The sequence below is a fragment of the Carassius carassius genome, chromosome 2 (genome assembly GCF_963082965.1).
Source record: "Carassius carassius chromosome 2, fCarCar2.1, whole genome shotgun sequence".
Taxonomy (NCBI): Eukaryota; Metazoa; Chordata; class Actinopteri; order Cypriniformes; family Cyprinidae; genus Carassius; species Carassius carassius.
In genome coordinates this window covers 9,020,013-9,092,101 of record NC_081756.1, presented here as the reverse complement: position 1 = coordinate 9,092,101, position 72,089 = coordinate 9,020,013, and the positions used below count along the sequence as shown (strand labels likewise).

Genomic DNA, 72,089 nt, shown 5'->3' with positions numbered 1-72,089 from the left:
GTTGACCGCACGTGTTCCCGTCGTGCTTAGCGGAGTTTGTGAAATAGACGCGACTATTTCGAAAATAGGGGGAACCAGTTAAAGAGAAAAATGGTTTGGGGGTGTTTACAAATGCAATCTAATGAAAATAAATACCTACTATAGCTATAAAATGTAGTGTTACTTTTATCAATATAAAAAAAATAATTTACGTCACATTCGATACACTGGCGTCTAAAGTATAAGTACAACACCCCTCTGAAATATAGCATGAATGGACGTTCCGGTTAAACACACTTTACACGAGTCGACCCTTGTGTCCGCCAAGCTACCTGAAGTCATGAGTGTGTGTGTTCGTGAATAAACTGCATGATTTAAAACACACACTATGTATCTTAGGCTATACAGCTTCATTCGAGGTTCGTGCCAGCAGCTTTTTGAGCCATTTAATTCAGCTGGACGGTTAATGTAAGTAGCTCGTGTGTTTATTATAGCAGCACATCTGATAAAGTGTTTGATTTGTATAACAGACGCATATCCTTCTCTGTAATGCTGTTTGTGTGTGTTTGTGTGTGTGTGTGTGTGTGTGTGTGTGTGTGTGTGTGTGTGTGTGTGTGTGTGTGTGTGTGTGTGTGTGTGTTTAGGCTAGATTTAAGTCAACAAAACAATCATATATTTAAAATGCTGACATAACATTAATCTGGTTCTTTGTTTGTGGTTCCATGGTATTATTGTCTTTTAGGACACGTCTAATATTTTTAGGTCATGTGAAATAAATGTGCTTTTTTGACAATGCACTGTAGTTAAACCATGCCTTCCTGGAAATATACCATATTAATACTGTTTCCCCCCTCATCTAACATGATTAATGATTATACAGTTACTGTTCTCTGAAGCACCTCCTAAATACCATATTCACTGTCAGTGAAAAGTTTGGAGATGCATACTCATTTTTTATTACTACTGTTTCCACATTTTACAGTAAAAGTGAAGTCATCAAAACTATGAAATGACAGAAGATAAAATGTCTTCTACTTGAGCTTCTTCAAAGTCGTGACCATTCGTCTAAACACCAGCTTTGCATACTCAGGACAGTTTTTGGTACTGATGTTTATAAATGGTTGTTGTCTCCTGCAGTGGTGGAAATGTGGGTCTTCAGCGTCCGCTGTCATGCAGTGCCATCCGATTACAAGATACTGACACAAAACCAGTGGAAACCAAGAGCTCATCAGCCCCCGTCAGAAGATTGAAAGAGTATGACAGAAGCACTGACAAACACCTGATTTCAAATATGGCCTTAACCCTGGGACTCCCGAACTTTTTTGTCCATTATCACATAAATTAACCCCAGAGATTACAAATAATAAATAGATTGTGATACATTTTGGATTCTTTAATGACTAGAAAGTTCCAAATCATTTGTTTAAAACAGATATCTTTTGAGTAAAACAATAAAAAAAATTATTTAAATAGCAAAACCTGTTTTCAATATTGATAGGGCTGCACGATTTTGACAAAAAAAATCTGAATTGTCAATCATTCCCTTAAAAGCTGTTAATGCGATTATTAATTACGATTATCACAATTTACATTGAATGATGTCTATACCATTGTTTGATGCATCTGCATGCTGTTTTTTATATGAAAATAAATAAGCTGAAAACACTCTTAACTGAATAACTTTTACTGCTTTTCTATAATATTAAGCCTCAAATGTCAACTAGACATCGGATCTTTAAATTATAAAAAAGTACAAATATGAATGGTATTATAATGTTATACTAAAAATAAATTAAAATAATGTGAAAAAACCCTTTAGATAACATGTAGAAAGAAAAAAAATGCATCTTAAGCACGCCAAATGACTTTGAACGATTAATTGCCACTTCGAATGATTATGTACTTGTGGCATTTATAATTGTAATCGCGATTAAAAAATTTGATTAACTGTGCAGCCCTAATTGATAGTAACAGTTATAACTGATAATAACATATATCTATATAAAGTATTGCTATATAGATAGAAAAATAGATAAATTCTACAGTAGATTTCATGGTGAAATGTTTGTTATTGTTGTTGCTTTATATTCTGTTCTCTATGTAGTCTCTTCCCTCCATTTCCGGGTGAGGAGAGCTCCCTGACATGGGACAGAAAGAAGTTTGAAGAGTTACCGATAGCACACATAAAAGCCACATATAACAAGTAAGTTGCTTCACAAAAATTAAACAGTTGTGATTGACAAATGAAAATGGAATTAGTCCATATATAGTTTGCTTGCTGTGTGCATGCAGCTATAGCGTGACTTATTTCAGCTCTTACTTATGCTCGACATTTATCCATCTATTGTGTTTGTCAAGGTGCTTTTGTTGCTTATCATGTACACATACATATACACATCATGCCTTTTAGTTTTGCATATGTGGAGTGAAATTACAGTATTTTCTGTGTTTTTCTGAGAGCTACAGATGTCCATAGTTGCAGTATGTGCATTATAATTTTTATTTATACGTAATTCTGCATGTTAACTCGGCCCACACTCGCACAGACTTGTCTTGTCTAATAATAATTTCAGCATTGATGCATACCTGATCACAACCTGTGATTTATCCTCCATCTCTCCAAAAATACTGGGCTTTCATAGTCAGGAGTCCATAAAAGCTGCAGGCTGATAACATATTGTCCTTATGTTCTTGCTGTAGCACACATATCCAGGTCACAGATTGTCTGGGCCAGTACATGATCCGAACCTCGTGTGGATCAGAGGGCTTTAAGAATGTGAAGAAATCCACTCCCATTGCAGCACAGACTGCTGGGATTTCAGCTGCTGCGGTAAGATGGACCATCATATTGATAGTTACCAGGTTATTGATAACATATACTGAGATGGATTGTTTAAGCCCATTTTTGTGTGGTTGGAGTTAAATACATTGTAATAAAAATATAGTTGCCAAGGCATAAACAATATATCATTTTGTTTGTTTTGTTCCATCAAGATAATTTTGTGTCTGTCATTTGGATGTTGTCCACTTGATGGCAGCACATTTCTTTGTAGTAATTTACCACACCCTGCTTAATTGTTAAAGTACCCTTCTTTACTGTAGATTGTAGATTTAAAATTTTAAATCATGCTGAAAAATTCTGTCAGAACAGACATGAAATGTGATATGAGAAACAGGACCAGTGAAAAACTTAATTGGAATATAGAGAACTTCTGAAAGGTGTTTTATTTATTTATTTGTTTTTGTAAAATATGAAAGTCTTATGTGCGTGTATGTATCCTCAGGTCTGAGATTATCAGCAGTACCTTACTGACCGTTTCAGTGTTGTTTATACTGATAATTTGACTGGCCAAGAGAAATAGAAAAATTAAAAATAGCATTTCGAATCTTCGGGTTTCATGTTTATTCATCTCTTTGGTTACTTCCACGCTATTTGTTTGTAATTTCATCAGCATGTGTAGTGAAGAGTCTAATGACAACCCTGAGTCACAGCGGGCTGTATAATCAGTATATGACTGCCCACTGATAACCATTCATTTGCTGTATGGACACAAGCGTTGTGATCTAAATTGGTAGTTTCGGACTGACCTCAGATTCTAGGCTCCTGCAATTTTGTCTTTCCTCAGTGATTCATTAGTTTTTATTATGCTAAATGTTCTAAATGTATGTATGTTTGTCTTGAGCAGAAGGCGAGGGCAAAGGGGGTCACATATGTCCGTGTGCTGGTGAAGGGACTCGGTCCAGGGCGCTTGGTGAGTAGCTTACTAATGACTTGCATGATACCTATAAAGATTTACAGCAACAACAACAAAAAAGTGTTCTGAAAAAATCTGCAGTTCCTTGTGGATTAAACTACATTGTAGGTAAGAATACCTCCGTAGTTCCAGGGAAGTTTTTATTTATTGTGACGTTTTCCATTTACCTATATTTTATATGATTGCAATAAGATTTTCAAATGACGGCTTATCTGTAACTGTGTGAAAACCAAAGTGAACCTTTGTATGCGAATGAGGGTTTTGACTCTGTACAGCTGTCAACATCATAATTTAGCTCCACTCCCAAATTAGAAAAACATTATGTTGCTGTTTTCTAATAAGCAGTGAATTTTGCAGTAAATACCAAAAAATGTAAATGCAAAATAGTAATAATTAAAATATTTGTAATTCAAGGGTCCAAGATGATCTATATTGTTATTCACCACTTATTTGTGTGCACAATAGAGAATAAAAGAGCAAAATAAAAACATAGAAAAGGCATAGAGAGATCAGGGAGCTATTGCATAAAATAAATTTTTTTATGTTTTGGAAAGAAGTTACTTGTGCTCACCAAGGCAGCATTTATTTGATAAAAAATACAGTAAAAACAGTAATATTGTGAAATATTGTTACAATATACAATTTAAAATACCGGTAGGTTTCGATTGTAATATATTTTAAAATGCAATTTATTCCTGTGATGCAAAGCTATATTTTCAGCATCATTACTCCAGTCTTCAGTGTCACATGATACTTCAGAAATCATTCTGATATAATGATTTGATGCTCAATTTCAAAAACAGTTTCTTCTTCTTTCTTTTTTTAACAGTTGTGCTGAATAATTTTTGTGCAAGCCATTTTTGAAAAGAAAGATTTTTTTTTCTACACAGTTAACCATGTTCAAGTTGAAAATCATAATGGTATCAATCTAAGCACAACAAAGCACAAATAGTGTCAGACAGTGTTTTATTTGATGTTGTTATTTATTGATTTTTTTGGTGTTTGTTTGTTCAAATTGTTAAACCCAAGTATGCTTAAACAAACACCATTAATAAAAGAATAAACCAGAAAAACTAAAGACTAGTGCAGTAGAAGTGATGCTAAAAACTGTTGCATGGCATGCATATTTGACTTTAAAGCTTCTGTTCGCAGCTTGAGGTCAACAAACATAAGATTTAATTTAAATTTGTAGTAAAAATAGTCTTTATTACTATCACCTTTTCTGCATGGTTTGAGGTGTGCCGTTCCATTTTAGAGGGGCCTAAGCCATTTCTAGAGACCAGAAAATCATTGAGACATTTCTAGGCAATTGGGAGTAAACAGATAATGCTGTTACAGAGACCTACAAGCTGCGCATAGCGAACACAATACACACAACTAAATACGTATTTTGCATGCTACAGTAGACTTCAGAGTGCATGACAGCATGTTTTTAAAAGAATTACTCCACTTTCAGAATAAAAATATCCTGATAACTTACTCACCCCCATGTCACCCAAGATGTTCATGTCTCCCTTTCTTCAGTTGCAAATAATTTATCAGTCACAACTTATATAACGAAACGAATTTCTTTCAAAAAAAAAAAAAAATTATAAACTTTTTGCCCGTCTTGCGATCCGCTTGCATACTGTGTACAACGGTTCAAGACAGGATGTGTCTTAAAACTCCCAACACTTTTCTCCTCAAACTTCAAAATCGTCCTACATCGTTGTTTTAAAGTGTTGGTGCTTTTTTTTTTTTTTTTTTTTGGAAAGACTGTTTGACCATACTTGCTCATTCACTTTGTAAATACTGGGTCGGTGCTTCTGCAGTTCTGCAGTTGGAGTAAAAAATAAGTTGGGAGTTTTTCCGGATTTCCCCTTACAGTGCAGAGCACAGCGTATTCTCCACAGGAATCCGACACGGTGTTTGAGGGAGGAGAGGTTCAAGTTTTCCCGGGTCTGCGCGCACAACAAATGAGTGGGCATAAATATGCTAATGTTTCATTATGATGTCATCTTAAAAACGGCTAAAGATTTAAAAATTAATGGACTGCAGACATTCACTGCAGATTATCCTCTGGTGAGCAAGTGAATTTTTGAGAAAATGTTCTTTTAAATTAAATTTTAAGTGACCATAAGATGACCGCAAAGATAAATAACATTTGTAATATCCTCCAGTAACAAATATGGTGCAGATATAATGTTCATCCCTATTAGAAATAGTAAAAAAAAAAAAAAAATTGTCCAAAACAGCACATTTCACAAGTGTATAGTTCAAGAGTATTAGGCTTCATTGGATCATTATGTCACTGGAGTCACTCCTGTTCCTCTTCTAGAGAGAGTGTATTGTTGTGAACTGTATCTGGTAGCTGACTTGGATTATATTGATTTTGCTCCCCCCGTGTGTAGTCTGCCATTAAAGGGTTAACCATGGGAGGACTTGAGGTTGTTTCCATCACCGACAACACCCCAGTGCCGCACAATGGCTGTCGCCCTCGCAAAGCACGAAGGATGTGAGGAGGAAGAAACCCCATGAACCCCGAAATCCTGTTTGTCTTTCTCTATGCATTATCATCGACCATCCAGTCTGAATATAGAGGTTGAATGCTTAATTATTCAGCTCAACGCTGTTGTAGAGTAATGCTTTATTGCTTTTTGTAGCGGCAAAGCTATGTATATGTATTTACCTTTTTAATAATTATTAAAGGTGTGAAAGTGTCACTCATGTCAGTTTTCAATTCTTATTAGTGCATGTGCATCTTTCAGCTACGCATGGCTGTGTAATTTATAAAGCAACCCTGTAATTCGAAATCTAAATGAAACCTAGAAATAAACAGACAGTGATCGTGCTGGATAACATGGATCATCAGGTTTCCAACTTGTGCAGTTCATTCAGCTTCAGTGATGCTATCTTTAAAGTACAAGGGGAGCAACCCAAATACTAAAACATTTATTTATTCATTCATTTAAACTTTTCACATATGGTTATGCTGATCTTAAATAATACAAATATAAATACAATTGTATTAAAAAACAAAAAGGAGAAGCATTTTCACTTGTGGTCTCAGATTTTATGATCCAACTGCATTTTGTGATGAATTTAAGTGTTTTAAGTGGTTGTTGTTGTTGTTTTCAGGAAATTGCACAAAATCATTACCCTGTGTGTGTTCTCAGACATATGCTTTTGTTTTTTTTTCTTTTTAATAATCATTATTGTTCAATATGTTATCACTTAATCTGAGTCTGAGTTGACAGGCACAAGGTGGAATAGCTCCCTATAAATAAATGGACCCTTGTAAGATTATTGCCCTTTCCTACCATTACATCAGGTGCTTCGTTGCTATAACAACAGCAATTAGCGGGGACTCAGGCAGGCGGTTGAATGCAAGTCTGTTCCTAGTACCCATAGCAACCAAGGTCAGGCCTGCAACGCACATCTGCTTTTACTCTAGCTTTAGTGAACACTATTGCTTGAGGACTGGAGAAAGACAATGAAAATAAGAAATTGTTCCATGTTAATCATTTAGAAGCTTGCTGGACATCTGTGGTTCATTCTTACAGTTTTGATTTATTAACAAAACATTTCATGGTAGAAAACCGGTTTCGTGCTTTATGCAGGAACTGTTTTTCTGTGGCTCTCTGGCAACAGCTGTCCTTTTCCCAGTCTCCTTTCACACCAAGCGTCAGAGCCACCACAAAAAACACCTCATCAGCGACAAGGCGTGAATCCTACCAACGTTTAACCCAAATGGCCGGGCATCTCAGATGTCCTCAGATAGCCTGTGCATCTGGTGGAAGCTCTTGACATGCAACCTGAGTATCCCTGGTGGGATTTTGTGGGCAATGATTAGCAACCGGAGCCAGACTCATTTTCATTCCTGTTAAAATTAAATATGGCGCTACCCTAAATAAGATCTATTAAGCCCTGTTTACACCACTAAAACAATAATATGAAGCTATAGTGCTGACTATTTTTATATCCACACCAAGGCATTAACATTCTGTTGAGGTGTGGACTCCGCTATTCTTTTAAGTTTTTTAAAACTATATCTTTATCATTATCTGTCGCTGTAATTGCTCAAGCTCTTTAAAGTCGAGTGAATTCTAATTGGCTGTTGGGGTTTTTATTATTCATCAGCTGGGAAAGATTGTTTTGAAAGTGATTCAAACGATAATGTTCCTCTGTCACAGTAGGCCGTTTTCTGTGAATGTGCAAGAATATTAAATAGGTTCAATAAAAGGATTAAACTGTTTACACCACAAACCAGTGGGTTCATAATTAAAATAATACATTGAAATAATATGATAAGACACATGTTGCAAAATTCATCAAATATGGGGGAAAGGTTTTTTTGTTTGTTTGTTTTTTACTTGTTTTTAAAGAAAATGCACATGCAACTTGTCGCAACAAATGCACATGCAACAAGCCACATGATTTGACTAGTTATGCAAATAATACTTAAGGCTAGAGGTTTGTTCACATTAATACAAACTAGTGATATTTGTGTTAACAAGCACTAACTCAGAAAATTTGTTGTTTTTATTTTAATTTTTTATCATTGTGAACAGCAAATAATAGAGACTTGGTTAATTGCAGCATGACCGTTTTGCCATGCAAGACTTAAAACTTGATTATTTTGAACTGTGGGTTGCATTTTAAACAACATTGTTCTCAAATCAACAAATGCACTTGGAAATTGCTGAGAGGTGAAAGATATAATGGGTTACTGTGAAATTACTTAAAGATACAATTTGTTCCTAATTAAAGCACCACACAAATCTCACCTTTTCCTATTGTGCAGCGCTGAATTGATTGCACTGAAATTATAACTTCCACTGGGGATTTTGTTCGATTAGTCTGGTTTTGACATTCATGTGTCACTGGATGGAGTGGAAACATATAACAAAGGGCTTACTCAAACTAACACATTTATATATATACATATTCTGCGGCTGCTGTTTGTGTACAAGATAATAATTTGTTATAATGTGGCATTCTCTTGAAATGGATATTTTACTCAAATGCTATTTTGCCTTTACTTAAGTTTCCTTCGAGATCAAGGGTTAAACTGGCAGTAAATATTGCAGATGGATTTGGAAGCGTTCACGACCTAGACCCAAGTAACCCTGGGAACCATATAATAAGAGCTACTCAGGCATCCATTTGCACATATTAGTAGCATACACTTTCATACACTGCAGGGATATACGCCGCTGGATATCTGCATAGATTTGCAATCATAATGTGCATTCTCTATTTAATTGCAGACTTATTTAAAGTATGTAATCATATGGAAGCCACATACATATTGTATCTTGAACAATTTATCTGAAAATTTTAGCACTTACACGTTCTGTAACCCTGTTGTGAACACCGTCCCCTCATTTAACCGACTTCCCACAAGCTGTCAGGCTACTCAACAACTCCATGTGACAACCCACCCAACTAACCTTTCAGGTAGACCTCCTCCTATGCACCTGTACATTTCCCAAACCCCTAATTCTGTTCGGTAACTAGTGTAATTTTGCCGCACTATTTTAAAAGCACTATATACTTTTATACACAATAATGGACCTACAGCCTTTCAATTGACGTGCATTGTACATTTTTGTATGGCACTGTATGTATTATTCTTGCTTTTATTGTTTTGCCGTTTAGTCTAGGGTCAGCGGCCATTGTGGGTTATTTTTTCAATTTTGGCACCGTGATTCTATTGTACATGGGTTAATCTCACTAAAACCTTTGAGGAAAATATCTAGGGCATATTTTACCTCAAAATCAAAAGTATGAAGAAAATTTTTTTATTAAAGGATAGGCTTTTTTATGACAATAATTTAAAATGTCCCAAAATCATTAGCACTAGAAGCCCCTTCTTTTCTGTTCTGAATATCCCAAAATCATTTTAATGACCATAAACATTTCTACATTCTTTTCAATTAAGTTGATTCTCATGATCCAATTGCAAATAAAATTTTATGGTGAAAAAAAAACTGTATTATGCACTTGAAATTGTAAAGTATTTATTCTTTAATCTCTTATTTGTTGTATTGCCTATGCTGATTTAATTTTAAAACACAAGGTTTCAACCACATTGGTCATGAAATCAGAAATAATTGACCTCACCAGGGTTTTTTATTTATTTATTTTTTATTTATTTATTCTTTTCTGCTAAGCGGACTAATGCAGTAAGTTCCACCAAAAAAGATGAGAGAGTCCTATGACTCGAACTCTTGCTGATGAATACATAATTTCGACTAACATCTTTTTCTTTCTTCTGTTTTACTGTATTCATATTTTTTAAAGCCAAAAATTTAAGCAGGAAAGAGTAAGAGTATTAAAAGCAGAAAATACAGCTCCATGCATGACTTGAGTGCTTGATAATGGGCCTCTGTCCAATTATCCACTCTCAAGAATGTAGACATATAAGATGTAATTTTCTGTAATGGCAGGCTGTGGACCAGGGGGGTGAAAAAAGCAGAAAAGTGAAAAAAAAGAGATGTCGTCAGAAGAAGCGTGATATGTGCATCGCTGAATATTTTTCTGATTTTGTGGAATTTTTGGACCACAGGAGCTGGTCTTAATGCGCTGCCCTTTAGAAAATGTTGAAGTGTAATATGCCTGCTCCGGCTCTGCAGAAGCATCTTGAAGACGACGTCTTTCGTCTTTTGTTTTCATCCAAAAATTTCCTGTAATACCCCTCCCTCTCCTCGCTCAGGCTTTTAGCAGCTGCTGGCGATGGAACATTATCAAAATGGAATAGGAGGCAGAGAATGGAAGATTAGAATGCTCATTGGCTATTTAGTCAAGGAGCCTAGTGCCCACTTGAGCTCCATTTGGGTGCTCTTACCTGTCCTGCAGCACTGAATAGCACCTTTGTTCTAAAGCCGAAGAGCAGGGGAAGATTGGAGAGCCACTGCGGTTTACAGTAGTGAATGTATACAGCAGCACAAAGCAATATGAGACACAACAGCGCCTAAGATATTTTGTAGATATTATGAAGTGTATATAAAACCCTGAAACAAGTGCTAATTTTTGAAGCATTATATTAATGATTTTTTTTTAGCTACTGCCTTTAGCTCCCTCCCCTTTTTAAGTTGTACACAGAAAAATATATTTGGGTTAATGTGGATTCATGAATAAGTATTTTCAAAGGCGGATGAGTGTCTGTGCGTGTGATTTTCAGAGATATCCACAAGCAATTTCCTAATGGGTTCCAAATGTTTATTGAACTTTATTTTACAAGAATTCCAAATGTCCCAAAATCACTATCACTCTGTTAGAAATGTAAATGTATTCAGACTCTAACTGAATATGAGAAAATTATACATTTTGAATTATATTAAAAATAAATTAAATGTAAATACATTTTATTATATATTTTACATGAATTTCAAATGTCCCAAAATCATTATCACTATACTCCATTAGAAATATAAATGGATTCAGATTGGAGACCAGGGAGGCGACGACAGCACAGGAGACCATGGAGGAGTATATTGGAAGCTATTAGCAAAAGTGATACCAAAAGTGCCAGCAGAGAGATGGACATCTTCAATGCTGGTGGCACAGATGACCTCTGGTCGGCCGGCAGGTCTGATGACCTCTGGAGAACCAGGAGAATCGATGACTTTGGACGGTTAGGCTGTGAGATGGGGAAACAGAAAACACCCTCCATGGCCTTGATGAACGAGCAGGGAGCTGCTTCCGTGGCCGTGACAAAGGAGCTAGGGACACTGGTATTACGAGTGGCATTTGTGGCCGAGACAAGGGAACTAGGAACACTGGAGATCTGAACGGCCTCACGACCGAGACACTATGCTGAGCTCCAGGACTTGAGTGGACTCCCAGCTTGAACTCTCGGGCTGGAGCAGGTTCCGTTGGAGAATTATGGGCAGGAACAGGCTTGTGATTGAGCTCTGAGGTTGGGGCGGACTCTGGAGCGTATTTGGTTATTATGCACTCTGGAGTGGACTAGCTTGGGACTCGGGACTTGGGACTCTTGAGTTATGAGGACTGATGATGGGGCCTGATCTGGGAACTGTTCTAAGACAAGTTAAAGTATTGGTGATGTTGGCAACTGGCTTCTGGATGGCTGGAGTGGATTCAGGGCCTGCAGAGTGAAGCAGTGATTGAATGAGGCAGTCTGGCTGAGCAGGAGGGCAAAGAGTATATATTGCACCAAGGTGCAATTGTTGGTATCCCACGACATCTGGGAATATAATGGCTCATCCAGGTCCCCATGGAATCTAATCATTAGCAGCTCATTGTCAAGATAAACTGTAGAGGCCAGCCTAGATAATTCCTTAGCATATACCTAAATCCGTCAGTCATTTTGGCAGACGTGATGGAGTTGAATAAAATTTTCATGGTTGTTGCTTCAGTCAGGCTCTTGTCTTCTGTCAGAAGATCACGGACTCAGAGGAAACAGGTGAATATTCTCAATGAAACAGTCTATTGAAACGGATGCTGATGAGATAGATGCAACAACCAGTGAAGAGGTGAAGATGACAGTCCAGGTGAGTAGTACCATACACACCTTTGATGCAAAGGGAGAGATGACTATTATAGTCTTCTTGTCTTACAGGTATAGAGGAGTCGAAAAGGGATTAGAGCCAGGAGTCAGGGCACACAGGAGAAGGAGACAGGAGATTTACAGGGTGGTAGATATTCACTGACCTGTGAATATCTACCACCGCATAAGCACATTCGACGTTCAGGCAATCCTAGTCATACACCAGACCATGAAGGTCTGTGTGGTGTGGGCTTAAATGCTGGGAAATGTATAACAACCACAAAGAGATTCCTAATGGTATACAAATATTTTATTACAAGAATTTCAAATGTCCCAAAATCATTATAACTTTACTCTGTTAGAAAAGCAAATTAATTCAGAACCAAATTTCCCATAGTTTTCTTTATGATTCTCAATTTCAAGTACCTTCGGTCTTGTTAAAGAGTGCCAAGTTTCAAGTCCCTGTACCCATGCAAAAAACCTGAGTAAATGACTGTCAGAATCCTGCACACATCAGTTCAGTAAATTGGCAGCAAAACAAACTCTCCACATGCAGCATTTGGTTTGTCTAAAAGGTCCAACGAGGGATTGCTTGGATGATTAGCCATCAAAATGACAGGTCTCTGTTGCTTAGGAACATGACTAGACTGCATGAATTGTTGCATCTCTTGATCTACTTTAGGCAGACTCGCCGTGACAGCACTTGTAGTTCCCTCTTCAAATATGTGTTTACATACAATTGATGCACACAATCTTATGCAGACCCAATTTTTAATTCTTTATTATGCAGCACAGACCACTGAGGGCTCACCTTGTGCCGTATCACTTTGACAGCTGTCAATGTCATTTTTTAGTTTTGTTTCTTCCAATTTCAATGTGCTATGAGACAAATCTTTGGTTTTGTATGGTAGACTATCCTGACAGTCATTCGTAAACATTTCTTAATGTACTGGTTGCTTTATGATGCTGGTTGCTATGGTTACTTCTAGGAAGCAAACAAAAGGGGAAACAGGAAGGGGAAGGGAACCCCGATGCAAGCGGGTTACTGCCCTTGTGCTCTGTGCTAAATTTTGTTAACAGGACTGTTTGTATTTGGCCACGGGGTTGTGTGTTTATGTGGATATATGAGCATGTGAGCTTTTAAATAGGCCTGCTTATATTACTTTGTTTTTCCCTTATATTTCAAGCAAGTGTTTCAAAAGAAGATTTCTATTTTCTCTTTTTTTATGTTTACTGTGACCTGCATGTGGATTATTGGTAGATTAAAGCAGCCCTGCTTATTTCCAGAGCAAGAACAAACTTACAGAACACCTATTGAAATGCTTCACAGAATTAATGGCATTAAAATTACCAAGCAATAATAAAACCTTATCTCAGTTAGTACTCTGGGTACATTTTTTGTTAAGTGTTTTCTGCACACAGTTGAACTGTTAAATATTCACATTTTGTGGCACAGAAATAACACCATTTCTTTCTTCTTCTTCTTCATTTTAGATACAAATCCTTCATGGGAATCTAATAATGTGTTGTATATTGTAATCATTTTCAACTGTTATTTTTTATTATATATTATTATATTATAATAAGGAAATATTATAATTGTGTAATACTACATACTATTTTTCTGTAGCCTACATTAATGTGGTGCAAATAAAAATACTGGTATTTAAGTTAATAATGTTTGTTAATGTTTTTATGTTTTGAATGAATGTATATGTAATGAAAAAAATAATTTAAAAGAAAACTTGCCATTATTATTATAATTATTTATTAATTTATTATTATTATTAAACTTTATTTTCTCTAAAAGGCTAAACAAAACCCATTAAAAATGCAAAAAGAAAACATGTTATCAAAACAATTTAAGAAAACTAAAATAACTACCAAAAAATATATTTTATTATTTTATATATATATATATGTCATGGTTCATGAATGCACCGTTTCCTGCTCGTCTCATGTTACGTCATGTTGATTGTTTCATGTGCTACTATCGGGTGGGATCTCCGCCGAGAAGACCTCATCATCATCTACGCTCCTCCCAGTAAGACTAAGATGGTCAGCACGACTTCACAACTGTCAAGCACTTCTGGACTCCGGGGCTGAAGATAATTTCATGGACTATGCACTCGCACGCAGACTTCAAATTCCCCTCAGACCCCTCACTCACCAGATCACGGTTCACGCCCCCAATGGACAGAGACTGCCGGTCATCTCACACATCACTGAAAACATTACCCTCATCACATCAGTCAACCACTCAGAAATCATCTCATTCTACATCCTTGACACTCCCCTTGCACCCATAGTACTTGGTCATCCCTGGCTCCTCCGTCACAACCCCAAAATAGACTGGCAATTGCATTCCATCCTGGCCTGGAGTAACAAGTGTCATGAGTCTTGTCTAGTGTCTGCTTGTCCGTCTGTTTCTATGTCTGTGTTTCAGGAGAAAGCAGTGGATTTGTCTAACGTGCCCGCGGAGTACCTCCACCTGAAGGAAGTGTTCAGTAAGTCTCGTGCTGCTTCTCTCCCTCTGCATCGTCCCTATGACTGTGCCATAGATTTACTGTCAGGTAAGTCTCCGCCTAAAGGCAAATTATATTCACTTTCTGTCCCAGAAAGGGAGGCTATGGAGAAATATATTTCTGATTCTCTAGCTTCGAAGTTCATCCGCCCTTCCTCTTCTCCAGCGGGGGCGGGGTTCTTTTTTGTGGGGAAGAAAGACGGATCGCTGCGACCTTGTATTGATTACCGGGGACTGAACAACATCACGGTAAAGAATACTTACCCTTTGCCGTTGATGTCTTCAGCCTTCGAGAGGTTGCAGGGAGCGTCGATCTTCACGAAATTGGACTTACGTAATGCTTATCATTTGGTCCGTATCAGGGAGGGGGATGAATGGAAGACCCCTTTTAACACCCCCAGGGGGCACTTTGAATACTTGGTCATGCCCTTTGGGCTGTCCAACTCCCCAGCGGTCTTCCAGGCATTCGTCAACGACGTGCTGCGAGATATGATCGATCAATTCATATATGTCTACCTGGACGACATATTGATTTTTTCCTCTTCTCTCCAGGAACACGTGCAGCACGTTCGACGAGTGCTTCAGAGGTTGCTAGAGAATGGGCTTTTTGTCAAGGCGGAGAAATGCACTTTCATGCACAGTCTGCACAGTCTGTTCCGTTTCTTGGGTATATCGTGTCGACTGTGGGAATACGCATGGATCCCGAGAAGGTTAAGGCTGTGGTAGAGTGGCCAAGTCCAGATTCCCGTAAGGCCCTACAGAGGTTTCTGGGGTTCGCCAACTTCTACCGGCGTTTTATTCGCAACTTCAGTCAACTAGTCGCACCTCTGACTGCCTTGACCTCCCCCAAAACTACGTTCAGGTGCTCAGACACAGCCGAGGCTGTGTTTGCCAAACTGAAGAGCTGCCTCGTTTAAGCCCCTATCCTAATCACCCCTTATCCACCACGTCAGTTTGTGGTGGAGATCGACGCGTCGGAGGTGGGGGTAGGTGCGGTGTTATCCCAACGTTCTCCCTCAGACGACAAGATGCACCCGTGCGCGTTTTTTTCAAATCGATTATCCCCTGCCGAATGCAATTATGATATTGGTAACCGAGAATTGTTGGCAGTCAAGATGGCATTGGAGGAATGGCGCCACTGGTTAGAAGGCTCAGGGGTTCCTTTTATAGTATGGACCGACCACAAGAATTTAGAATACATTAGTACTGCCAAAAGGTTGAACTCCAGGCAGGCTCGGTGGGCACTTTTTTTCGGATGTTTTGATTTTATTCTCTCGTACTGCCCGGGTTCCAAGAACATCAAACCCGATTCTTTGTTGCGCATTTTTGACCGTTCTGAACGCCCGTCTACTCCCGAGTGTATTTTACCTGAGACATTAGAGGTCTCCACACTCACATGGGAGGTCGAATCAAAGGTCAAGGCGGCCTTAGAAGGGGTAACGCCTCCGCCCGGGTGCCCACCGAATCGATTATTTGTGCCGGAGGGATTACGGTCCAACGTCATTCAGTGGGGGCATTGCTCTAATGTGGCTTGTCATCCAGGAGTTAACCATTCTAAATTTTTGGTCAAGTAACGATTCTGGTGGCCACTTATGGCTCGCGACATTCACAGTTTTGTTTTGGCTTGCTCGGTTTGCGCCACTGGTAAGACTTCCAATCGACCCCCTGATGGGTTATTTCAACCGCTGCCGGTCCCTTCGAGACCCTGGTCCCATATCGCACTAGATTTTATTACCGCTCTCCCAGGGCAACACGGTAGTTTTGACCGTGGTGGACTGGTTTGTGTCAAAATTTTGGCATGAATTTTGTAGATTACTGGGAGCGACTGTAAGTCTGTCCTCTGGGTTTCATCCCCAGCCCCAGTTGCGATGTTTGGTCTCCAAGAATCCTTCCTCCTGGAGCCAACAACTGTCAATGGTGGAGTACGCCCACAATACATTACCAATATCAGCTACGGGCCTATCTCCGTTTGAGTGTAGTGTAGGATACCAGCCACCAATTTTTCCCAGTCTGGAATCTGAAGTCACGGTCCCCTCCGTTCACGCCTTTTTCCAGAGGTGCCACCGTACTTGGACTAGAGCCCGCGAGACTCTACTCCAAGTGGGGGCACGCACCAAGGCTAAAGCCGACCGCCACCGGTCTAGGCCTCCCGTATACGTTGTGGGTCAAAAAGTGTGGCTTTCTACCAAGAACATTCATCTCCGTTCCGTCTCTAATAAACTGGCTCCCAAATTTATTGGCCCGTTCACTGTCACCAAGATCATTAGTCCGGTGGCAGTCCGCCTTAAACTTCCTCCAGCGTACAGGAGAATTCATCCCGCCTTTCATGTATCTAAAATAAAGCCTGTATTCATTCTCCGATTAATCCGCCTGCCCCGGTACCCGCCCCCCCCACCCCCCCGCCGCGACTCGTAGATGGGGAACCTACTTATTCGGTCATCGTATTCTGGACTAAAGACAGAGGGGACGCGGATTTCAGTACTTGGTGGACTGGGAGGGTTACGGTCCGGAGGAGAGAAGTTGGGTGCCTGCTAGAGACATCCTGGATCACTCTCTTATCGATGATTACCATCGACAGGTAAGGGAGTCTGGGGACGCCAGGAGGCGTCTTTAGGAGGAGGGGTACTGTCACGGTTCATGAATGCACCGTTTCCTTCTCGTCTCATGTTACGTCATGTCGATTGTTTCATGTGGGTGTTACCTGATCAGTGGCAGCTGCAGCTCATTCCACCAGCCTACTTAATGCCCTGTCTGTTGTCTCTTGTTTGTCAGATCGTTGTTTGAGGTCCTCCGTGATTCTTGTCTGTGTTCCATCTGCTCAGCTACGTTTGTGCCTTGTTCCTGTTCGGTCGCTATTGGAATTACCAGTCATCATACGGATCCCTCACCAACACCCACCTGCGCACTCAATCACCTCCTCACCAGTCTGTGCTGCCATCGAGGTCCCTGCGTCACCCACCATCAACCCAGCCTGGCAATACTTCTCTAATAAACATCATTTACTTGCAACTGCTTCCTGTCCTTAATTCGAATGTGACAATATATATATAATGCAATGTCATATAATACAAATTTTTGTTGTTCCCTACACCTAATTTTTATATATACAAATATTTGTTGTTCCCTACACCTAATTTATATATATATATATATATATATATATATATATATATATATATATATATATATATATATATATATATAAATTAGTTGTAGGGAACAACAAATATTTGTATTATATGACATTGCATTATATATATATATATATATATATATATATATATATATATATATATATATATATAATGCAATGTCATATATATATATATATATATATATATATATATATATATATATATAATGCAATGTCATATAATACAAATATTTGTTGTTCCCTACACCTAATTTCGGTGACGTAATGGGCTCACGGTTTTCACCTCGTTCCGATCTCGGTGACGTCATCGACGCTGGTAAAATTGCCGGGCCACCTGTCGGTGGAATGGACCTCGCCTTTAAGAAGCTCCAGCAGTATGAAAACCGGAGCTGTTCACAACACATGGTGCTGAACGACGCCGAGACACGCTGAGACGCCGCAGCAGCACTGTTTATCCCGGAGAACATCCGAGTAGTTGACGAGCCACTGCTGGGAAGCGGAATCGATGGAGCAGGACATAGTTTTCACAGTGTGTAGCTTTCACATGCTCTCACTTTAATAACCATGTTGATCAAATGTAATTTGTGTGTGCTGGCGTGGGATTGAGTGTCATCGATAGCAACAGGTAGTTTCAATCGTTAATAACATTTAACATTTGTTTCAGGCTTGATTTGTTTTTTCTTTTTTTTTATGTTGTCAGGAGAAACGATGTGGAATATTTTACGGCATGAGCGGACTGAATCGAGAGCTATAGCTCAGTATTATTTCTTCCGCTTGTTCTTTATTTTCCTCTTTCATTTTAGGGAGTTTTCAGCATAACTATTTGAGACCTGTTGACTGCAAATAAGTGTTTAATATTTCAATGTTTATCATCCTGTTTGTCGCGACGCCTGTCACTCCCATTGCACAGATTGAGTGATAGGCTACTGTCAGTGTGTATTTAAATAGCGACTGCTTGTTGTTCCTCGTGGTTTGAATTTCGAAACACTTTATTATTATTATTATGCTTTGCTTGTGCTGTTGTTTTAGTTTGGTCATTTGTAATCATTTGCATAATATTCTTATTTTGTGTGTGTGTTTGCACAGTTTTTCCATTGTGTGAGGTACTTTTGGCAAGCAAATTTTGTGCATGAACACCATAAGTGTTAGCATACTTGTGCTTTATATAAGCTCTTTGTTAAAGTGCCAGTTTGGCTTGTGGAGGCCCACAGTGATTTCTAATTTCTAGGATATTTAAGCTCTGTTCAAGTGGGTGCTCCATAAGTGGCCTCGTGTTCGTAGTACAATATTAAATCAAACCAATACCAATGTATAAATACAATATTTTAATATGCAATATTTTCAGAATGATAAGATGTTCTGGTCCATTTAAATAACAAAAACTATGCTGTTAGCACAGCTTGTTATTTTGTCAAATATGCATGCTTGGCTACTTATGTTTTGTTAAATCTATCTTCTCTGCAAATCGATTCTCATGATCATCTGACATCATATGTGCATGTATACCCACCCTGTGCATCGTATATTTTGCATGCCATTCGGCTAGCGTGACTCCAGCTGGACAGATAAGTGATTAGAAAATAGCTGGGTTCACATATGGCATCGGCATGAATGTGCACACAACTTTGAAGGGGACCTGCTTTTGAAGAAGCAGGCCTTTTGAAGCCCCACATGGCTTTGAAAAAAAAGAAGAAGATCAAAACTTGATAGAATGTGCACAAACAGGGGCACATTTGATGTGTCATTACAATCAGGCCTGGAGGAGAACCCAAGCTTGCCCTATAGTCCCCACAGGCATCAGGGAGCAAGGACAGTATTTGATCCAGCGTTTCATGGACGCAGGTGCTGGTAGTAAAAAATAGCATACTTATAAGGGCATGTAATGAATGCTATACGTCCTTGGCGCTTTGCGCTACTGTTTTTTATTGGATTTCAAAAGCAACATTTTTTGCTTAAAGATACAGAAAATATTTTCTTTTTTTTAAAAAAAGGAGACAAAAGAGGATGTGAATCTTTATCTGTGACTGTAACCAGTCCAAATAAATCAGTATTATAGCCTATATTTTGGTGACGTTTATAATCTAATGACAAAGATGGGTCGGTCAATTTATGGCCATGTATGATTTGCACCTTCCTGGGTTTCATCTCGGTCTTAAAGGCCAATTAAAAACTATGCAATGGATAAATAGGGTTATAACACTGAATAAGGTTAACTCACAAAATTGTCATATAATGTGATCATACAGAGTTTATTTCAGGGTCAGATCTGGTGTGTTACACAGCAAGAGGCTTTAATGAGGAGACGTGTCATAGGAGAAACTGCTCCATTCGAGTCTCGTAGCACAGGTGACACCCAGATGAGGAGAACCGTTCTCGCCTCTCCTCATCAGATGAAGGTACACAATATGACTCATGCAACAGAGCTCGACTGAAAAAAAATTGAAATTATTAGATATAAAACTAAAACTTATATATTGCTGTTGTTGCGGTCACATAAAAAATTAGAAATTATTTTTTCAAACTTGTAAACAAAATATAAGTAATCAGAGCACATTTTACAAGAAAATATATTTCAGTCAGTCAAAATTTCATTTAATTCAATGTGTTACTTAGCATTTCTTATATTATTAGTGAAAATGTACTTGTAATTCCTGATATGGTGAAAATGGTTTCAAAGTACATCCTACAGCTTTTTATTTTCAGTTCATAAAACAGATGCTGTAGAAGAACAATATTTTCCCTTTAATAGACATATTTTTATGTAACACTTTACAATAAAGTCCTATTAGTTAATGCATTAACTAACATTAAAATATACATAACAGTATTTATTTTTGTTAATGTTATTTAATAAAAAAACACTTGTTCATTGTTAGTTCATGTTATCTTAGGTCCATTAAATAATAGTAACAGGTACAACATTTGATTTTAATAATGTTAGTAAATGTTTAAATTAACATTAGTTGATTAACAAATGCTATAAAAGAACTTGTTCTTGTTAACTGATGTAGTTAATGTTAACAAATGAAACCTTATTCTAAAGTGTTACCAATGTAGGATATATTTGCAATGATTGCATGCATTTCTGATTTTTTTAAGCAAAATCAAAGATGTAGTTTTAGTTATGAATACTGTAAGACTAAAGATTGTATGACAAATATTAATGTTAACATGTTAATATAAACTAATATTAGTTATTAACAATAACAATTAACAGGTTTTTTTTTTTACAGCTTTAACTTTTTAATGTTAGTTAATACGAATGGTCATGTTAGTTCAGAGTGCATTATCTAATGTTAAGAGATACAAATTTTTATTTGTATAATTTATTGGTAAATGCTAAACTTAACATTAACTAAGATTAATAAATGCTATATAAATATTGTTCATGTTAACAAATATTAACAAATAAAATGTTATTGTAAAGTATAGTTAATTAATCTGTCAGTCAGTACAGAATATTGCATGTTTGATCAGCACATTCAGTTTATTTACTGGCATTATGACATACAATATGTTTAGGAATAGGATCATGCTTTCCCTTTATTGATCAGGTCTGAGCTGTTTGCTTCCATAACAATCCAAACACAGAGGATCAGCATTTGAATAAGTCATTTTGTTTATGATGGGTAACATTATGCCAACAAGGGCATCTAGATGTTTGTTCTTATTATGCATCCACACTAATTGACTATATGAGGTTTTATTGCATGATCAACCTCTGATTAGTTTCCCTAAAGAGCTCTGACAGTCTCCTGTTAAAACAAACAACAAAACAAGACAGTCCAGCCATGTTATTGGTGTATATCTGAATGTGATTGTGTTTCTCTGTTAGTGAAGGAACAGACTGGGGTGGGGGGGGGGGTAGACTAAAAAATGTCAAATTCTTGCAAAGCATTTTAGTTCAGTGCTCACACTCAGTGAGGAGGAAATTAATCAAATTATTATGAATAATAAAAAAAAGAATATTAGACCTTCCTGTCGCACTCTGAGTAACAAGCTTGCTTGATGAGGCATCATAATAAAATTATGGCACAGAGAATTCTGCTTCAACTTACAGACATGATTTTTAAGTAAATGCAATTAGAATATATGCAACTTCGAATTAATGTTATTTTTAAGCATATTCCTTCTTTAAATTTTTTGTTAAATCAGAACAGATTACATTGTAAAAAAAAAAAAAAAAGTACATTTTTTGGTTACATTTGTTTTTCAGTGTGTGCAGTATTCAGTTCACAGCTAAGAAAAACAATAAACAATATAAACTAAATCAGACATGCATGTCCAATGATAAAAAAAATTATAAGCAAAAGTATATAACAAATATTTAATACACTGAAAAAATTACTTTGAAACAGTTTTGACTCAGAAATTTCTTGCAAATTTCTCAAACAATTGCAAAGAAACTCATTGAATTAAACATGACATTTAAAAGTACAATAACTGAAATAGTATTTTCTTGTACAACGTAATCCAGTAATATTTGTTTTATTTACAGCTTCGAAAAAATATTTTTACAGCATGTAATACATTTCCCCATATTCATTTAGCCAATTTTACATTACATGAATACAATAGAAAGCAAACGGCAACCATCAAAAAAGGAATTAACACTGTACAGTGTTGAGAATTCTCTGAAAAATATGATCTGTGAATTTCCTCTCTATTCTTACGTCTGTCACTCACCGAAACATAAGTGGTTCTAGAGAGCTGTATTCTCTCTACAAAACTGACTAATTAAGTTATACTTTTGGAAACATTGGTCCGGTTGTTTATTTCAACGATGGGCACAATTTCTCAGAACAATATTTCTGTTGTTCACATTGTTTGCCCCCTCATTTCAGAGTGTCTATGAAAATGGTTCATGAGTGGCAAGTCAAGCAAGTTGCACAAGTGATTATTATGACCATTTGTGTCCATTCAAACCGCACAAGGACACACTAACCACCACATCCACTTTTACCCACAATGCTTCAGTGGAAATTGTATAAAATGTAAGACCCTCTTTGCAACTAGAGGACATGATTTCTTAAGATTTTAATAATGCATTACTATTCAAACATTATATATCTGTCAAGAGGTTGATTGGATAGCCCACAGTAAAAGAGACCTTTTTCATGAGATGAGTCCTTTGATAAATGCCTGAATGCATGCGGATGTGCAGAATGGTTAGAAAGGACCTCTCTTTGGGTAGAATCTCGACTATTATGACAGTCTGTATCATCACAGTGAGATTTTGCAATGTGATGTACAGTATGCACAGATGGATGGAGTTCTGTCCAATAACCTATATTTTAAATCCCAAGAAAGTCAAATTTATGCAGCATTATTGTTCAGAGAGAGCCAGTAAACGTTTTATGAGGATGGCCCCTGTGCAAGCACATTTAAACTGAGAGCCAATGTTGAAATGTTATAAAGGATCAGTGTAAGAGGCTTGAGTAATGAGGAGTCAGTTGATAACCTGTGGATATAAAGACGGATATGGACAGCAGAGACTGCATCTGGAAAGGGCAGTGGGGTTCAATGGCTTGACATTATTAACTCGAGACATTTTTTTTTTCTTTTCAGAATGTGTCTTCGAGTCACTTTATATTAAACAAGGGTTTTATTGGCTTTCTGGTCTTTTTTCTTTGGATCTGAAATGTTTCAAATCCATGTGACTGATCAACTCTTCCTGTTCTATTTATTTATTCATTCATCCATGCATACATTCTCCCCGACATTCTTATTTTAAATTTTTAAAATGAATAAATATAGTCATAGTGTTCGTCCTGACAAGTAGCAACTTCAAATATGATTAGAAACTTTATTTTAATTATTTGAATGCATGCTTTTGTTGCAGTGACAAGTCAGCATTTGAGGTTGGATGAATCAGCCTAGTTCTGGACAATCTCATTGCAGTGTTAAACTGAGAGTAATCAATAAATGCATTGTAAATATTGTGCCTAAATTCTTCACATTCGCGTATTTTGGGCACCATGGAAGACTAGTGATTTTGTTGTTGTGAACTCACCGGTACTGACAACAAGTCACAGTCTGCCTCAGTGACCAGAATCCACTCAGCGTGAACTTCACTGCCGGACTTTGATTGACAGGTCATCACTTTCCAGCAACAAAGATCACACTAATGCTGTGCATGAAGAAGCAAGAGGTTCTTCAGGCAAAATGTTTATGATGACAACCCAGTATTCTGTTACATACATAGAACATTTATAAAAACATTCTAATTCTTGTTTACACTTTAAATAATGTAATATACTACTACTCTTATGTGTACTATGTTCACCAAATAAATCAATACAATAAATGACTTTTTATTTGTCCATTTGCCAATGAAAGTTGTTTGATAAAAATTGAGACAATTGATTGAAAATACATTTAAAAATGCAATATATCAGATTAATTCAATTTAAAGCCATTCGTTTCCTAGCACAAAAAGGAAACTGATACTAGTAGTCACATAGAGGGCTATAACTAAGTATTTTAAGTCAAAAGTACAGTTAACCTACACAAATTAGCTTTCTTTTCTCTGTTGTATATTTAAATCATCATTTTAAATTATTTATTTTAATTTTTTTTTTCCTAAAGCTATATTTGGTGCAAAAATGAAAACCGTAACAGGTTCCCATGTGACAAGTGTAGGACAATTTCAAGTGTTAAATGTTTCTTTCTACCTCCATAATAATGCCTAGGAATTTAAGACATTGACTTTCAAACATAAACCTATATTTGCCTAAATAAATAAATAACAAAATAGATTAATATATTTAAAATGGCTAATTTTCTGCAGTATATAAACTGTGACAACTATCCCCAGGTGCTCCTATAAGAATAAGATGTGAGTGTGGCTATACATCACAGCCAATAGATGCAAACAAAAACAACTATTTAATATTGTGTTTATCATCCATAAATAGAAAATGGTAAGACAATGGTACTTATTAATATCTCTTTTTAACATGATAAAGATAACTTCTCTTTAAGTCAAAATATTACAACAACAACAAAACTAAACAGATTTTACCCTGGCATTTGAGAAGCCGACTGAATGACATCACTGCTCGTCGTGGGCTGGTCTGGATCCAGGGAAATTGAGGGAACTGGCTCTGGGAATGGGATTGGGAATGGGATGTTCCCCGCGGAGTCGGATTGATGGATTCGATAACAACAGTAAGTCTGAAAGTTATATATAACGTTATATAAATAAAAAACAAGAACCATCCAAAACTTGATATGGCAGAAGCGGTTTGAGAGCGTGTTTTTTTTGTGCTTTGTGTCTGTTTTGTGTTGTTAGTGTTAGAGAGATTTAAACGTTTAATGAGTTTGCTAGCGGCTAGCGTTTGTAGCGGCTCGGCTAAACCGAATTTAGGGAAAGAGTTAAACGCATTCCTCTGCAATTATGAGACATCTCGTCATTACTGTCATTTTTAAGTGCTCGAAAGTTGTTTCGGACAGGTTTAAACTCAACTAACGTTAACGTTAGCCATTTTCTCCTAAACTAGTTGTAGCTGCGAGCATTAAAGGGATATTTCCCCCAAAATGAAAAATGTATCATCATTTACTCACCGTCATGTCATTCCAAACCTGTATGAATTTATTTCTTATGCTAAACACAAAAGAAGATATCTCGAAGAATGCTGGTAACCAAACGGTATTTCTTTACCTACTAAGGAACTCAATGGGGACCGTCAACTCTGTTACTGTTTGTATCTTCTTTTGTATTCAACATAAGAAAAAGAAATTCAAACAGGTTTTAATGCCATGAGGGTGAGTAAATGATGACAGACATTACATTTTTGGTGAACTATTTCTTTAAAACTTGTTGGTTTATAGTTTACTGTCTCTTATGTAGTTTGTGATTGCAAGATATGCTTTATAAATATCGTCATGATTCACCAGTTCAATTGCCCTGCTGTAGTGTACATAAAAATGTGATCTCAGTTAATAGAAAAAAATGTATAATAATTTATATCATAGTTTTAGAATAAATAGCCTGGCAATGCAAAAACTGCTAAATTTATTTTCAAGGTTCTAGTTTAGCTTGACAACGATTTCCTATTTTAACTTCTTTTTTTTACTTTTTTTTATTATAGTATTTTGAAAAATACCTTTTTTATTTTTACTTATTGTGGTTTAGCATGGTCTGTTTGCTTTTTGTTAATAAACTAATCATAACTAAATTAGTTATTTTATATTTCTAGTAGAATAGAAGTGTTGCTTATGATTCCTATTTGTATGATATTTCCTTATTTTTTTACTATTCCTTTATTAAGAAACTTTTTTTATTATTATCATTTTTATTAATTTTATATATATATATATATATATATATATATATATATATATATATTTGGCCAAGAGGCTATTTGATATGTCTCTGCACTGTAATAAAAATCCATAGGAAAACTGAAAATGTCCTGGCAGAAAATTACCAATATATTATAAGTTTATTGAAACTTCCTTTAGCCCTTAAACATAAACACAATTTAATGCAGAATTCAAAATATGGGTAATTGTATTGAACTGTATTCCAAAAAATCAACGCAGAAAATTCCTTATATTAACATGGTACATTTGGGTGTATTATTTACGGACTTTATTTTGAGTGTGTCAGAGATGTTTTGCCCTGTACTCTTTCAGTTCATAACTGGTGCTTATTTAATTCAGTGCCCATAGGAAGCGGTATCACAGCCCCGCAAAAGTAATGAGGGACCATTAATCAGCTCAGCAATGTCTCCCAAAGGAGTCAGCCAAAGTAAGGTGGAGGAAACGACTGTACAGGTGGCCGTCCGGGTGCGTCCACTGCTTCCCAAAGAGATTTTACACAACCATGAGAGCTGCATCACTGCGGACCCAGAGGAGAAGAGGGTCACTCTGGGCAATGACCGCCACTTCCACTGTGACTTTGTGTTTGAGGAGAACTCTACGCAGGAGGATGTGTACACAGAGTGCATTCAACCCCTCATCGAGGCCTTCTTTCATGGTTTCAATGCCACGGTTTTCGCCTATGGGCAGACAGGCTCGGGCAAAACCTACACCATTGGAGAATCCAACATTTGTAAGTCTTTTGTACATAAGTCAAACCATTTATTTATATAGTAAGTTATAGGTGTGGGCGATACGGCAAAAATATCATATCACTATTTTTTAGGAAGGTTCACAATCATTTCACAATGTTGTTTTACTAAGGCTATTTTGCATGTTACTGAACTGTAAAAACTAGTAGGCTTCAAGCTTAATTGAAGATGAGTAGATATGCAGAACGAAGAAACAAATGGCAAGCAATAGAACAAATATACAAATGAAGTAAACATGTTTTAATTTTTTCAGGTAAGTCTGTCTAATAGATAAGCAATTTCAGATAAGAAATACTATTGAAAAGGAATAACGTAATCATGTAAAATGCAATAATGCATTTTTATTAAAGCTACAAAAATGATCAAGAGCACTTAGTGATTTTGTCTTTTTCTGTGTTTTTTTTTTTAACCTTAATGACACACAGCAGCAGGTTTATTAGGCTGTTGTCACTTTAATATTTAAGATTTGCTGTCACTTGAAGATTTCTCCCAGTCAAATGCATTTATGTAAATACTCACCAAGGCAGGCATTTTATTTTTGTGTGTTTCTGAAACTAAAAGCCACGCAGATATATTTTCATACAGACATAAATAGGACACATTTGGTCACAATCTCTTCCATTAGTTAGAAAAGTAGATCATGGACATCTTCAAGATAAATCACGGTGCAAAATCGTCCGATCGCCCACCCCGAGCGCTTTAAACCATACAGATTGCTTCAAAGCAGCCTCATAATAAATCTGTTGTAAAATTCAAGTATATAAAAGTGCAATGTTTTTTTTTTTTTTTAATTGGAGGTATATTGAGTACCGGTAATGTATATTGAGTAACTGATTTGTTGATGGCAAAGTAAACCGATTTGAGTAAATCGGATCAACAGCACACCTGAGTTCAGTTCCTTACTGCATATTATTAATTGGACTTTATCTAAACCAGACATGATTCATAAGGCTAGTATAGACTTTGTCTGTGTCTTGTTATAATGCTTCCACGAGTTTGCACGTTCGTGCTGCAAGCAACACCTCCCCCGGTTCATTTGCCACTGCTCCACTTGCAATCTGAGATCTTGCATCTTAGCATTCTGCCTCATAGAGTCATTCATTAATCTGTTGTTGGTTTTTTGGCCACAGCTGCTTTTAGGGATGACGATCAGGGCATCATTCCCAGAGCCGTGGCTGAGATCTTCAAACTGCTGGACGAGAATGACCTCAATGACTTCTCCATCCGAGTGTCGTACATGGAGGTTTACAAAGAGGTCTTCAGAGACCTTTTGGAAGTTGAGACGGCCAGTAAAGACATACATATTCGAGAGGATGAAAAGGGCAACGTAGGTAAGTTTATGAGGGAAAACTCTTTTCTAGTGTAGAAAAAGTAGGAATGCAAGACCAAACATTGTCTTTTAGACCAAAAATACTATAATAAAAACTGTAATATTTTGAAATATTATTACGATTTAAAAAAAAAACGTTTCTATTTTAATACATTTTAAAATGTAATTTTTTCCCTGTGATTCAAGTGTCACACTCTTAGATATCATCCTGATATGCTGATTTGATGATGGAGAAACATTCCTTATTATTATCAATGTTAAAAACAGCTGTGCTGCTTCATATTTTTGTGGATTTTTTTTTCAGGATTTCTTTAATAAATAGAAAATCAGCATATATTTAAAATAGAAATATTTTGTAACATTACATTTACTGTCACCTTTGATCATTATAATGCATCTTTGCTGCATCAAAGTATTACCTTCTTTAACAAACAGCAACAAAAAAACTTATGAAACACAAACTTGCTATAATAATTATTATATAGCTATTTTTAAATTAAACTATATAATTCTGTATTTTTAATACAGCATGTAATCACACTGCAGGTAAAACTTCAAATCATGTCAGCTGCTCATAGATTGACAAAATCCTATTAGCATGTGTTTTCAGTCATTTTTTAGTTTTAATATGCTTCTCCTCTTTGTCTGTATACCTAGTGTTTTGTGTTGTGACTCGCAGTGTTTTTGCACTATGTGACTGTTCGGAAAAAGAAAGACATCATTTGTGTTTACACACAGTGCTTTCCGGTGTGAAAGAATGTGAAGTGGAGGGACTTGATGAGGTGCTGAGTCTCTTAGAGTCAGGAAAGACGTCCCGTCACACTGGGGCCACGCAGATGAACCCCCATTCCAGTCGCTCTCACACCATCTTCACGGTGCTCATGGAACAGAGGCGTGGAGGTTCTAGAGCAGCGGCCGGGACTGTGCAGATCCTCTCTTCCAAATTTCATTTTGTGGACCTGGCTGGATCAGAGCGCATCCTCAAAACCGGGAACACTGGTGAACGACTCAAGGAGAGCATTCAGATCAACAGTGGGCTTCTAGCTCTTGGAAATGTCATTGGAGCTCTTGGGGACCCAAAAAGAAAAGGCACTCATATCCCATACAGAGATTCCAAAATTACCAGGTACAGATCATTTTACAATTTTTTTTTTTTTTAAATGTTGATTATAGCATAATTGCAAGAAAGACTAGACATTATCAGTTACTATTACTTACCTTTTCTTAAAAAAATGTTTTAGTTTGACATTCACTACTGTGCTAAAGTTTAGGGTTGGTAGGAAGATTTTTGTTTTTGAAAGTCTCTCCAAGGCTGTTCACAAAGGCTGCATTTATTTGAACAAAAACAGTAATATTGTGAAATATAATTACAATACAAAATAACTGTTTTCTATAGTATATTTCTGATTAACTGTTCTGTATTTGTACACCACTGTTCACTTGCTTTGGGTCAGTAAGTTTTTTTTTTTTCTTTAAGAAAAAAAATCACAGTTTCCATAAAAATGTGAAGCATTAAATTTGATTTCAACATTAATAATAAATGTTTCTTGAGCAGCAAATCGAATTATTAGAATGATTTCTGAAGGATCATGTGACACTGAAGACTGGAGTAATGATGCTGAAAATTCAGCTTTGCCATCACAGAAATAAATTACATTTTAAAAGATGTTAAAATAGAAAAAAGAAATTTTAAATGCTTATAATAGTTCTGTTTTTACTGTATTTTTGATCAAATAAATGCAGCCTTTATGAGCATTTCATACTTATTTTAAAAACATAAATCTTACTGACCACCATCTTTTGAACAGTTGTGTATATCTTTTTAGCCTGTTTTCTAAAAATGTTATTTTATCTTTTACATCTCTGATTGAAATGCTCTCAGTGGTGTTGTTTAACATCCTTTAGTTAGTCTGAAGGTGTTTAATATGTGTCAATCTGTGTTGCATCTTTTTATCAGGATCTTAAAGGACTCTCTTGGAGGCAATGCCAAAACCCTCATGATTGCCTGCATAAGCCCTTCATCCTCAGATTTTGATGAGAGCCTAAACACACTCAACTATTCCAAGCGGGCTCGTAACATCCAAAACCGGGCTACAGTCAACTGCCGGGGGGAACCAGACCATGTTGAGGGACTTGAACTCCAGATTAAAGCACTAAGACGAGCTCTTGAAAACCGCCAGCGCTCTGAAACCCGCATTATCACTCGCTCCGACCCCGAGAAGAGACTTCGGCCCTTTGAACTGGACGTTAGGAAGTTGCAAGCAGAGAGCGCCCATTACAGGACGTGCACGGACTCAGCCTACAGGCTTTTGACAGAGCTCCAGGGTGAGGGATCTCTGAATGCCGGTCAGCTCCTGCGGGTGAAAGAGTGGCTTTGCGCCGTTGAGGATGAACGCAGCGGTTTGACCTCAGCATCAGGGCTGGACAGTGGCATCGAGAGCAGCTCTACTGAGGTCAGCACCGCGCTCAAAAGAGGGCGGGCGGCACCGAACAACCAGGTTGGCTGCAGGCATCGATTTTCAAATATGAATATTTTATGTTTAACAATTCATCATCAAAAAGGAAATAATGTTTCTTGTCAGGTCAATATTTCTAAAGCATTAATTTCAGATATGCTCAGATTTCATGATGTGATTATCAGCGTAATTCTCACGGCAGTGGGATTTATTTATGCCAAAGGATCCAGACCATGTGAAAGAGGATTTGAGCGGAGACCGCGAGGACTACATTGCCCAGCTGCAAGCCCAGATAGAGCGACTAGAACAAGAAAACACGGACTTCTTAGCTGCCCTGGAAGATGCCATGGAACAATATAAACAACAGGTTAGAGAATTGAAATCTTTACCTAGTGTTTTTGAATAAAAAAATTTAATTATGCTATATTTCAGAGTCTTTGGAAAACTGTTTCTATAGTAAAAAATATTATAATATAATAATAATAAATGAACAGTCATTTATTTATACCGATTTATATAATATATTTATTATTTTATACATATATTTATATGTATTTATATGATTTTTTCAGCAGCCATTGTTGCAGTCCTCAATTTATGAATAGAAAGTTAAAATGAACAGCATTTATTTGAAATAGATATTTTATAACAACATGCAAGTCTTTACTGTCACTTCTGATCAATTTACTTTGTCCTTGCTGATTTTTATTTTTATTTTTTCAGAGAAAAAAAAACAAGTCTAAATTTTACTGAACTTTTGAATCTTACAGACTTTTGAGCAATAGTGAGAGTGTTTCCTAAGGGAGTGATAATAAATGTGATACTTTTCCAAAACTGAATCTCTCTGTATTTATTCTTCTTTTGGAAAGCTGTTGAAATGCTTTTGTGGGTGTAAAAGTGTGAGAACCCTGTTTGTTTACAAAAATGGTATTGTGAAATAGCTTTGCTGTCTTAGAAAATCTGCACGTCATTGAGCTGTTTGTCTGTTTTTGTATATTTTACAGACAGTATTTTACCCACAGCCATAAAAACAGACAACAAAGCTAAGCAGTCAGGTTTTATAAATGGATTATAGATCTGAGCGCAGCTCAATTGTTGAGTTATTCAGCATGCCCAATAGACATGGTTTTCTGTTTTTTAAATGTTGAATCATATAATAGATATGTCCTCACAAAAACACTTAAATCAAGAGAGACCATGTTGTGCTAATTATCTGAGCACTGATCAATTAAATTGTTTATGGCAGGCGTCTGTCTTTTCTATTGAATTCATATTGAATTTCTTTATTACAAAAAATTTACAGTATGGTCTAAGACAAATATTACTCTCACTGTTACTGTTATAGTTAAAACTAAAACTAATAAAAATAATTATTGTTAATTGAAATAAAGCTAATAGAAAATATAAATATAGGATGAAAAACTTAAAAAAAAAACGTAATTGAAAGTTAGACATAAATAATAATAATACAATAAGTTTAAGTTGAAGCTGAAGTGATAAAATAAAAATAAAACTGAGATTAAATCTAAACAGAAATAAGTAAATCTCAAAACTAATTAAAGTGACTACAGCACAACAAAATTACTAAAACTAAAATTGAAATGATTCAAATGTATTAAAATTGAAATATCTGTCTGTGTCACTGTATTGTTAACTAAAACTATTAAAAATAATTTTCCTTAATTTAAATCTTAAACTAATTTAAGCACATATAAAATCGATCTGCCTTTTCTATCATCAAATTGAAAATTCTAAATCTTCTGTATTTTCATGTGGTGGTAACTGGATGTCATTTTCTCTCGCTCCTAGAGTGATAAGCTACAGGAGCAGCAGGATCTAATAGTGGAGCTTCACAGTCTGTTAGCCCAGCCTGGAGGAGTAGGGCTGCTCCACCTGAAACAGAGACCTCACACCGCTCCTATCAACTCACTACTGCAGACATCAGACACCGCAGGCCGCCTCTCTCCTCCCTGTGACAGTGATGTGGGCGGAAGCCTCATCAGACAGGTAACTGATATGTTTTGATTTGTCTCACAGGCAGCGTCCTCGACCACAAACACACATCACCTTTTATTCAGGATACAATCCACAGCTGCCACCACCTGTGTTGAGCTGCTGTTAGTAGTGCACAAGCATCTTCAAACACTTCACCCACATACTTTCAGTTGCAAACAGATTCAGCTAATTGCCAAGGTAACATTGTGATGTCTTAACGGTCGATTATACACCTTAAACTCACGTTTGATATTTATTTTTTAAGCCTCTTGTATGACAAGCTGACATTTGATGCATCGTCTGAAGACAGGGTTATTTGTTAAAGCTATAAGCTATGAGCGGCGGTGTGCTAAGCCAATTTTGGGATGGCTCACTGCACACAATAGTTGTTTATACTGAACACGCTCAACCACTGCACTGTTCTCCAAAATAATAGATGGCAGCACAGAAAAAAAAATAGCAGTGAAGAAGCACCTGATTTTTATGTTTTCCTGGCTTTGTATGATGTTATTAATTTATGTTCATTGAACAGTAATTAATTGCAAAAGGTGGATAAAACAACAGAAACACTCTGTGTACAGTGTTTACAGTGACGGTGAGTTTATATTTTACAACCCTAGTCAAGATTTTTACAGCTACTGTTAAAAAGTGTGGGACCACAGATTATTTTTTAAAGAAATAAATACTTTTATTGTGCAAGGAGAACACATTAAATCATCAAGTGACAACAATCAGTTTTTCAACTGTTACAAAAAAATTATATTTCAAATAATACTGCTTCAGATTAACCATTTTGTTTCCACTAAAATATGAAGCAGCACAACTGTTTTCAACATTGATAATAATAGGAAATGTTTCTTAAGTAGCAAATCAGAATATCAGAATGATTTCTGAAGGATCATGTAACACTGAAGACTGAAGTAATGATGCTGGAAATTCAGCTTTGCCATCACATGAATAAATGAAATGTATTTTATAAATTACATAACAGTTTTCATCCAAATAATATCATTCATTAGCATTGTTATTGGTGAAATTGTTACAAATGATTTGTGACTATGTGTGTGTATCAGATATTTTATGGTAGATAAGGTGCCCCTAACGAATCCCAAACTATTATTAAAATGTAATTGCTTCAAATCAAATGTTATAATATTGTTAATTATTATTAGAGCCTTCTGACCTGGGTAAAGGCTGAGAAATATTTACTAAATACTTTTTGAAATCCACATGGAGAAAATTAATAGTATGTAGAAATTAGCATTATAATGCATTTTTTCACCTTTATGTGAACTGTTTTAGGTTGAATTGGGTGCCTCAGCAGACAACAGCTCATTTTCAGACCAGACCCAGTGGGACAGCAGACTTGGAAACACTCACTATGAAACCTCTGGGAAAGGAGATGAAGATTGCCATGTTCAAACTGCCAGAGATATACAGAAGTATGTAAAATTATTTGTATTCAGTTCTAATAAGAAGGTTCATTGAGATTAAATGTCTAATCTATTCAGCTTTGCAATCATTCTTTACAGATCCATCAATGTAACCCGGATAAAGAAAGATGCTACATTGCTCCAAGGGTCTTGTGCTGGGACCAGGGCAACCCTGTCTCATACGCTCGGACTTGGCCATCCTCCGGGTCTACAATGCACCAGACGCACTTGTGAGTTAAACATCCTTGAAAACATTTGACAAGGGTCTCAGTGTTTGATGGAAATGCACTGGCCCACATTAGTTTCTTTCCAATATTCAGTCAGTTGGCATTGATTGGTTTTGATTGGTTCTCCAGCTAACAGCAGCTTTGGCGAGAGCTCAGTGTGGGAGAGCTTGAGAGGTTTTGGAGGCGAGTTCTGTTCAGAGAGAGGGCTTCTCCAGGCACAGCAGAAGATCAGAGAGCTCTCCATCACCATCCGCATGAAGGAGGAACTCATTAAAGAGCTGGTCAAGACAGGTGAGAAAACCTGCTGGGCAGAGGTACCAGTATTAAAATGACAAAAAATAAAAAACTGTGTTCTGAAGAATATCTGTCACATAGTAGACTCAAAAACCTGAAAATATTTGTGTGCACCTGTTATGATAATTTCATTAATCTCCATTGAAAGAGCAGTTTATATCATTTGTATCTTTGTTCTGTTGCTTATAAACTATCCTTTATTTTATTACTGCCTGTTAACTTAATTTACTGAATGATTTACTTAGAGAAGCTGGTTGTTCTTTTATTGAAACATACAATTATACAATGTTTTTGAATTATATTACAAAATATAAAGCCAATACAGTGCTGCAGTTATGAGTCTTTAAAACCAGAAAGCATTTTTGCCAGAAGTCAGTGTTCTTATTTTTTAATTTCAATGCCTTCAGGATATTTTCACATTTTATTCTACGACGTAAAATTACCCGTTTTGAAAAAGGTGGTTGGTTACAATTAAATAGCATGACTACAGAAGCTGTTGGGGATATTAAATTTGATCACACCGAACAAGTTATCTCATCTACTCACTAATCCACTTTCATAGACTGGATATGATAATACTCACACTCTTGCAAACTATTCTAACTGTTTTAAATTACTGTTTTAATTTAAAATAAAAATAGATATATAAAATAGAAAAATTGATAGATATATTGTAATCTTAGTGATGGTGATTTTGAAATCATGTGACTGTGGTTTATGGCGTGGTTTATCTTTAAAGATTGCATTTACGCTTCAAAATTCATAAAAATTGTGGAGATTATTTTAATGAAAAAAGAACATGTAAGAATCATAAACTTTCGTTGGTCGCAGATCTTATTTTCTGCAAGTCCAAAAGCCAGTGGAAGAATCATATTGGGTTTTTGTCAGTGGAACCAGGGTAATGTGTACTACTAAGATGGCTTACAAAATTACGTCATCCCTGCAACACTTTTTGTGCCCTTCCAGTGTGCAATGACAAATCGATAAAAACTTTAATAATGGATAATAAAAATGATTGGCAACCAGTTTCATCATCTGTTAGCCGAGTCTTTGTGTTGTGCAATGAGGAACCTTCATCAGTTGTGCTAATTTAAGTAAGTCGCTTTGGATAAAAGCGTCTGCTAAACGAATAAATGTAAATGTAATATACAGCAGTGAAAAACAGTTCTGTGAAACAAAATGGCAAGCTCACAGAGCTAGCATGCACGGTATTAGTTGTCCAAAGCATGGGAGCATATTATATTAAATGCTTTATAGAGTATTATGTGCCCAGTGTTTTGTGACGTATCTGTAAATGTTAGAAATTCACTTTTATTTGGTGTACAGACAGCCCATCTCAATGTATGCAAACAGAATCTAGCAGATGACATAATCTAAAGGTAGAATCCTATTTTCAAAAAGAAATGTATTGAATTTGCCATAAAACTGTATTAGTTTCACAGTGTATTTTTCTTTGCACATTACCATTCAAATGTTTGCGGTCTGTAATATTTATCGATGTTTTTTAAATTTGTTTATTAATGTTTGTCTCTCATGCTCACCAAGACTGCATTTATTTGATCAGAAATATTATCATGTTCAGTAATTATCGTGTCCTCTCTAGGTAAGGATGCCCAGGCCATGAACAGGCAGTACAGTCATAAGATATCTGAGCTGGAAGCCGAGGCGGAGCAGGCCCGTGTGGAGCTCACAGATGCACAAAAGCAGCTGCAGGACCTGGAGGTTCAGGGCAGTCGTGACGCTGCTGACCGCTCCAAGGCTCAGGAGTGCAGGAGGAAAATCGCAGCTGCGCAGAGCAAAGTTCAGGTCTGTGTCTGGCTGCCTTGGCTTGCCGAAAGACATCATTATGTAAATCCCTTTTGAGTGGTGTTTCTCTAGAATGGTTTTAGGGTTGTCACAATACCAACATTTCAGCATTCTGAATACCACAGCATGAATTGATACAATGCCATAGGAGTTTCTCCCTACTGAAAGGTTTTTTGTTTTTTGGGGGGAAAGATGTTTAGTCAGCTGAACAATCATAATATTAAACTCCATGTGAACCAGAAGTTGCGACCACCTTTACTTCCGGTGTTTCATTCAGAAGAACACTGATGCTCAAGCCCAAGCCGTCAAACTGACATCATTTCATCAGGGGAGGTGCATTTTCAGATTTGGTTTCAAGATCACGAAGGCTAGCAATTATTTTTTGTTGCTTGGGTTGAGATAACAACAAAAATAACAAAATATGTGCTAACAAAATAAATATAGTAAATTTGAATTTCTTGTACTTTAAACAACAGTGCAGTCCACGCTGTATTTCTATCACTTACAGCCTTTTTTCATTCCTTTTAAAAATTAAATATGGTGCAAATGAATGTTACAAAATAAAGAGACTTAAATGATATGTGAAACAGCCCTTACTGCAAATATTTATTAAAATATGACCTTTTAGGTTTAGTTATCATGTGTGAAGAATCTTTGAAGAACATAATTGAAGCATTAAGAAATGTTCCTTTTTCAGTAATTATACTATTCGTATATTTACTATATACTAACTTATAGTACATTTTCTGTAGATTGAGGCAATAAAAGTTAAATGCAAATCTAGATTCTGGCAGTAAAACATATAGCTCTTAACACGTGCTGTGCTTTCAGGTGTTGAAGCAGAAGCAGCGGGACACTGCACAGCTGGCATCCCTGTCTGCGCAGAGCGAGCGGCGTGTGCAGGACCTCGAGAGGAACGTGCAGCTCATGAAGCAGCAGCAGGACCTTCTGCAGCACCGTCTGCGAGAGGAGAGCCAGCAGAAGAGACGGCTGGAGGGTGAGATGCAGAAAGGAAAGCACAGAGTCAAGGTGAGCCAAGTGTTGCATTCAGACTTTTATCAGTGAATGTGCGAAACGGAGCCTGAGAGAAATACAGAGTCAAGTCAAGCTACCTTTATTTATATAGCACTTAATACAATACAGATTGTGTCAAAGCAGCTTTAGTCTTAAACAGGAAAAATATGTGCTGATAATGCAAGGGGACAATAGAAAACAGTCTGTTAATCAGTTACAGTCAGTTCATTGTTGATTTAGTGATGTCATTGTCCAGTTCAGTTTAGTTCTTCTCTGGCCAGATTAAATTTGAGTCAGAGGACTCGTCTGGCTCTTGTGGTCTTGTGCCGATGGCCGATGAGGTCTTCACCGGGGATCTTTCTCTAGGTTTGTCTGTTTGACCTAGTCTCAGCTGACATTATGGGCTGTAGAGGTTAACTCTAGTAGCTGATCCACCATCTGATCTGGATGCGGACTGTATCTGGGTGGCTACGGTGACCTCGGAATAAGAATAAAACAGAATAATATTAGTGTAGATGCCATTCTTCTTACGATGTAACAAGTACATCGAGTGTCGTGTGAAGTGTTCCTGGTTTTAAAGAAAAGGGAGAATGCTGGATGGTTATAATTTTATCTCTAATTCTATCAATCTTGAAAGGAAAAAAGTTCATAAAGTCTGCCGTGTGTCTGCAGATGCCAGTGCCTGCTGATGCTTTATTTATTTTTTTGTTAATTTAACCACTGTATTGAATAAATACCTGGGCTTGTGTTTGTTTTCTTCTAAAAGAGACAAAGTAAGCAGATCAAGCCGTTTTTAAAGCTTATCTGTATGTAATAGCACTTTCCCTCCATGCAGTACGAAGTACCTCTAGTTTTGTTTTCTTCCAGTTGCATTCCATTCTCTGGGCTGATCTCTTTAGGGCACGAGTGTGCTCTTTATACCACGGTGTCAGACTGTTTTCCTTAATCTTCAAGTATAAATAAGTGATCGTATCTAAAGTGCTAGAAAAGAGATTCAAGCGTATCTGTTACACCATCAAGTTTATCTGAGCTATTGGATATGCTGAGGAATTGAGACAAATCAGGATTGCTGAATGATTCTGACCTACCACAGTTGTTTGATGAACTCGTGGAAAACGGATCGAGAGAGAAAAGAAACAGTATGCGCGAAGAATTCCAAAGCAAACTATGTAAAATAAGTTTGATAGATAATATATTATATAATATATATATATATATATATATATGTTCTTTTGAGTTTCTATTTATCAAAGAATCCTGAAAAAAAGTATCACCGTTTCCACAAAAATATTAAACCGATCAGCTGTTTTCAACATTGATAATAATAAGAAATTTGTTTTTTTTTGAGCTGAAAATCAGATCGTGTGACACTGAAGAGTGAAATAATCGCAGCCTTGGTGAGCATAAGAGACTTCTTTCAGAAACGTTGCACTTTTGAACAGTAGTGTATAAAATATAAAACATTAAATGTGCTCGCACATTTTCTTCATAAAATATAGAAATTAAGCTATGTTTCTGTCTTGTTTGCTACAGATCATGTCTTTCTTTGTATGGTGCTGCTACTGTTGTAGACATTTCACATTTAATGGTTTTTTGGAGTTTTCATCCCAGTTTTTTTCAGGGAACTGTGTTCTGTTCTGTAAGGGCCAGCATTAGTCATCTGTGTTTCTGTATTCTGAACAACAATAATCTGCAGAGAAACCTCAGCCTCTCAGTTATTCTTGTTGTTCAGTAGAGAATCATTTACCAGACAGCCTCTTTCTCTTTCTCAAAGGAGCTGGAGATAAAGAACGAACAGCAGCAGAAAATACTGAGGATTAAGACGGAGGAAATCGCTGCCTTCCAGCGCCAGAGGAGGAGTGGAAGTAACGGCTCAGTCGTATCACTAGAGGAACAGCAGGTGGGTTGGGACCGAAAAACGTGCTCCTTTTTATCAAACCCCTCCCACATTGCTATTACTCAGCAATAAAATATTATTTTTAGATCTGTTTACTCTGTCATAGTGTTTAACTGAAGTTTGAAGGAGTTTTATTATTGTTTTCTTGTGGCTGAGGGTATGTTTCAATGGCTTGTTTCAACAGAAATTCACTCTCAGCCTGGTATTGATATGTGTTTTATGTTATTTATCTTGGAGCAATGCATTTGCTATTTCCAAGGTCATGGTTGTGGGTTTGATTCCCAGGAAATTAACGTATAGTTCAAATGTATCCCTTGAATTCAGTTCCATCCAGCATCTGATGAATAAATTCAAAACACTTGACTTCATTTTAGAAGCATATATTTAATAAGTAAACAAATGCATTCAAAACATCTATGGTTGAGCAGAAGATAGAGGAGCAGAAACGCTGGCTTGATGAGGAAATGGAGAAGGTTTTGGAACAACGACGGGGTCTTGATGACCTGGAAGGAGAGCTGACCAAGAGAGAAGAAATCTTAGCCAAAAAGGAGGCCTTGCTCCTGGAACGCAGCGGCCTGGAATCCAAAAAGCTTCGCTCTAGTCAGGTCTGAATAAACTTGGAGGCTTTGCTTTGTCCCATTATCCACCGTGTTATGAGTCTCTATAAGTTGTGCTATGTTTTGTTCTCTCTGCAGGCTCTTAGTAAAGACCTGTTGACCTTGTCGAGCCAAATTGAGTCTCTGGAACGGGAGCTGACTGAGAGGAACGGTCTGCTGCGTAGTAGCAGTGCTCAGGACTCTGAGCAGATCAGACAGGAGATTTCCAGCCTCCGGCAGGAGAAGGAGCTCCTCCTCAAACAAAGGGTGGAGCTGGACGACAGATTGAGGCAGGGCAACCTGCTCTCTCCTGAGGTGAAAAATCTTAACTTTTAGAAGTGTTAACATTCAGAACTGCACCGTGTCTAGACAAGACACGCAACAACAGCTTGAGGAGCTCTACACTGGACAAAGTGGCAATTCGTGTGAATAAAATTCATGTGTCCTTCATGTCAGAAGTAGCACAGGCATTTGGAGTACGTCAGAAATAGAACCGGGCATCAGCAGTATGTCCCACCACATCCAGTTTAGACAAAATCACTGTTTGTACTTGGTTTAATTGTATTTTATTATTGTCCGGTGTAGACACTGTGTTAGAATTTCCTGACTAGCATTGTTTGAATGCATTAGAATTTTGGAATTTCTAAGCATTTTTAATATTTTGAAATTCTTATCCAAATTTGTTTGCATCGTTAGAATTCTGAGGACTAGTTTACACAAAACCCCTCTTTTTTTGCATCTCGCATCTGTTAAATACAAAAATGCTAGGGAACCAGATTGGTCTCAATCATAATTTATTCAAAAGTAAAAGATACACACGTGTAGCCAAATTCACATGCAAAAATATGTATTACCAAAAAGCAATTAAATTACATATTCATAAAATGTTTCACAAATACAATTCACAGATTGAATTGCTCTGTGCACAAAAAGACTGAATGTTTAAAATGTACAAGTTTATTATTGAATCTGAATCGGAAAATCATCATTTGTGTGTGAATCAGCACAGCTTAAAAAAACATACCTTGAAGTATAAAAATAAATATGAAGAATTTGTCAAATATTGAATATGGTTGAGTTTTAGAAAAAGTTTTTGAGTTAGAATGTCTTAACTAACTTCAGCAGGAATACACTATAGGATTTAGAATGTCTTAATCAAATGAATGCTTTCGAATTTTAGAGCTCTTTAACTTTTGGTGCAAAAACTTCCAGACCACGGTTGTCTGCATGATGTTCAAATAAAATTTATTAAAACTGCTCTCTCCTCTGTTAAACATCAGGAAGAACGAACACTGTTCCAGCTAGACGAGGCCATCGAGGCTCTGGATGCTGCTATCGAGTACAAAAACGAGGCGATCACCCAGAGACAGAGGCAGCTGCGGGCGTCAGGCAGCATGCTCACACAATGGGAGATGAACCTGATGGCTAAACTCACCTGCCTGTCCGCCTCTGAAACTAGAGCTCTGCTTTGTAAATACTTTGATAAGGTCAGACAGCATCTGAGTTTCCTCAAATTATGTAGTTTGTGAAATTATAGGGTGACACTTTAGTGTTGTGAGTTTTATTCAAAGAGGTGCGATCTATTATTGCTTCAGTTGGTGACCAACATAATGCAGCACTGAATCCCTGTTAAACAATTACAACGCTTGCACGTCTGTGTTTATCACAGGCACACGTTAGCTTCCAGCCTGTGTGGTCACATTTACTCTATTTTGGCAAATGTAGACACGTTTTTCCACAATATTGTCATATTTATACTGCCTTTTTAATAAAAGTAACTTTAGCTGTTTAACACATTAGGCAAAGGCGAAGACTTGTGTAATTGTGCGATTTTGGAACAGCATGTATTGTGAAAAGCGCTTTACTAGTAAATATAAATTTAAATATTTGTTTATTCCCTTGACCTTCCACTTCAGCTAAGAATGTGACTGTTATAACGCTCTCCGTGTTTTTTAAAGGTCGTGTCTCTTCGTGAGGAGGAGCGCAGGCTGCAGATGGCTCTAGCTGTGCTGGAGCTGAGAGTCGAGGAACAGCAGAACTTGGTTGGGTGGTTGGAAGCAGCTCTGGAAAGACAGCAGCTCGAGGCGGACCGTAGACTCACCCAGCAGCAGAAGGAACACGAGAGAAACATTCAGCTACTGCTGCAGCAGTGCCGAGGTCTGAGTCATGACTACTGCAGTATTCAGGGAAAGTTCACCCAAAAATGAAAATAGTCATCATTTACTCCGCCTCATGTAGTTTAAATATTTGGTTAAGCTTTGAAACACAAATTAAGATATTTTTAAGGAAACCTTAAAGAAACACCAGCTAACCAAAGCTTAGAATATCCCCCCAAAAAAGTATAAAGCCATCAAGAAACAAATAAATGTGAATCAAGTGTTTTAATCCTAATTCAAGTGAAGAGATACAGTCACTAAATCTGATGTAGATATTTAATTTAGGGTTTTATTTACATCTGAACAATGCATGGAGAAAATCACGTTTTACAAACATAAGCCTAAATTTAAATCCAATCACCATTTAAAGTGATCGTTCAAGACCCAAGATTAAAACCACTTGATTCATATGGATCTTCTTATGACCTTTTTGGATCTTCTTAGTTTTGGTTACCTGGACTGTTGATGGAGTTTATATAAAATATCTTAATTTGTGTTTTAAAGATTACCCAAAGTCTGAAGGTGCGTAAATTATGAAATAATTAACATTTTTGGGTTAATTATTCCTTTAAGTACATTTACTAGATTTTATTTATCGTTATTTATTCTTGGTTGAAAACAAACCTGAAGAACATCTGTTTTTTTTATGGCAGCTGTAGAAATATTTCTGAACTGCTCATGTTAAAAATGAGGCAATATCAGCCATGAATTCACAAATCATTATGAGCATATAAGGTGAAAGTATTGGCAAATTCTTGTGGTTCCAGAGCAAATGGATGAGGGTCTGGCCGGTAGACAGCGGCAGTATGAGGGATTGATCCTCAACCTCAGCAAAGAGTTGGACTTCTGCAAAATAGCCAATCAGGAGCTGAACATCAAACTAAGAGAAATATGTGGCCCTGTAAGTCATGCTGGAGAACAAAACAAAGGTGACAACTGCTGTTATTTAGTAACCGTTTTTATTAAATGTTTAGTATTTTAGCCAGCAGATTTTTTTAATATATATATTTTATTATTTGTTTATTTATTATTTGTTTCCAGTATTTTTTTTTCTTCGGAAGTAAAAGCAGCTTCTAAATTAAAATCTATGCGTTTTTTTTTTTTTTTTTTTTATGAATAAATGAAGTCAACTGCTTTCTTCATTACTTCTTACAGTTATTACAGTTATTTTTATCTTTTGTTGTTCAGACCTATTATTTCCTTTGAAAGTGACTCACTTTTTTTTTTCTTTTTACTTGCACTTATTACGATCAAAGCTCAGAAAAGAATAATTGAGTTGTTGAAATGATTTGTGCATCATGTTTAAGTCTTCTGAAGTCAGTGTGTGAGGAACAGACTGATATTTAAGCCATTATCAACTCACCATTTAGAACCAGAGCTCAAAGATCTTATTGATGCTTGTGTTAGTTATAAAATTATGCCTTGGACATGACATAGATGGTTTTATGGATAGTGGTTTGAGAAAAAACACTGTTGGTTGTGTCTTGATAACTTGCAGTGAATTTGAAAACTGCAAATCCAAATCCATTTCATGGAGTAATGAATATAATATTGGGCTGCTTTTAATGTGCCAAAGGCTCTATTTGTTTATTGCTTGATTGCTAAATGTTTTATACACCATTTCTCAGGTCCAAATTGTGACAGTAGGCTTTCAGGTGGGAACCAGTGCAGACTTACTGAAGATGCTAAGCCTACCCTCGAAGCAGAGAGAGTGCAGAAGTCAAGAGAAGAGATGCGAGAGCTAGTACATGCCCCTCTTCCACCCACATGGAGGCGCTCTTCACTCCCTATGGAGGACCAGCACAGCATGGAGGAGCTCAGGCAGAGAGCAGGTTGTGAACTGCCAAATAACAGAATAATTTCCACACACTGGAGCGGGACAGCCTCTCTGCCCCTCACAAGACCACGGAAAGAGTTAAGGACACTGAGCCTCAACACAGGACCACTTCATTCCAATTCAGCTATAATTGATGTTCGGAGAAATCCAGTGTAGTTTGTACAGTTAGTATTGTCAGTATTGTTACCAGTAATCCATGGTTTTCAGAATATTGCATCTCCTTTTTATTGCTAAAGATTACTGAATGATTGTTAATTGTTTATTTGTACTTTGTCCTTATCAGTCATCCTTGAAATGTACTTTTGATTCATTCAGTCACATTTCAAGCACTTTTTTTTTATTATTCTACTGTTACAGGCACAATTTTAGTGAATGTAAAAATACTTTTTTATAATGAAAAAAAATTTAGAAAGAAAAATGACTTAACAGAAAAAAAATCTTTAACTAGATCATGTTTTATTTAAGAATGAAAAATAAATGAAAATAACTAAGAAACAGTATTAATGACATTCTTAGAAAAAAAAAGTATTCGAGCCAGCCCGGAGTCGAACCTAGAATCTTCTGATCTGTAGTCAAGCGCGTTATCCATTGGCCGGCGCCCGTTAGTCTTGGTAAAGATCCTAAAAGACGCACAGGGACGCGAGTTTGCGGCCCGCTCCGACCAGTGATGGAATTCCTGGAATGTGTCCGTTTTGACGCTGCTGATGCACGCGTGCGTAATCATCATTGTCCCCCACAATTTAATCGAACATAAATTCGTCCCCCGCACTTTAATTTGGGAACTGTCCAAGGTAAACACTCTCACGTTATGTATGTTTCATTCATACCAGACGCCAGAGGGCGCTCTCTCGCATAAAGTCCAAAACGGACTCGTAAAAGTACCAGCTTGTGACAACTATGTGACGCACGCTACAGGAAATACCTTATATGGACAAAAGCATCAAGCTGTCACTGGATAAAAAAAGCCGAAATGATTTGACCATAGACTGTATAAAAACATGGACGTAGTGTCCGTGACGTCACCCGTAGACTCCTGAAGTGTTATTTTGAAGCCTAAAGTGTGTAGAGCGGGCCGTCCCCATCTTGGCAGCGCGTCACCGCGCGACTCTCCCGGACAATCAAAAATGGGCAAAAAGGCGGGAGCTAGTTGCTGAAGCCACACCCACCTAGCATGACTGCAGTGTCAGCAGCGGCAATCCACCTGTCACTCAAGTGGCTACGCCCTTAATTATGCAGAACCTTAAATCTTAATATAGTTTAAACGGATGAGTTATAAAAAAAAATCACCCCCCTCACAGTTGTCATGAAGGGCAAAATTTGCTATTTAGACCAAAATCATTTTTTGAACCAGGCTGTGTTTTTTCCTGCTGTAAAGTTGGGCATTTTAACATGGGGAGTCTATGGGACTGACTCCCTTTTGCAGCCAGCCTCAAGCGACCAGTCGATGAATTGCAGTTTTAGTCACTTCCTTATTGGCCTCACAAGAGAGAGCGGGAGGTTGGCGCTCGGATTTGACAGATAAAACGTGAATATTCATTGCAACAATACATGATTTGTGTTTTTGTGCATTTTCATAACAAAATACATGAATAACGCAGCGCTAACTGACACATTTTTTACAGTATAATATATTATTTTTTACAGTATAACATTATATTATTATATTTTCTGACTTATTCTGAAAGTCCCTGTTTTTTTGTGTGTGTGTATTAATTATGTAATACTGGAATACTTAAAAAAAATTGCAACTACAAATACAGTGAGAAATAGGCACAAAAACATTGCGAGTGCAAAGATTAAGATTAACAACCCTTTTAATTTGCAAATATAAAGTCAATAAAAAAATTATAACAGCAGTGCAAATATATGTGCATGTACAAATATTGTGAGAATACAAAAGGCACAATAACAATAGTGTGAGGGCAAATATTAACAATCCTTTTAATCTCCTAATATATTTTAAAGCCAATAAAACATTTACAACAGTAGTGCAATTTTGACACATCAATTTAACCCTCTGGGGACGGATTGGGCGGTACCGCCCAAAATGGCATACTTTTACAAATGTGTAGTTATCTCAAAAACTATTAATGCTAGAGAGATGCGGTTTTTTTTTGCCGTCTTCCTCAGATTCCACTGAAAACAGCGGTATCCAGTTTGTATATTAAACACGCTTCCCTTATTGCGCAATACCACTGCGTAAACAGGCCAATGAAAACATCTCGGTTACGTATGTAACCTTGGTTCCCTGAATAGGGAACGAGATGCTGCGGTGACGTCACCACGTATGGGAACACCTTCGGTGTGACGAATGTCTGAAGCCCTATACCATCCCGCCAATCCTATTGGCCAAATAGCGCGTGGCACCGCCCAGCATGCGTAGGCATATATATACCTGGTGCCGCGCGCCATTTACCTCAGATTTCATGACGAGAAGAGAAGAAAGCTATCAAGGTACGGCACGGCCAGAACCGCAGCATCTCGTTCCCTATTCAGGGAACCAAGGTTACATACGTAACCGAGATGTTCCCTTTCATAGGTCACTTCGATGCTGCGGTGACGTCACCACGTATGGGAACGCTATACCATCACGCCTGACGTACCTGATAGCTTGGATCCAAGGAAGCATCTGCTCAAGCGGAGAGAACCCGGGAGCCAGGAGCCATCCTCACATCCAGACTGTAAGACCTGATAAAAGTGCTCGGTGAGGACCAGCCTGCCGCAGCACAGATATCATCCATAGAAGATCCACTGAGAAAGGCTTGAGAAGAAGCCACTGTTCTCGTGGAATGACCTTTTACTCTTAAGGGCGAAGCGAGCCCGCGCGCCTCATAGGCCAAGGAAATAGCCTCCACCAGCCAATGGGACATGCGCTGTTTCGTAACTGCATGGCCCTTATTCTTATGTCCAAAACAGACAAACAGCTGGTCAGACTCACGCCATGGGGCAGTGCGATCCACATAAGTCTTCAACGCCCTCACAGGGCAAAGACTTAGATCTCCAGACTCTGTCGCAGCAGGAGAAAAGGCCTCCAGGACCACCTGCTGAAATGAAAAGGATTAGACGCGACCCTAGGAACATAATTAGGCCTAGGTCGCAACAACACTTTCACAGAGCCTGGTGCAAACTCCATGCACGAGGGTGAGACAGAGAGAGCCTGCAAATCCCCAACTCTTTTAAGGGAGGATAAAGCCATGAGAAGAAGTGTCTTCAGAGACAGGAGCTTATCCGATACAGTTTCCAGGGGCTCAAACGGATGCCCTGACAAACCCAGTAACACAATGGATAAATCCCATGAAGGAACTCGCACAGGGCGGAAAGGCCTCAACCGTCGCGCACCCTGTATAAAGCGAGAAACCAGTGGATGACGACCCACTGAAACACCACCTATATGCTCATGGTGAGCTGAGATAGCTGCCACATAAACCTTCAGGGTGGCTGGTGTCAATCCCTCCGAAAAACGGTCTTGAAGAAACTCCAGTACTGAAGCCACAGGGCAGTAAACTGGATCCACATCATGAGTTTCACACCATGTCATAAACAGTTTCCACTTGAAAGCATATAAGCGTCTCGTAGAAACTGCTCTAGAGTTCAGTATAGTCTCGGTAGTTTCAGCAGAAAGACCGGGACATATCAACTCACTCTGCTCAGAGGCCACGCCCACAGGTTCCACAGATCTGGCCTGGGATGCCAGATCCGTCCCTGTGCTTGCGATAATAAATCCCATCTGAGGGGAATCTCCACCGGAGAGCCCGCTAACAGATTGATGAGATCCGCAAACCACGGCTGTGTGTGCCATCGCGGAGCCACCAGCAACAGCTGTCCCACTCTGTCCCGCCGTATTCTGCATAATACCGCTGGGACCAGCCGAATCGGAGGAAACGCATACAAGCTGGTCCTGGGCCAGCTGTGAGCTAGCGCATCCAGACCCAGGGGTGATGGAGGGCTTAGGGAGAACCATAGCGGGCAATGCGTAGTCGTGCTCGACGCGAATAAATCCACTTCCGCTTCCCCGAAAATATGCCATAGGTGATTCACCGTTTGGGGGTGTAATCTCCATTCCCCTTGTTCCAGAGTCTGCCTGGATAATAAATCCGCTCCGAAGTTCAGTCGTCCGGGGATGTGAACAGCCCGGATCGACAGAAATTTGTCGTGAGACCAAAGAAGAATCCGCCTCGCCAGTCTGCACAGAGGGCGAGAACGTAATCCTCCCTGATGGTTCAGATAAGCCACGACCGCAGTGTTGTCCGTTCTGAGAAGCACATGACGGCCGGTCAGTAGACTCGAAAAATACTGGAGAGCCAGAAAAACCGCCAGTAATTCCAATTTGTTTATGTGCCAGCTGCGTTGTGCCGCTGTCCACACTCCGTGGGCTGGGCGCCCCTGACAAACAGCTCCCCACCCGGTCAAAGACGCGTCTGTCGTGACAGTCTCTCGGGAAGCGCAAATTCCCAGCCGAACCCCGGTGAGGAGAAATTCGGCTGATGTCCATTGTTTTAACGACATCACACACCTCCGCGTCACCGAGATCGTTCGATGCGGAGAACAACGGGGTGAAATATTCTGTCGTTTCGTCCACCACTGAAACAGGCGCATGTAAAGCAAACCCAGATGAATCACGGGAAGCGCCGCCGCCATTAGACCTAGTAGTCTGAGGCACAGTCTCACTGTCACTGTGTGACCCGCCCTGAAGTGCTGAACGCATGACGTAATCGACTGAGCGCGCGGGACAGAAAGCTTTGCTGTCATCGCGCGAGAGTCCAAATCTACTCCCAGAAAGGTAATCCGTTGAGAGGGGATTAATACACTTTTCTGGAAGTTTGTGCGTAAACCCAGGCTGTGTAAATGATTTAGCACAATATCTCGATGAGAGTGTGCTTGAGTCTGAGATTGCGCTAACACCAGCCAGTCGTCCAGATAGTTTAACACACGGACGCCCCGGAGCCGCAACGGGGCCAGAGCTGCGTCCATGCATTTTGAGAATGTACGGGGAGCTAGCGCTAAGCCAAAGGGAAGAACGCGGTACTGATACGCTTTGCCCTCCAAAGCGAATCTGAGGAACTTCCGGTGTCTCTCGATGATCTGAATATGAAAATAAGCATCCTTCAGATCGATCGTGACAAACCAGTCGTTTGGTTGAATCTGAGACAAAATAGATTTTACCGTCAACATCTTGAATTTGCTCGACCTGAGTGCAAGATTTAGACGGCGTAAATCCAGAATGGGTCGTAATCCGCCGTCCTTTTTTTGGTACCACAAAATAACGGCTGTAAAACCCTGACTCCATCTGAGAGGGGTGTACTTCTTCTATAGCCCCTTTGCTCAGTAGAGCTAACATTTCCTGTCTCAGCACCGCCATGTCCATCGGTTTCATCACCGTGGAGAGAATTCCACGGAAAGGGGGCGGGCCTTTCCGAAACTGAATGGTGTATCCGTGACAAATTGTGCGTAACACCCATTGAGAAATGCCGGGCAAGCGTTCCCACGCGGCCCGAAACAATATTAGCGGTTTTTTGTTTTTTTTTGTATATAATCCTGAAGCGTATCCACGGCAGGATTTAATCCAACAAGATAAACATTGGGCCACGCTGCTAGCGAGAACGCGGCAGCTGTGTGAGCCGTCATACACTGGCCATCTTTGCCAGCCTCCGCGCCGTCCCTCAAACTCTGAAGGCTGGATTGTGCAGAGTGTCTGAGGGGGCGCGCGAATGAGAGCTCAGTTCAATGACGCTCGAGGTGCCTTTGCTGCGAGACAGTCAATGTTAGAGAACATGAAGGAAAACGCATGCATCAAACTCGCTGCGTTTCGTTGTGTATAATCCTGAAGCGTATCCACGGCAGGATGTAATCCAACAAGATAAACATTGGGCCACGCTGCTAGCGAGAACGCGGCAGCTGTGCGAGCCGTCATACACTGGCCATCTTTGCCAGCCTCCGCGCCGTCCCTCAAACTCTGAAGGCTGGATTGTGCAGAGTGTCTGAGGGGGCGCGCGAATGATAGCTCCGTTCAATGACGCTCGAGGTGCCTTTGCTGCGAGACAGTCAATGTTAGAGAACATGAAGGAAACGCATGCATCAAACTCGCTGCGTTTCGTTGTGTATAATCCTGAAGCGTATCCACGGCAGGATTTAATCCAACAAGATGAACATCGGGCCACGCCGCTAGCGAGAACGCGGCGGCTGTGTGAACCGTATACACTGGCCATCTTTGCCAGCCTCCGCGCCGTCCCTCAAACTCTAAAGACTGGATTGTGCAGAGTGTCTGAGGGGGCGCGCGAATGATAGCTCCGTTCAATGACGCTCGAGGTGCCTTTGCTGCGAGACAGTCAATGTTAGAGAACATGAAGGAAACGCAGGCATCAAACTCGCTGCGTTTCGTTGTGTATAATCCTGAAGCGTATCCACGGCAGGATTTAATCCAACAAGATGAACATCGGGCCACGCCGCTAGCGAGAACGCGGCGGCTGTGTGAACCGTATACACTGGCCATCTTTGCCAGCCTCCGCGCCGTCCCTCAAACTCTAAAGACTGGATTGTGCAGAGTGTCTGAGGGGGCGCGCGAATGATAGCTCAGTTAAATGACGCTCGAGAAGCCTTTGCTGCGAGACAGTCAAATGTTAGTGTGTGGAAACTGCAGTGAGAGGCTTAGATGTGCATTAGCAGTCCAACAGCGCTCTCTGGAGGCGGGCACAGTCCTAAGCAAACATGAAGGAAAAACGCATGCGTCACATTCGCTGCGTTTCGTTGTGTATAATCCTGAAGCGTATCCACGGCAGGATTTAATCCAACAAGATAAACATCGGGCCACGCCGCTAGCGAGAACGCGGCAGCTGTGCGAGCCGTCATACACTGGCCATCTTTGCCAGCCTCCGCGCCGTCCCTCAAACTCTGAAGACTGGATTGTGCAGAGTGTCTGAGGGGGCGCGCGAATGATAGCTCAGTTCAATGACGCTCGAGGTGCCCTTGCTGCGAGACAGTCAAAGTTAGAGTATGGGGACTGCAGTGAGAGGGTAGATGTGCATTAGCAGTCTAACAGCACTCTCAGTGAAGGGCATAGTCCCTGGCATATTAACATGAAGAAAAGCGTGTGCGTCAAACTCGCTGCGTTTCGTTGTATATAATCCTGAAGCGTATCCACGGCAGGATTCAATCCAACAAGATAACATCGGGCCAAGCCGCTAGCGAAAACGCGGCGGCTGTGTGAGCCGTAATCCACCATTTGAAGAGCAAAACTGTTGATTAACGCGCTCGAGTGGGGGAGAGCGAGCACATGGAACTCCAGTGCATCACTGTATTCATATTCAAGCCGCACATATCGCCCCTAACCAACACCTCGTGCGGGGCCTCGGCGACCGCAGAAGCGAAACGGTGGGGGTTAGACGCGAGGCGACTTAAGAAATACACTCCAGAGCGCGGATACTTCCTAATGGCGTTAGTGCACAGGGGAAGTGTATGCATATTTTACTGTAGCCATAGGCTATCAAGGAGAGAACCTGTAGAGAGGCTGCAACGAACCTCTCATAAGTGCCTCCTCGTGATAACCCATCATACGGCTCCTACCTTTCGTTGACTCATCGCGTCCGCGGAGAGGAGTATACTGCTCGTAGATGATCGCTGAGAACGCGAGATAATAGGGCACAGAAGATTCGCTTCGTACTGAAGGAATGAAATCTGAGGTAAATGGCGCGCGGCACCAGGTATATATATGCCTACGCATGCTGGGCGGTGCCACGCGCTATTTGGCCAATAGGATTGGCGGGATGGTATAGGGCTTCAGACATTCGTCACACCGAAGGTGTTCCCATACGTGGTGACGTCACCGCAGCATCGAAGTGACCTATGAAAGGGAACTATTATGTTAGGCAGATTCAACACGCAACAACCAATGTAAAAACCGCTGGGAGGAATATTTTTCTAACCCAATCAGAGGAAGGTTACCATGATTTATTCTAGCCATTCAGAGGACTCTGTAGCTCTGCTGTAGCCTTGTAAAAGCTGGGCTGGACTATAGTAAAACGACCTCCAGCCAGGTGTAATCAATAACCGATCGGAGAATCAGCATGAGGTGGAGAAAGCAGAAAGCGATCGGAGTGTTACAGAGAACGATCGGAGTATTAGCGAGCACAAAGAGATAAATTCGAGAGAGATATAGCATTATTACAGAATTGTTTTATCAAAATTGCAAGCAGTAAAAGATCTAGGGCAGAACAAGCTCTGGAACAATTACTGGAAAGTGACGAGGGGAAATCTGGAGCAGACAGCTTTTACACAGATGACGAAGTATTTTACCAGGATGGGGAAGATCCATTTGAGGACTGGTATGTAACTTCAAATAACCTCTTTATCATTATAATTTATTATATCATACATCTTGAGTATGTATATGTTTTGGATTTTTAGTCAGATAGCGATTGAGGCATGAAATATTTGTTTTAGTGTACCATACTACTCTTTCCCTGTAAACTCAGTTCAAGAGTGGTGTGCAATTTGTTTCAATAGACTGACTTACTCAACTAAGTAAACTGCTCAGGTCAAGAGAGGTGAAATGTGTTTTTAGTGTACAGTGGAGTTTCATAGGGTTACATGAGTTTATAGGAGTTATTTTTTCTACATTGAATTTTGACACAAAAAAAGCTTCCAGTTTGATTGTGTATTTGCTCTGATGCAGGATGCAGACAGGACAACTCGCCGCACACCCCTACCCATTGTCCCTTGGACCCAGCAAACCCTGCACACAAGCCTGCAGATGTCAGAAAGTACTGTGAGCACTGCAAGGCAAGCAAAGTGTACAACAAGACCTCCTGGCCTTGCTTTGCTCACTGGCATGCCTAGGACTGTTTGTAAAAAAAGTTAATTATTTAATTGTTCTTTACACATTTGATTAAACAATAACACATTTCTGTCAAGCAAAGAGTTTGAAAAAAATTTTTTTTTCAAAAACTGTTCTATATTGTGTGTTTTTCAGTAATAAATGACAAAAAAAAATCTAATTTTCGTTTTTGAAATTCTCTAGTTTATTGTACAATTTTTCACTCATACTTCCTTTATAAACACATTGCATGCATGCTTATGGTAGCTTAGGGTCTTCTGAATCCATCGATACCAAATACATGGTGGTCCATCATCATTACATATGGTTTATAAGCCGAAATGTAAAAATAGAGAAAACAGACCAAAAAGGGCTTAGTCCCAAAAATTAAAAAAAACGCCTAGGACTGTTTGTAAATAAAGTTAATTATTGAATTGTTCTTTACACATTTGATTGAACATTAACCCATTTCTGTCAAGCAAAGGGTTTGAAAAATATATTTTTGGTTCAAAAACTTTTCACTTTTGTTGTGTGAGGTAGGATTTTCAGTAATAAATGACAAAAATCTTATTTTCGTTTTTGAAATTCTCTAGTTTATTGTACAATTTTTCACTCATACTTCCTTCATAAACATATTGCATGCATGCTTATGGTAGCTTAGGGTCTTCTGAATCCATCGATACCAAATACATGGTGGTCCATCATCATTACATATGGTTTATAAGCCGAAATGTAAAAATAGAGAAAACGGACCAAAAAGGGCTTAGTCCCAAAAATGAAAAAACGCCTAGGACTGTTTGTAAATAAAGTTAATTATTGAATTGTTCTTTACACATTTGATTGAACATTAACCCATTTCTGTCAAGCAAAGGGTTTGAAAAATATATTTTTGGGTCAAAAACTTTTCACTTTTGTTGTGTGAGGTAGGATTTTCAGTAATAAATGACATAAATCTCATTTTTGTTTTGAAATTCTCTAGTTTATTGTACAATTTTTCACTCATACTTCCTTTATAAACATATTGCATGCATGCTTATGGTAGCTTAGGGTCTTCTGAATCCATCGATACCAAATACATGGTGGTCCATCATCATTACATATGGTTTATAAGCCGAAATGTAAAAATAGAGAAAACGGACCAAAAAGGGCTTAGTACCCTAAGGGTTAAAATAATAAACAGTAAACCAAAAATGTTTACCACAGTAGTAAGATTTTTACATATCAGTGTAAAAAAATATAATAAATATCAAACCAAAACAAACATTTGCAGTGCAATTTTGACATCAGACTAAGAAAATAATAATAATAAATAGTAAACCAAGACAAACAGTTACCACAGTAGTGCAATTTTGACATATTCGTTTAAAAAAAAATAGTAAATCAAATATACCAAAACCAAAATAATGATAATAAAAAACATAAATATACCATATATATATATATATGAAATATAAGATATTTTCCCAACAGAGGCATGCAGCAGAGGAAACACACAGTAATTACACATTTTAGAGACAGCTGTCATTGTTGGAGACTTGTAAATTGCACTATAAAGCAAACATTAACCAAATAAAAATATCACGTGCTGAAATAGCAGTTTTAAGAAGCTGGAGGGTTGCCATTTCCCTTTTTTCTTCATCTATAACCTCGTTCCTGCAGCACAGCCCTCCATTCACCATATGATTGAGTCTCAGACTCTTTGCAGAACCAGTTGCCAAAGTACTGAAGATGTGATGGTGGCTTTCTCTCTTTGTTACACTTTCTGTAAAGAATGACGTCTGTCTTCTTTACATATTTTCATGTGACAGTTCCAGTGAGTGGAGTAAGGAACATCTTGACCAGATGTCTGTGTCTGAGCTGATGGTTGCATAGCTGAAGGTATAAGGAGGTTGAAGAACATCACCTGTGAGGTACCTGGCACTGTAGAGGATGGCGCGCAAGTGCCTATCACTGTAGGAAGCTGCACAGATGGTAAAATGAAAGGGAGAGAGATGAGTAGTGCTGATGCAATGACAGGAAGGCCTTGATGTGATGTTGGAGCCTGGGAGATGGCCTGGGGTTGCGACCTCCCCTTAAGTTTTGCCTTCCCAGCAGTGTTTGGTGGCAGGATAAAAAGGTGAGGCTCAGCCAAATTTCCTGGATACAGAGTTGGTCCTTTCTGCATTGCTGCAGGAAGCGTCTCGGGTCCTGCCATGGGTGCATCTGGGGCTTGGATACCCTGCTTCAAAATCTCCTGTTCCTGTGACTTGCCACGCCTTCTGAACCTGGGAAACATAAAACAACAGATATTAATAAACATTTAAGCAATACAAAAGATCAACTACTCTTTGTCATGACTATGACGCAGCAGTATGACACAGTTGAGATCACACAGCAGTCGTCTAATGTATTACTGCTTTTGTGAAATGGCTACTTTATTGAGATTAACATTGTATTATGAATTATTGATTCTTGCAGTCTGTTGAAGACAGCTGGTCCATGTCATAAATCTTATCTTTCATAATGAAGAAGAAAACAGAAGTTGAACTCTTGTTGATTTGTTTCTAGACCTGCAAAGCAGCCACGGTTACAATAAGGCTGATGATACAAAAAATTTTGAGAAATGTTTCTTGGGCACGTTCCCCACTGAGAATGGGTAACAAATTTCAATCTGGATACTTCAGATCAATCTTGCGCTCTGTGTCTTACCTGGTTGCCTGTTGATAGCGATATTAACCAAAGTTGCCCAGCAGCATTGATCAAAAAAAGTTGCCGTGTAACATCAGCCCTTAGCTGCTTTAAGTTTAGGCTTAGCGGTGACGATGCTTATTTACTCACCATTGTGTGACTGTTGCAGCGTTCACTTCTGGGAGCTGGATGGTGGTCTCACTCATCACCTTAGCATTGGTGAGGATGCACTCTTGGATGTACTTGTGAGCACATGCTACAACAGTGAAGCGGGACACCCTCACAGCACAGCGCACCACGTTTGGGTAGAGAGCACAGAGCCTTGTGAAAATGGCCTCCACCACTCGGTTGCAGTCAGGCCACTGTGCAGGACTATGAGCCCCAACGAAACACCTGCAAATTACAACAGGATACATATTATTAATGTAAGATTGTTTTCATTGCGTGATCTTATTTTTATTTTCCCTTTCCTATTCTGTCTGTTTTGCTTTGTGTTGTCTAAATGTTGATTGATAATATCTGCCCATAGTTATGTTGTCTTTCTTTGTTTTGTTTTTAGATTGATGTTGAAATGTCATATCAATAAATCAGGGTCTCTACTGGATTACTGTGTTGTGGAATTATTACAGGGTGTTGTTAGTCAGCCTGTCAGATTTTATTCACAATAATGACTGCATATTAACCCGCTTATTACATGGCTACTTACTAAAGTACAGTAAAAGACAAATTATTTGACACAACATATTGAGTCAGTTGTGATTAAACGTAAATCACAACTAATAATTTATGTTATAACCAGGCTAAGTTTAAACTTAACAAGCTGCACAGGGAAGCTGAGACAGGGAAGGGAAAGTTCAGTCTATTCTATGTGATCTCCTTTTTAAAGACAAATTTTTCACTTCCATTCACTGAACCTCCCCTTAAACTATTTTTGACAATTTGAAGCCCTCTGCTCTTTTCCAAGTAAAGATCATACATTCAAAATTCTAGAATCAAAATATACTTAAAGTACTAAAAGTAGAAGCATAATGTATACTATATTATTGCATTATAACAAGTGATGCATTAATGTGTAAGAATCGTTTTAATGTTGCAGCTGGTAAAACTGTAACTTTATATACTTTATATTCTGCTTGGTCGGCTAATCTACAAAAATATAAAATACTTTTTTTTAAATAATATTTTACATTGATTAGCTGAATTATTAGCTTGTCTGAACTACAGGTTATTCATTCAAAACAACTTTATATATTTGACAATTTATTTTTATGTTAACATAAAAACACAACTCACTTTACAATATGCTGGCACTAGTATGCATTAATTCATGCTTAATTCATGCACAGATAATCATGACTTAATATATAACTCATTAAGGACCAAACAATTTATTAATAATAACTGCATTGGCAACAAATTAACATTTTATATGATTCATAGATAAAGTAATCAATAAATTGTTATTATTAGTTAAATGTGTCATAATGTATTCATTCCTTAATAACATATTATATTAACTAATAGTGTAAAATTATATCATTAATTAATAATTAGCTAATAATTTGTAAAGATATCATTATGTTATTACTTTAACTTTACTTGTTGAGGTACATGACTAATTAAAAAAAATCCATAACCACAATAACATATTAACAATTGGTTAATAGTTCTTTACCTCAACAAGTAAAGTCATAACATGATTCCTTTGAAAATCATTAGCTAATGATTAATTAAAGCTGACAACTGGAAGTTTGGCCACTGTAGTAATTAAAATATACATTTACGTCATTAGTTAATATAATGTTATTACGGAACTAATACATTAAAGTAAATTTAACTAATAACGTTTTATTTATTAATTAATCTATGAAACATATAGAATGTTTATTAGTTGCTGATGTAGTAATAATTAATTATGGTTTAAGTTAGTCCTTCATGAGTTTACATTAACTCGTGATTATCTGTGCATTCGTTAAGTATGAATTCATGCATATGCACCGGTATTGTAAGTGTTACTTTTTTTATTGATAAAAGATTCACTTACATTGCAAATGTTGGTTAGAAGTTAATCGATGACAGTTATCTTCTTCTTCAGCCGTGATCCGCCAGTCTCCGGGGGTTCTTGACGTTATCAATTGATCTACTTGTTGTTACTATGAAGAATCACGGATGAGGAACGAGTGCTGATTGAACAATTTCTTGTTGTTACTGGGCGAAATCACGGTTGCGATACGAGCGCTGATTGGCTAATTGCTTGTTGTTTCTGGGGGAATCACGGTTGCGATACGAGCGCTGATTGGCTAATTCGCGGTTGCGATACGAGCGCTGATTGGCTAATTCGCGGTTGCGATACGAGCGCTGATTGGCTAAAACATAAGTTTCATGGTTGCAGCCGGGAACGTGATTGGCTGTCATATAACAAAGAATAACCACGACCTACAGGTGACATGGAGCGCCACTGGCCCGGATGTAGGCTGAGTTTTGATAGAATTTGATAGAATGACACACTTTCATTTTATTAAAGAATGGCTTAAAACGTAATACTATCAACAGAGATGTGTAAAATAAGTAATAACTATCATCTTTAGCTTTTGTTCTACGCAGCGGCAATAGCTGCGAACATTTTTGCTCGTTTTTACTAACAGCACTGCATCTGATTTTAATCATTAACAGGCCAAATAGTTCGTAGTGGTGTAATTGTAAACCTGAAACTTTGTCTCAAAACGATTCATTTTGACTAAATTACTAAAACGTCTCGTTTCGAGAGTATTGTGCCTGTAACAGTATTCTACTGTTACAGGCACAATTTTAGTGAATGTTAAAATACTTTTTTATAATGAAAAAAAATTTAAAAGAAAAATGACTTAACAGAAAAAAAATCTTTAACTAGATCATGTTTTATTTAAGAATGAAAAATAAATGAAAATAACTAAGAAACAGTATTTATGACAGTCTTAAAAAAAAAGTATTCGAGCCAGCCAGGAGTCGAACCTAGAATCTTCTGATCCGTAGTCAGACGCGTTATCCATTGCGCCACTGGCCCGGATATCGACTGAGTTTTGATAGAATTATATATACTTCATGCATAGGTAGTGACACACTTTCATTTTATTAAAGAATGGTGTAAAACGTAATACTGTCAACAGAGATGTGTAAAATAATTTATAACTATCATCTTTAGCTTTTGTTCTACGCAGCGGCAATAGCTGCGAACATTTTTGCTCGTTTTTACTAACAGCACTGCGTCTGATTTTAATCATTAACAGGCCAAATAGTTCGTAGTGGTGTAATTGCCTAAGTAAACCTGAAACTTTGTCTCAAAACGAATCATTTTGACTAACTTACTAAAACGTCTCGTTTCGAGAGTAAGTGAGCATTTGTCTGTGTGCGCCCTCTTCTGGACCATCTGGAGAAGTGACGCCTGGTGCTAAAAATAGAACTCATGACACGTGACCTCATGTATCATTGCGCAGGCCTCGTGGCCTAATGGATAAGGCGTCTGACTTCGGATCAGAAGATTGCAGGTTCGAGTCCTGCCGGGGTCGCAAAATGTAGTTTTTGACCTGATGCAGTTCACGAGACAGAAAATAAATAAAAGCTTATTATAGGCTAGACGCTAGAGTTCCTTCACTAACTTGTTTTCTGCACATAGCAGAATATGCAACTTAAATTGTTTAGCTAGAGCACTTAAATATCAACAAAATCTGTGAAAATCAATGCAAAATGTTTCACATTAGATAATTTATTTACAGGTAATCACAATGTGATGATGCGTATCCTAAAACAGCCACCAGGTGGCGGTATGACACCAGATTTTCTGCTCTAGACCGCAGGAATGTGATATCTTTGTGAATGTCACCAACTTGCTTTTAAAATAGCGTTCAAAAACAGAAGCATATTTCGATTTAAAAGTCTAAGGATATGTTTAGAGCTTTTAAGAGTTTTGTCAGAAGAGCAACGTAAAGAGTAATAATGGACAGAAAGTTTTTGATAAATTGAAAAATGCATTATGGTATTTAGGCCTATTTAAATTAATTGATTATCTTTAGAGTGTCCGCAAAAGTTGGATTTACCTCATTTTTAACTCACCGCAAATGAGATGCAACCACAGGAGGGGACTAATATGACAATGCATAAAATTGCATAAATGACAACGAAACACAGTTTACAATTGTGTAAAATCGACCTTTAATGGCAAAAAAAGAGAGAGAAACTATAAATTATATTTATCTCTTTGCATCCGTTTCTTCTGCACATTTATGATAGAGACTGTAGGAAATTAATTTATATTTTATTTATTTTAGGTAAATGATTAGAGATTACTGCGCCGCTTAAATGAACGTAATTTTACATCAAAATAAAAGTAAACATAATAAAAGTAACATATAACTACATGGGTGTAGAATACTCACTTTTCAAATTAGATAGTATTAAATAAAATGCATCGTTTATAATCGTTTTCTTTGAAAAGATGATCAAATAAAATTGTTCAGGTTCTGTGAGTGTTACAGATGGGTGAAGAATCTCTGCATTTTAAATGGAAATTAAAGGTAATGTTGCCGATTACATCATGACAATTCAACACTGACTCATATTGAGACTTTCATTCTATATCTTTAAACTTCAAAAGCATTGAAAATAATACTGTCTACATAGAACTTACACAGTTTTCTAAATTATTTGAAACCATTAACTATTTGCATTTATTCGGACAAAAGCTTAATAGTATTAAGTGCCTGAATACGCGCTGGATCAAGAGAAAACTCACCACCAGGGGTCGCTGATGTCAAGAGTGCATGACCATCATTAAGCGCTGTTCACCTCAGGTTATATATAGGATAATAAAATGCCTTGCAACACTTGCGTAACATTGGTGCAACATTAATGTCGACATATCATATGCTATAAGCTACATCATTAAGGATAGCAAGCAATACATTTTTACAAATCTTAAATATTAAGCTCATGTATCATTGATCATTTGATTTATTCCCATTAATACTGTTTGCAGTTTTAAGATGACAGTCAAAAAACCTTTAAAAAAGAGATGCGCTCTTCTTGATATTACTGAAGGTTCATTGTCTGGTTAAGGTCCCGTTTAGTGCTCTACAGGTTCAAATCAACACGGTAAGTGCTGGAACAGTGGTATGTCCAAACACTCACATCAACAATCACAGGACATGCATTTAACCCACTAAGTGACCTTTGTGAATGAAGAGAGCGGGCTCTTCACTTAACACACTTCATTACGCATGCTGGGGTCAAGAAAATATAAGCACTTAGTCCCCATCCGCTATCGGCATGTCTTCAGCCCAAGAAGACTGACACATGCATTCTTCATTTAGCCTACTGATTAATTACAAATTGACACTCATATACATGTGTGCGTGCGCGTATCCATGTTATAAAGCTATTCTAATATGCTACATTATAAAGTGAAGATTGCCTTTCATATTTATTTGTTAAAAAAAGAAACGATATTGTAAGAGTAATGGGGAAAAATAATAATACAGTAAGCACTGGTGCTCATAATGTTATATACAGACAACAAGTAAACTATTTGAAACCAAGTGAGCTGTAGAAATCGAGTGAAATATCTGTCATGTAACATAAAATGAAATAAATGAATAGCCTACAGTTGATCGATGAGAGTAAACAGATGCAGTGGATTTCAAGAAATCGTTATAGCTGACCAGTTTCTAATTGAATAATTTGCAAACGCTCGCGCCTTAAATAGTTTATTTCTGTATATATACGTTTCTTTTAAAGTTAAAAAATCCATAGCTTATAATACGAGTGTGAATTGAGGCAAATGTTGAATCAAACCTAAATAATTGTCTATAGCAATGTAGTAGCGATATAATATATATAATTGCAACAATAAGACATGTAACAAAAAGAAAAAAAGTACACGGGAAATAGGTTCAGGTTCACTTTATTTGTACCCATAGGCAGTGTTATGAGTTCTCATGTCTTCCACATTTTACAGACACCACAAACATTAAACGACATATATGATAAAAGTGCTTTAAGGTTCATTGCATTAAAAAAGAAATTGTTCCTAAGACCTATCCTTATTAAACTGAATAATAGCTGCTTGCACAAAGGTGTCTTTGTACCGCTTAGTTCTACAAATCTACGTCTAGATGGCAGAAGTTTAAATTGTTCAAAGGATGAGAATTATCATAATTGAGTTAGTCATCTGCTGTAACTGTCTGGTATACAGGGATGCTGGACTAAACTGTGACTCCCCTGTCAGCTTACTAGACCATCTAACAATTTGACTCAGTGAATTTTCGTTCTTTACAGACAAGTTTTCAAACCAAGACACCAGAGAAAATGTTAAGAGTGATTCAATAAAAGCACGATAAAATAACACCATCATGGTCCTGTCAGTGTGAAAATGGGCCGATTTCTTTCAACAGAACAGACGCTGGTGCCCCTTTTTACACACTGCTTCACAATTTGCTTCAAAGTTCAACTTCGAGTCAATGATGGTCCCAAGGTATTTGTAAGATTGCACGGAAAAGTCTGCTCTCATATTTCTTCTATAACAGTGTCATTTTTTCTCAATGTAACAAACTGCATATGGTTATTAGATATATTTTTAAAACATGATTGTACTTACACTCTTGTATTTTCCTTAGACCCAGAAACAGCTTTACTGAATAACAAGGATTTTATTCATCGATTCCAGAAGCTTCAGTAGCCTACTTGGAGATAAATAGACACATGATGACAGAGTAACAGATTGCAGTAAAAGAAAGATAAACGTATAGTGAATTGCCATGTGAAGGTATGTGCAAAACTGAAATGATAAATGCACAAAGCCTACAAAGTTTCATATTTTGAATTTAATAAACCTCTTACTCATTTTAAAAGGCAACTATTATAGGCCAATGCTGAAATTATAGGCTTAACTTTATTAATTTTAGGTTACTATATGAACTCTGCAACCTATAGGCCACACTATGTCCCGCGCGCACTCCGTAAACCATGGAAAGCGCGCGCAAGAGAGAGAGAAAGAGAAACTGAGAAAGGGAGCACGCGCGTGTGGTTTTGATTGGTCGCTCGGCTGCCTGCTGCTGAAGTGACGTCACTGCGGGAGAGAACTGCCAAAGGAGGATGCATTTAGTCAAAAACTAGACTCTCTCAAGCTGGAGAGAGAGAACATTACATCCACAGCGCAGGAGCGAAGGGAATGAGACAATCGCATGCAGGTTATACTCGTGCGTGATTTCATAAATTAAATGTTGCATCTCCTCTAACGTCCATGCATGAACACTGTAAGCATGCTTTTCAAGGGAGGAATTCCCCATCTTGGAAATTAAACTGCCTGTTCCGTTCTCTGGATGGCTGAGATGCAACATTCGATGGCTGAATACTCAAGGACAGCGAGTTTTGAATGGAAAACACATCGCTGAAGAGATGTACCGAAGAGTTGGGCTTTTGACTAGATGTTTCTGCGCTGCTCAGAGATTTTAGCGTCATGTTCTTCAACGCAAGACGCACGGGATCCTCTATTTGTCCCCGACACACGGCCACTCGTAGCTTACTTTCTGCCAGAGAGGAATATGCAAGTCAATTGTTAAAAGTAAGATTTTTAAATTATCTCAATTATCTCTGCGTAGGCTACTCTTGTGCATTTGTATTTTTAAACATCAGTTGACTCATAACACAGCTCGAATCGCCGAATTGTTTTGGTCACGTAACTCGTAGTGACTTAGTAGTCTTTAGTTTAAAGTAGACTTTAATTTATAAATATTTGCATATATGTTAAAATGCATGCATGTAAGTATGATCCTAAAATTTTATGTGAATTGCTTATAACTGACCCCATGTGACAGACAAGGCCGTTTTCAGTGGTAAGTGCATGTGGCCTTCTGTACTTTGTACACTCTCAGCAGGTGCATCTAGAATGTTTGGAACATTTTCGTGAAATATATAGCGTGTGTATAGTTAACAGTAATATGAATAGGCGACATACATAACCTAAGAAAATTGTTACGGTCATTTTGGATTATATAGTAGCCTACACACTTGTATGGCTGCAGGGATTTATCCCTTTATTAACTTGATTTTGTAATTAATGGCATTTGATTTTGGTAAAGCATGTTTATTGCAATTCTCTTACATACATTTATATATTTTTTAAAATACAATTGTATAACTCTAGGCTATTTGCCGACATTATAATGCATGCTTATACTTTTTATAATACAATATGCATATACGTGATGAAATAATTTGCATCATTTAGAAACAACTCCAAATGTAATTAAAAACAGATTTAACTAGATGACGTCACATTTGCGTGAGGGAAACGTGGGTTCAGTAGACGCGCTTGAACACAGCCAAGAAACAGCTTCATAGTTTATAATGCAAAACATAACGGTTGAAATATATATAACACGAGTCCATGTTAAATAACAATAATACGAACATTATAAGCTATGTGGGTCTTATTTCTTAGTTGCATCATTTTTGGGAGAAAAGTAAGATTTATATTAAACTGTTTTCTAAAAGGCCTTACCTGTTGCAGTCTGCGCAATTATAATGCACGAAGTGAAGATGCATGGGCATGTAGGCATGTGGAGGTGTGATGACTGTCTCATTGTTGGGGCCTAACGAAGATACCAGAAGGGACAAAATCCGTTTAAATCGGATTGATGAATGGAAAGTCTGACAATGACTCCAAAGACTCAATTTGAAACGCATCCACACCGCTTATTCAGGCCTAGACTATTGTGGATTGTGTCTTCACCACGTGCTGGAGATCTGGAGAACCTCATAAATCAATTCAACACTTGACTTGTTAACAGCATTTACAGGTCTATAAAAAAGATTGCAATTTGAGTAATTTATTTATTGCGCATTAACCCTGTTTTCGTTCATCAGGTCAACTTTATGAGATGTTCCACATTAAAAAAAAAGTGTTGACAGGAGGTAGTTGCTATCTTTGGTTATCTAGCTGTATGAGTGTTTATCTTCCTTCATAAAGCTAGATAACCGAAAGTAGAAACGTCCTCCTTAACTGCATAGTGGACAAGTTGGGAAGGAATGATCGCAGGGAACTGCATGAGGTAAGAAGGCCCTCTGCTCTGTGTGAGTCACACAGCCAATTTAAATATCTGCAATGTAAAGTAGGCTAATACGATCGTGCTGATAGGTCATAAGTTATGTTTCAGGCTGTCATTTAAAAGCACCTTATAGCGTTGGACAGGTGCACGTATTTGGATGCATTGACTGCAACAATTTATTTAAAAAAATATTAATAATTGATGTTGATTTACTCAGCTATTTTTTTTAAGTTTGAGTTTTTAAGTTTTTTTTAAGATCCGCCTGCTTTGATTCAGCACCCGACGCGCGCGCATGAGGCCTGCATTTAATAAACTTGAATTGGATCTTGGTTTGATCTAGAAGGGAATCCATGTGAAGTTTACAAGTAGTCGATCACTAATCAAAGATAAATGAACGCTTTAAAAGCGTGTTGAAAATCTCTCCTCTCAACACACACACGCTGACAATTAAGGATGTCTAAAAGATGAAAAGGTGAAATCGTTTTTGTCACATGTCCAGAAAACGGCTTCCTTCGTGTTAGTTTTGATTTATCGAAAAAATGGCTTAAGAATATTAAGAATTAATGTATAATCTTATTATAAATCACTAAAGATTTTCTCTTTTTTTTTTACTAGATATGTTTGACAATAAGCCCCACAGAGTATCCTTTAAAACTCGTAGATTATAAAAGATGCGTAATTAAGTAATTTGTTGGTTAAATTGCATTTTAATGCTTCTTTAAACAACTTTGATATTCAAAAAATGAACGTGACGTCATTGACCCATTCGCAGTAACAACTATTAGGTAATGACAGCATGCTGAAGCAGCTTCATTATGATTGGTCGTATTAATCTGGCTTTACACATCAAAGATGAAGGCACGAGGCGGAATCTAACGCGGAATGAAGGCTCTTTTTTTTCTTCTTTTTTATTATTATCCCTGTGGCTTTTTAGTGATATAAAACGTAATTGTGACACACCAACCTTATAGTACTTTAAAAATAGCGGAAGATGATGTAAATATTAGTTGAAAATGTTTAAGTTCAAAATCATTCACAAATCACACACACACACACACACACACACACACACACACCAGACTGTGTGTTAGGAACTCTTCCTTAAAGCATATATTAAAAAATACTGTATCATTAATTTATTATATATATATATATATATACGGAGAAAAAATAAACTAAATAAATAAATAAATATTTAAGTAAAACGCTGGCTTGTGTGCTTAAAATTTAGGCCAGTTTAATCTGAATTGGACTCAATTGCCTGGCTTGTTAGTCTTTGTTTTTTTTCTGCTGTATAGATAGTAATAGATGCACATACTAAATACACAAGATGGATACTTTTATTATTAAAAAAACAGAAAGATAGCTGTATAAGCTTGGAGTGTCAATAAAACTAAATGAAGAGAAGAGAAAATGATTGATAATTACAACTTGAAGAGAAATGAAAAAGCTAATAATGAAATGATAGAGAGAGAAAAAAGAATACGTTTCATAAGCTGACTGAGCAGATTTCACACTGTCCATATTTGCCACATTAAAAATTGTTTCACATGCCAAGTGTGATTTAAGTTGCAAATTCGGCCTTGCTTGAGCTTTTTAATTCAGTGTTCATTATTTGGCTGTCATTTATGTGTTTGTAATTTATATCAATAATTTAAACTAAAATATTCTGATTGTTGTCTAATCCTGGTGTCTTTTATTACTTCAACTCACTGTAGCCTCTCAAACTGCTTTGTCTTTGTGAGAGACCAGAGGACTGGAGCTAAGGGGAAAATGCCATCTGGTAAGTGCAATCAAAGCATATTACAATGCAACATTGTAATTAGAACAATTAGTTGCAGAGTTAATCTAAGTCAAACACACAGTAAATCATAAAGTAAATGCTAATGAATTCATGCACTTAAAAGGAGCCAAATGCAAAAAGTCTTTCCCAATCAAGTTCAAGACACTATATGCATGACATGGATCATTCATATGAAAATCTATATATCTCTTTCTCTCCCTCTCTCTCCATATATATATATATATATATATATATATATATATATATATATATATATATATATATATATATATATATGCATAGTCATAAAAAGCATCTGTTTATGCTTATCTTATGGTAAAGTGCATACCATAATCAAAAAGTAGTTCTTAATCATTATATAGATAAATGAAATTATGAGGTGTGGCATATGTTTATTTGTCAATTCAGATCATAACAGGCAGACATTGTGCAATTCACACAATATTAGCAAATAAATTAGAAAAGGGATATGGCTATTAAACATAAAACATAATTATCTCATAATTATATGTTAAACATAAAACAGCATAATTGTCTCAAGAAATATCCCTCAAAGCATTAGGCTTGACCTGTGTAAAAATAATGAAAATAAATCTAAATCATCAACATGCCTAGGAATCTGTGGTAAGTATGACTGCAGGACATTAGGCCAAAGGCTTCAATGCGATAAATGATCGGAGAGAGGAAATTATATGTCCGTCTCCATCTCGATAATGATAAGAATGTATGGGCCACTATCACATTGCATATTACTTTATGTAAAATTAATGTGAGCAAAGAAATTCTGTCATCATTCATTAACAATGATCTTTTCCAGCTAAACCGGTTACCTAGTACAATTGAATAACGGTTATTCAATGAAATTATGGGTGGACAGTAATTGATGTGGGCTGATTCAGTATACCTTCACAGTGACCAATCACACAGCTGGCTATGAGAGCACAAAAGCCGGACGTTCATGCCTTCGCACGATTCGTGTTGAGCTAATGCACAACTATTTACCTTACTAATACCAGGTTTGTCTGAACATGGTGAAGTTTTTAGCATGACACGAACAAGAAATTATAGTCGCCTGATACCATTATATTATCCATAGAAATAATATATAGCAGTTGCCATGACATCTGCTTTGGCAGTGATAAAAAGGGCTTTTTGGCCTTTATTTTTCTTGTTTCCCCTTAGCAACTGCCAGCCATTTATACTGCCTTTTTGGAGCAAGAGGGAGAGAGGAAAAAAATGGTGCAATTGTCCAAATGAAAGAAAAGAAAAATAATAGTCAACCCTCATCCTTCTTCTACCAGCTCCCCTCCCTTCTTCGTCAACGGAAGCATTTAGTGCCATCTGTGCCCCCGGAGAAAAGAGGAAAAAAAGAAAGGAGTGAGACTCTACATCCCAAGTGCCAATGGGGACAAAGAGGCTGCCAGTTGCCACGGACCACCAGATGCAGGAAGACTGCAAGTCTGAATGAGGGGTGTGCTTTCAGGAAGCCATCTTGATGGAGAAACTGGCTGCTGCTCCCTAAAATGGCTGTGTTGGCATGAGGTAAGCTGCATAGATGCCTTTCAGACTAGCTGCCACGTTATTGCGTCTGATTTTAGCTCCGCCAGTGGTTGCCAGGTCATTTGAAACGTAAAGCAAACGAATTGGGCAAAAACGTCTCTACAAAACGTGTTTTGTGGTTGCTTTTTTGGTGGCGTGAGATTAGGCCCAAATCTTTATCTTTAAAAAGAGCTATCACGCTCTCATCTTTCCTGACTAATTAGAACCTATCCCCGTTATCTATATGCACACGCTCAGATATGCACAAAGACTTGATTTGTAGTGAGCTTTGAAAGCAAATGAATCCCTCCTGCTGCTGTATACGCATTTTCAAATGAAGGAGAGAATGAAAGTAGCTATTAATTCCTACTCCATTAATTGACTTGAGGTTGGGTTATGTGTTATAAAGGACAAAACCGTGCAACTAAATCCATGGTTCAATGACGACACAATAATGACCACCATGATTTTCAGATGAAACCAAAAAAACGAGAGCTGCTTGAACTCAAGTTAATTGACATACGGCATCCTCTTGACCAAAGCAACAGAGTCAACCTGGACTGAAGAGCACTTTTGTTTCTGCTGCTTAATCATACACCAAATTACTGGCACAAAGGTGCCAAGTGCCCCTCACCAGCTTACAATAGCAAATACGCTGCCCTGCCTAACTTTAATGTTAGAAAAAGGTCTGCAGGCTCTTACACTGTACCATGTTTTTAATGATGCTTGGTGTCTTTTAAAACAGCCACAGTTTGTAACATTAGCTGGTCAAGAGGTGAGAGGTCCAAAACGTCACATTGCGCGATTAATTCACTCGGATGTTACGTGGTAAACGGAAATATACGCAGGCCGTCTGGTTGCAGAGTGCTGCGTGTTATGTCATTGAAATAGATGGAGGACACTGAAATGTACTTCAGAAAGGTGACTGGTTGCGTCATAATGGATTGCTGGTGATATGCAGAGACATGCTGTTGTGTTCATTGCAGAAAATGATTAAAATCGGTGGAACACAGGCATTCGGAAACATACTTGCTCTAGGATGACAAATTTGCTTTGCTTTTGTGATGTAACCAGATCAACACGACTGGATAGAGCGTAAATATTCAAAATACATTGAAATGTGAAGACGAGACAAATGATGCGTCATCTACTGAATATTTAAAGCCATTGAATCCCCCTCGTAATAACAGAAAACCGTTTTTGCATACTTACTGAGCGTGGAAACCCTGTGTGCCTAAAAGACATCCTTGTCCACAAATGAGCTTTTTTTAAAAAGACTGACATTTTATCCTAAAAGAGGAGGCTTGGCAAAATAGCCCGTCAAAAAAAAAAGTGTAAAAAAAGATCACTGATGTACGGAAGGTGCCTGTGGAGCTTACAAATAAAGGAAACAATGATGCAAGTGCCTCTGTTAATGAAAAAGACCAGACAAGCTCTGCATATTAACATAATTGCATAGGAACAAGCAGAGAGGACTGAGCCCCCAATTAAAGGCACAGCGGCGCTTTAGCAACGGCACGTGGCAGCATTCTATATTTTGAATGTTTATGTTCAAATTTGAATACCGACTTTTCAGCAGAAAGACTTTGATACTTTCAAAGCAGAAAAAGACTTTGATGTTACTGTGGTGCTTGTTCTATCTGCTTTTTTTCTTGCAGAGAATTATACATTCAGTCTAGAAATTTCCAGGGATAAATACACACACAAATATACAATGCAGAAATTTGTGCATTCTGAATGCTAAATATTATTTTTGCCATCTATATTAAGCAGAAGCATTTGCTTTCTCAGTTTTGCATATGAGAGACAAGAACAACACATGTTCATATTTTTTAAAAGAAATAGCCAGGGGTTTAATAATTTAGGATTTTTTTGTGAGTTTGTAATAGACAAAAAATAAATAAATAATGCCTATACTACAACACAGAGCTACAGATTTAAGATTTAAGACTGCTCATTTGTCTCAATGTAGTTATTATTTTATTAATATATGGAAATGGTTTCTCTATCTACATGCAGAAGAAAAATAGATTTTTCAAGATGATACAAAACTGAGAATCTCTCTTTGCGACCCAGCACTCAGTGCATAAATCTCAAACTCGTCCTTGGACAAAATAGTAGCGTAGAATTGAGAGACTGTACCTTTAATAGGGAATTTCTAATTAGGCTGTGTATCTTGCTGTGAGGGGGAGGGGTTTCCTCCTTCTGCATCTCTCAGGGGTTTATTTAAAAGACCTTTAATGCTTAAATATCTCTCATACAGAAACAAAACTCATTTTATACCCTTGATCTGAGAGACTAATGCAATATTGTTACACAACAATAAAATAAAAGCACAACTGTAGATTTAACAGCAAATGTTAACAGTGTTTACAAATGTATAGAAGAAAGAATAAATGTTCAAGTTCGCATTTGTGTGTTCATGATGTGTGTGTGAGCATAAACGGTCGAGCAGTGGGAGTGGATGCTTGTCAGAGCATAATGTGACTGCTGCAGAGCAGTGGATGAAAAGTGTTAATTATGCCGCTTGGCACAGTGCCAAACCCATTCCGGATTTTTCCAGTTTTCAATATGCAAATCATGCGCTGAACTATGTATTGTTTTTGTGGTTTACCAGTTCTTTGTGTTTTCAGCCAAACAGAATGCACACGCGTATTTAAGTCAGAAAAACTAAATATATGTTTTTTCCTTTCTGCAAACACAAAAGCTATAGAATAATGCACTGCACTGTTAAGAAATAATTCCAGTCTAAATTCATACAAGCCTATGTGCATGAATGGAATTATTTGAAATCTAATATATATATATATATATATATATATATATATTTATAATCCTAAACACATTTGGATTACTATAGCTCTCTCTGGTAACAGTCCAAAGTAATGTGCTTTATGGAGTGGCATATGTGGATTTTAGGCATTATATTTTTTCATCGACTGAAAAGGGCAATTCCTTGAAATGTCTCCCAAGGTGTCTGGCACAATAATCACTTCAACACAAGGTCATTTGCATCGTGTGTACAATGAAAAATGTGTTTTTGTGTCTGTGTGCAAGAAAGTCAATCAGTTTCAGAGTGTTTTTTTATTTTTATTTTTTATGCAACTTCTCCTTACACAAATGCAAGCTTCAATAGCAACACCACAAATGATGATTTGTGATAAATAAGGAGCAAATTGTCAGCTGTATGCTCTCTGTTGGTAAACAGTTTGATAGTGCCCACATTATTATTCCAGACCCCTCTCCTCTTCTACAATGGCAGCATTGTACGGCGAGTACTTGACGTGGGTCCGCAGTCCCCCCTGTTTCCCACCATTGTCTGTACGGATGAAGTGCCAGAGACAGTGGAGGGTAATAAGCTGAGAAAGATGCTCAGGCCCAGACAGAGCCAGATGCCTAAATTAGCACCAAAACCCAAAGAGACTATCCTCAGGGAACGGCTGAGGATGGGGCTTTATTTCTCAGGCTATTTCTCAGTTAGCAGCACTGTATGCTTCTGTGGTCAGGAATTGCATGAGCATTTGCACAATCATGTGTGCTCACGCAATAGATGCACTCCTCTCTGCAGTGCCTGCAAGAGTATCGAGTTGTTATCAAGTTTAAATCATTAAAGGTCAATGCTAATTGATTAATATGAATGTGTATTCTAAATTGTAGCCTGTTTATATTTTTACAGTTTAATTATTTATTGTATTGTAATTATCGTTGGCTCATTGACGAATTGCTTTTGTATCCAAAGTGACTTGGATTTGCAAGCATCTGCTAAATGCATATATTTAATGGATTTGATATCATGCATGATGTGCATTGCAAAGTATTTATGAATCATAAAGTTCTGTGTATAAATTAATGTATTTTGCATGTAAAATCTCAAACAATTGGAGCTGAATTTAAAGGACAGTTTGTTCTTCTCCCCCTTCTGCTAGGGCACAGCAGTTGGGCAAGCAATTAATTAAAGCTCCATTACAATATATTACCCAGTAAAATGGAGGCAGTGATGCAGAAAACCACAGAGAAAGTTTGCACCGGGACAGCAACAGTATTTCACAGCAAAGCAAAAGGTGAATAACAAAAAAGGGAGGAATTATTTATGCTAAATAAAATAGAAAAAAAAGCAGATGGATGCAGTGAACAGGGGAAAACAAGTATTGCAGGAGAGTTGGAGG

General features: G+C 37.8%; 3 protein-coding genes, 1 long non-coding RNA gene and 2 other non-coding genes across 6 annotated transcripts in view; 4 read left to right on the top strand and 2 right to left on the bottom strand.

Moving 5' to 3' along the window:
- LOC132101642 (large ribosomal subunit protein mL46-like) overlaps positions 1-44 on the bottom strand; it is a 2,263-nt gene extending 2,219 nt beyond the window's left edge. The window contains exon 1 of the mRNA XM_059506733.1: positions 1-44. This exon is cut by the window's left edge and continues 228 nt beyond it. The gene's annotated coding sequence lies outside the window, so the exon portion shown is untranslated.
- A 214-nt stretch (positions 45-258) lies between these two features.
- LOC132101649 (small ribosomal subunit protein uS11m-like) lies at positions 259-6,432 on the top strand. Its single transcript, XM_059506748.1, has 6 exons — positions 259-447; positions 1,117-1,233; positions 2,084-2,182; positions 2,680-2,809; positions 3,666-3,731; positions 6,125-6,432. The coding sequence occupies exons 1-6, from the start codon at positions 368-370 to the stop codon at positions 6,230-6,232; spliced, it is 600 nt and encodes a 199-aa protein (XP_059362731.1). The 5' UTR covers positions 259-367; the 3' UTR covers positions 6,233-6,432.
- Positions 6,433-24,958: 18,526 nt separating this feature from the next.
- Positions 24,959-44,361, top strand: LOC132101614 (kinesin-like protein kif7). Its single transcript, XM_059506693.1, has 19 exons — positions 24,959-25,076; positions 26,574-26,964; positions 28,114-28,314; positions 29,052-29,439; positions 30,271-30,811; positions 30,993-31,136; positions 32,579-32,776; positions 34,067-34,202; positions 34,296-34,427; positions 34,554-34,715; positions 36,322-36,524; positions 37,356-37,553; positions 39,313-39,438; positions 39,864-40,040; positions 40,131-40,346; positions 41,312-41,518; positions 41,990-42,188; positions 42,955-43,116; positions 43,816-44,361. The coding sequence occupies exons 2-19, from the start codon at positions 26,637-26,639 to the stop codon at positions 44,178-44,180; spliced, it is 4,083 nt and encodes a 1,360-aa protein (XP_059362676.1). The 5' UTR covers positions 24,959-25,076; positions 26,574-26,636; the 3' UTR covers positions 44,181-44,361.
- A 14,109-nt stretch (positions 44,362-58,470) lies between these two features.
- On the bottom strand, positions 58,471-58,543 carry trnar-acg (transfer RNA arginine (anticodon ACG)). The gene has a single exon. It is a non-coding gene; the product is annotated as a tRNA-Arg (tRNA).
- A 429-nt stretch (positions 58,544-58,972) lies between these two features.
- Positions 58,973-59,045, top strand: trnar-ucg (transfer RNA arginine (anticodon UCG)). The gene has a single exon. It is a non-coding gene; the product is annotated as a tRNA-Arg (tRNA).
- A 3,589-nt stretch (positions 59,046-62,634) lies between these two features.
- LOC132101608 (uncharacterized) lies at positions 62,635-66,582 on the top strand. The gene is made up of 3 exons (XR_009423195.1): positions 62,635-63,094; positions 64,399-64,583; positions 66,299-66,582. It is a non-coding gene; the product is annotated as an uncharacterized LOC132101608 (long non-coding RNA).
- The last annotated feature ends 5,507 nt before the right edge of the window (positions 66,583-72,089 follow it).

Excerpts from the sequence above, each read along its gene's own strand:
- LOC132101614 (XM_059506693.1), top strand. The coding sequence starts at position 26,637 with ATGTCTCCCAAAGGAGTCAGCCAAAGTAAGGTGGAGGAAACGACTGTA. Across the intron at positions 29,440-30,270 it reads AGAGATTCCAAAATTACCAG|GATCTTAAAGGACTCTCTTG; the intron begins GTACAGATCATT and ends TCTTTTTATCAG. Across the intron at positions 32,777-34,066 it reads GCGGAAGCCTCATCAGACAG|GTTGAATTGGGTGCCTCAGC; the intron begins GTAACTGATATG and ends GAACTGTTTTAG.
- LOC132101649 (XM_059506748.1), top strand. The coding sequence starts at position 368 with ATGTATCTTAGGCTATACAGCTTCATTCGAGGTTCGTGCCAGCAGCTT. Across the intron at positions 2,810-3,665 it reads CTGGGATTTCAGCTGCTGCG|AAGGCGAGGGCAAAGGGGGT; the intron begins GTAAGATGGACC and ends TGTCTTGAGCAG. Across the intron at positions 3,732-6,124 it reads GACTCGGTCCAGGGCGCTTG|TCTGCCATTAAAGGGTTAAC; the intron begins GTGAGTAGCTTA and ends CCCCGTGTGTAG.